This window comes from Cetorhinus maximus, chromosome 18 (assembly GCF_964194155.1).
Source record: "Cetorhinus maximus chromosome 18, sCetMax3.hap1.1, whole genome shotgun sequence".
Lineage (NCBI taxonomy): Eukaryota > Metazoa > Chordata > Chondrichthyes > Lamniformes > Cetorhinidae > Cetorhinus > Cetorhinus maximus.
In genome coordinates this window covers 48449074-48521162 of record NC_135896.1, presented here as the reverse complement: position 1 = coordinate 48521162, position 72089 = coordinate 48449074, and the positions used below count along the sequence as shown (strand labels likewise).

Genomic DNA, 72089 nt, shown 5'->3' with positions numbered 1-72089 from the left:
GCCAGCCTCCCACATTCTATCCTTCTTTAAACTTGAGATTATCCAAAGCTCTACTGCCAGTGTCCTAACTCGCTACATTCACACATCACCTATGTGCTTGTTTCCCTACATTGCTTCCTTGTTAAGGAACGTCTTAATTTCAAAATTTTCATGCTGGTTTCAAATCCCTACATAGCCTCACCCTCCCTACATCTAATCTTCGCCAGTGCTACAACTCTTAGACATCTGTGCTCCTCCAATTCTGGCCTTTCAAGAATCTCCGATTTTAATCACTCCACCATTGGCAGCCATGCCTAAAGCTGCTAAGGCTCTGAGCTCTGAAATTCCCTTCTGAAACCTTTCCACCTCTCTATCTCGCTCCCTGTCTCCCCCCTCCTTTAAGTCACTCCATAAAAATCTCTTTCATTGAGCTTTTGGTCAGCTGTTCCAATATCGTCTTATGTCGCTCAATGTCAAACTTTGTTTGCTAATGCTCCTGGAAGTACCTTTATGTTAAAGGCATATATAAATACAAGTTTCTTTTGTTTCTAACCTGTGTATCTGGTTGGCCACTGGGTCCCATGCCTGCTTCATTTTGTTAATAAAATATGTAATGCCTGATGCTCCTATTGGAGACCTGATTTCTTAGCATATTTCTGGGGTCGTGGTGGGAATGGCCCCGCCTGTGGCAGTGAATAGGAGGGACAGCGCTCACCCAAGGCCTCCAATCACTTACCCTGAAAGCCTTCATCTCAGCTAAGGCCTTCTGTCCTGTGCTGTTCCATTTTGCAAGCACCTGTGGCCCCTTCAATATGGCTCCTGCCTCTCTGGATGTCTCAGCAGCAACCTGCTGCAGCAACACTTAGAATCTCTCTCGGTGCTGACATAAAGGTGTAATGACTCTAACACAGGAAACTGGTCAGGGCTTGTGGCAGAGTTGAACAACTGGATTTAGAAAATCCTCAGTGTCATAGATCCCTGTCCTGAGTTTCAAATTATTTTGTTTAATTTATTTGTCTGTACCCACTAGAAAAAAAAATCTAGATTATAGATGCACATTACCCATTCTCCTCCGAGACTGGGGTTGAATTTCATCCATACTCAAAGTAAAAGATGCCAGGAATATTTCACTTACTTCAAAGCTTTCTCCTTGTTTGAATGGAAACCTTGGTGCCACCCTTTCTTCTCCGCCCCAAGCATTGTTGATCTTGCTATTACGAACCAATACTTGGTGATGACCATCCTCCCTAAAACGAACACTTAAGTGAAACGCAATATCCTGGTCGCAGTGCACGTCGATAACAAAACTGTGAAAATAAAATTAGGCAAAAATGTTTATTTTTATTATGTAAAACTTACAGCACAGAAATAGCTCCTTCAACTGAATACGTCAACTTCAGTGTTCATCCTCCCTCCAAGCCTCCTCCCACTCCTTTTTTTCATCTAACTTGATCAGGATAACCCTACGTTATTCTTCATTGAACAAACTGAAAAACTAGCTCGAATTTTCTGATTGGTGTTGCAGCTCAGTTACTCCAAGCATTCAGAATGTCACTAATTTAGGAGCTCAGCCAGTGAAGGCTGCAAACAATGTGCTGCTGCAAGATTTAAGAACCAAGCATTGTTATCCGTTTTTGAGCACTTACTTTGCCAAATAAAACATGCCCCAGCCCTGCTCATCAAGTACTGCTGCAAGATTTCTGAGGAAAGAAGCCCTTTTAGAATGGAGTTACAGAGAGCCACCCCCAGCCCCCACTCAAACCCAAATCCCAGCTGAACTGCTCAGGGTCAATGGAAGGAGATGGCCAGGAATGTGATTGCCAACTTCAACACCATGTGCACCCAGTATGGTGTAGTTATAATGACACCGAGTTATAAAAAATACTTATCATTTACGCTGCAATTCTCTTGCTGAAATTAGTCCCAACCCGGCAGCAGAAATTTGCCTCACCACATCAGGATCAAAACATTGATACTTGACATGCAGGCTCTCAACCCACCCATAGTGTACAAGCCAGCAAATCCCCAGGCAAGTACCATAAGCATGTACAGAAATTCTGATCAGCCAAGCTCAAAACCAAATTCTTAAGTATGCTATTTTTACACAAGATGCTACCCTGGCTAATATAAATTTTAAAATAGCACAGACATGGAATGAAGTACCAATGTGTGAAATGTTGTGAATCTTGCTGATCAGAATTTCTACATTATGATTGCTACTTGCAAATAACTGTGTAATGCTGCACATATGCAGTCATGTTTGCAACTGGCCGGTCTTCACAATTGATTTAGCAAGTTGATTGGGGTGGGGATGAAATTTATACAGGACTTTATTTCTGGAATGTCTCATTATTTATATGTGAAGTGTTTTGACTTTGTGCAGCCAATTTTGCTTTTGCCTACTTAATGAATGAATGCAATTTTCACTCATGAATGATAAACTGATTGCTGATTACATTTCTGAGGAAGAACAAAATAATGCCACAAACCCTTCTGTTGTAAAATCACAGTTGTTCACATTTCGGCATTAAAAATAAAAGTGTTAGCCAAAAAAGTGAAAGCTGGGCAGTTTTCATGATAGCACGAAACAAAAGTAAAGCCAAGATGCTTTAAAAAATACATAAAGAAAAATGGGACAACTAAGGAAAGAGTTGGTGCTGTTAGAGACCAAAAAGATAGTCTGTATGTGGAGGTAGAAGACAATGGGAAAGGTTCTCAATGAATACTTTGCATTGGTCTTCACAAAAGAGGGATTTAATGCAGACATTGTAATCAACGAGCCGAGAATGTGAAATATTGAATGGGATAAAGATAGTGAGAGGAATTATTTGAAAAGGCATTGATTATTCAGGGTCACTCAAATAGATTTAATAAGGGAAAGCCATGTCTGACTAACGTAATTGAATTTTTCGAGGCAGTAATGAGGAGGATCGATGAGGAAAGCGTGTTTGATGTAATCTACATGGATTTTAGCAAGGATTTTGCCATGATCCCACATAGGAGACTGGTCAGAAAAGTAAAGGCCTATAGGATCCAAGGCTAAGTGACAAATTGGATCCAAAACTGGCTCAGTGGCAGAAAGCGAAGGATAATGGTCAACAGGTATTTTTGTGACTAGAAGGTTGTTTCCAGTGGCATTCTGCAGGGCTCATTACTAGGTTCCTTGCTTTTCGTGATGTTAATCAAAATTGGCTGTGGACGAAGACTGCAGGAAGATATCCAATGCGCTGGGCAGGTGGGCAGGAAAGTGGCAAATGGAATTCAATCCGGAGAAGTGTGAGGTTATGCATTTGGAAAATGGAAACAAAAGCAAGGGAATACACAATAAATGTAGGATACTGTAAAGGAATAGAGGGACCTTGCATCCTTGCAGTGCATGTCCGCAAACCCCTGAAGATAACAGGCCATATAAATAAGGTGGTTAAGACAACATATGGGATACTTTCCTTTTTTAACTGAAGCAGAGATTATAAGAACAGAGAGATTATGCTAGAACTATAGAAAACACTTAGGGCACAACTAAAGTATTGCATAATTCTGACCACTGCATTACAGGAAGGATGTGATTGCACGAGAGAGGGTAGAGGAGATTTATGATGTTGCCAGGAATGGAGAGTTTTAGCTCTGAGGAAAGATTGCATAGGCTGGTGTTGATCTCTTTAGAAAGAGCAGGCTGAGGGGAGATTTAATTGAGGTGTATAAAATTATGAGGGGCCTAGATAGAGAGGATAGGGAGGACCTACTTCCCTTAAGAGGGAACAATAACCAGGGGATAGATATAAAGCAATTGGATTACAGGTAAGTCGAGAAGTAATTTTTCATTCAGAAGATGTGATGGTCTGGAGCTCACTGTCTGGAAAGCGACGGAGGCAGAAACCCTCATCGCAAAGTACATGGATATGTGCTTGAAGTGGCATAGCCCACAGTGCTAAGAGCCAAAAGCTGGAAAGGGTATTAGGCAGGATAACTCCTTTTCAGCCAGCACATATACAATGGGCTGAAAGGCCTCCTGTGCTGTAAAAAGTTTCTAGCTGAAGAGAAAATTAGTGGTCTCAGCCAAAAGGTTAACCCATTTTCTTTGCTGACTAATTTTCCATGGATTATGTTTTTGTTTAAGTAATTAAGCAAAAATCACATGTCAATTAACACAGGCAAATAGTTTTAGGTAATAAATTACATAGTTTTTCAATTTTCTTTCCCTGAGGTATCTTTCATATCCCACCCAGAAACTTATCATTCTTTGATATAAATGAGATGGTTTTTACTCAACATGCAGAGGCTGGAATAAAGAGATTTTGGTACCTCCAAAAAAGCAATGGAACAATTTTGAGTTTCCTTATACTTATTAATGAGAGGCAAAGGAAATGGGTGTATGGCCAGGATTGGGCTGTGGCTTAATGGTCAAAGGTAAAAGTGTGTCAATATGCATCGTCCAGCTCAATGCCTAAGAACGAGCATTCAAGTAATGTCACTGATATCAGCAACAGACAGCTCCTGAAGCACCCGGATGAAATAAAAACAAAACATTGAATGCAGGTTCTTACAAAGAAATGAGCCATTCTGAGCAAAGAGTGTATATGTCCTATGAACATACAAAATAGAAGCAGAAGTAGGCCATTCAGCTCCTCGAGCCTGCTGCGCCATTCAATAAGATCATGACTGAACTCTCTGTGTTTCAATTTCCACATTGCTATCTACCCCGATAGCCTTTGATTACCTTGCCTAACAAGAATCTATCTACCTCCACCTTAAAAATATTCAGTGACCTCCCGCCTCCTGAGGCAGAGAGTTCCAAAGTCGCACAACCCTCAGAGAAAAGATTTCTCCTCATCTCTATCCTATAAGGACGATCCTCATTTTAAAACAAGGTCCCCTAGTTCTGCCACCCACCGGAGGAAATGTGCTTTCAACCTTGTCACGACCATTCAGGATCTTATAAGCTTCCATCAAGTCACCCCTCACTCTTTTAAAAAAAAACTCCAGTGGAAACAAGCTCAGCCTTTCTAACTTTCCTCATAAGACAACCCGCTCATTCCAGGTATCAATCAAGTAAACGTCCTCTGAACTGCCTCCAATGCGTTTACATCCTTCCTTAAATAAAGAGACCAAAACTGCACACAGTATTCGAGATGTGGTCTCAAAGAGCTCACCACAAGGAGGATAGTGCAAACCAGAGATTCTGACCCCAATTGTCGCTGGATCAAGAGTTATGCCCTCAAATGGTCTACTGTGATATTTATATGGGGATTTTCCCTGACTGTCCATTGGAGTAGTGATTCACATAAAACACATGTGAAACTGGAGGAATGTACTTGGGTGCATGGAAATTAGAGTATAGCCTTTAAAGGCCAGTTCTGCTGAAAATTGCAGCAGCATGTCAGAGAGCAACAGCTAAGTAAGGAACTGTGCCTGGCTAACTTGGCTGACTATCAACTAACTCAACTGCTTATCACATTACAGCCATTCTGCCATTTTTCAAAAACGTCCAACATGGGAGGCAGCCAAACAAGTGCTAGGGCAAATCAGAGGTAGAGAAGGAGAGGCCACAATTGCTTGGAAACAGATTTGCAAGCTGTCCTGGATGAAACTAAACTCAAGGGACACAGACTACTAGGATGTCCATGACAGGAGACCACGAAAAAACACAAGCTGTGCCATGTGGAGGGAGTGGCACTGGCAGAGTGCCAACCCCCTCACTCCCAGGACTGCAGACCAGTGCCACAAAAATTCACGTCCTGACAAGGGATTACAAATAAATACAACTGTCGCCTTCCGCATCTTCCTTCCGCGCCAGCCTCAAAGCAAGAGTGTTTACTAAAACTTCACAATGCACCCTGAATAATTGGGGTATTAATGGAAGATCTTAGATTATGGCTGCCTGAGTTACCCCCCTACCCCACCAGACCCCCACCATCATCTAACACCAATTACTTGTATGCTTAGCCCGAAAACTCCTCCCTCCACTGTAAGTGAATGATGCAACCACATTTCATACATTGATTCTCCCATCAACATGGTGTAACATTCGAATATGCACTTTCACTTATTGGACTCATTCTTGCTGCCCAAAGAATTGTTGCACAATGCCAAAGAGGCGGGCCACCAACCTGTAGCAACTCACTGCATACAGGGAGGAGTTCATGGAGATCACTGGAAGAAATTTTGCTCTTGCTATCAAGATGGTGAGGTTAGAGGAAAATTGCCAAGATCAGGATAATGATTGAACAACTCCACTATTACCATGGCATTCCTGTGAACAATGTCACAGCCACAAGCTTCCATGCCCTTTGCTTTCTCCCCTGAATCCCAAGCAGACAATGACTCATTTTGGGCTTGCACCCTCCTTTCCTGTAAATCCAGGGGAGAGGAGGGGCATAGGAAGGGGAGCAGCGGGCGTAAATTACTTCTATTCGACTATGGTGATCATGGTGAGTAGGTCGAATCTGCGCACAAGTTCCTGGAGCCTGATTCTGCCTTATTTTCCAAACTCCTTAATGTCATCCTCTGCATCAGCTGCTTTATTGTGTTCACACACTAGTTCACTTTTACCGGGGGGTGGGGAGATGGCGGGTGAGGGATGGAGGGCGATGAACTCAGACAGCATCAGTGAGGATGTGGCACCAGTTGACACGCTACACAAGAGTTAGAATTGGCAAATGGGCACAGCTGTACCACCTTCCCAGCACAGGAGGAAAGTGCACTCAGTTTTATGTCATGGGACTCTAAACTCAGGATGTTTGCCTAATTGAAGAACATTGTAGCTACATGCAGGCTCTGAGGTCAGTCTCCAAGGATGTGCAGCAACTGTCATTCTCTTGTCTATATATACATTTTTGACAGCATGAGAAAAGCTTTTCATTTGCAGATATTAATAGAGCAAAAGGCAGCTTCATTGGAACTACAGCAGACTCCAAATAAAAAGTGGCATGGGTCTAGTCAGTGCCTCTACCTCCTTTGAAGTACAGACAGCAGCTCTGCTGGCAAAAGGGGAGACAATAAACAACACTAAAATGGGGGTGGGGGGCTGACTTTTGGATCTTTCTAGATGGATGAACGTCCATGGGTAAAAAGATCTTAGTCATTGAGTACAATCAGCACAGAAGGCCATTCGGCCCATCTTGACTATGCTGGCTCTCTGCAACAGCCACTCAGATAGTCTCGCTCCCCTGCCTTCTCCCCTTAGCCCAGCAAATTTTCTCCTCAGATAATTATCCAATTCCCTTTTGAAAGTCACAATTGAACCTGCCTCCACCACACTCTCAGGCAGTGCATTCCAGGACCTAATCGCTCACTGAGTAAAATTGTTTTCCCTCATGTAGCCTTTGGTTCTTTTGCCATTCAAATCACTGTCTCCTGGTTCTTGACCCTTCGCCAATGGGAACAGTTTCTCCCCATTTATTCTATCTAGGCCAGGCTTGTCCACACAGCGGCCATGGGCCAGATTGTGGCCTATGAAGTCCTGCCACATGACACTTAAAGCCACTGTTCAAAATGCAGGTAAGATGGGGAGGGCGAGATTGGCTGGGAGGGGATGGCAAGTGAGAGAGAGAGAGCCAGCGCAAGCGACCAAGCGACAGCCAGTGCATGACAGCCAGCACCAGCGAGTGAGCGCCAGCCAGAGAGAGAGAGAGGGCCAGCCAGAGAGAGAGAGAGACACAGAAAGAGAGACAGATGGAGTGTGGTGCCCGAGAGAGAGTGCGGGTCCTTGGCTCTCCTGGCTTTCCCCCGGGGTCTACACACTCTCTCGGCACTGTCCCCCGGCTCTGTCTCCCAGCACGCACTCGCATTCGGGCACCATGAGGCCTCAGGCTGCGCTCCAGGTCTTTCTTCCCCACTTTTCACATTTTTTTAATAAAATTATCAATTTATTGCTTTGACTTTTTTTTTTACTTAGCAAGTTGTTTTTTCCCCCCCCCCCACTGCTTTCTTTTTGAAATTCATGTTTAATGTTGTGCCAAACATTATCTTTCCAAAATTTGCTCATCAGCCCCTAGTGAGAAAAAAATTGAAATGTGGCTTTCCACACGAAAAGGTTGGACAAGCCTGGTCTGGACCACCTCATGATCTTGAGAACCACTACCAACTCTCCCCTCAACCTTCCCTTTTTTAAAAACTGAACATACTCAGCATTGCCTATCAATCATGTAACTGAAGTCCCTCACCCCACCGAGCCACTCTCGTGAATTTTTTTGGACCCACTCCAATGCCTCTGCAGCCTTTCTAAACTGTGGTGCACAGCAGGGATCAAAGGAATTTCTTCTCCCCCACCACCCCCACCGGTAAGGACAGTTTTTGAAAAGTTTTCGAGGGCTACTTTTTGATTTTTCAGGGGCTCTTTGAAGGTTAAGCATATCTAAAGATTTAAGTAGAAACCCCCCAAACTATTCTCGAAGCAGGAGTTTGCAAACTCGCTCTATGCCATTATTAAAGGATATTTAAGAAACAAGAGACTTGTGCCGGGCAAAGAGCCAAGAATCCAATAACAATTAAGCAGTTTTCCCTAACCACCACACCCCCACCCCAAACTCCCCTCCCCACTCATCGTCCTCCTCTAGTGGCTAATATTAAAGCAAACTCAAGGGAGGTTGGGGTCTTCTGGGCTCCCAACTTTTTCTACACATCAGAACATTTAAAAATAGAAAACATATGCACGGCCACTTAAAAAAAGCTTGTACACAGACAGACACTTCTATAGCAGAAACATTTAGGGGAACAAAAAAAAACTGGATTTCCCCCAAAATATTTTTTCCTTCCTCTACCCCAGATCTCTCTACTTTAAACTTTACTCACAAAATAATTTATTGGACAAATATATGAGGAAAAACACCTTCGAAATTATTATTTTTTTGCTAATTAAGTGATTGTTGTTCCAGCCGTAATTTGCAGCCTTGAAAGCTAGGCCCACATGGAGAGTTTTAGAAGGAAAAATTAAGACAAAAAAAATGTTGGGGGATCATATAATAAATAAAATAAGCTCTAAGAGTGAAAGTGAGCACTGTTACCTGGCCCCTCTTTCCCTCTCACTTTCTCTCACCCTGAAAGGCCTCCTCTCCTCAATTCCCCCTCTCTTCCTCAGTGTCTCTCTCTGTCTCCCTCACATTCCCTGTCTCTCTCAGACACAGCTGGAGCTGCTTTACCTGCACTGGATCACCACCATCTTAGCCTCCCGCTCTCCAGATCCACCAGTGGCAGTGTCGAGACCCCGATTCTCTTTCCTTTCACTTTTATTTTGAAATAGGAAGGCTGTTGTTGTAACTGGGAGAGTGGTGGGGAGCGAGCTGTTTAATTTATAAATAATTTAAAAATAATAATACCTCAGTACATCTTCTGTGGTGGTTGCCAGAAACACACCCTCCCCCACATCAAAAAAAAACCACATAACTCAATTTTAAAAAATAAATAATTCCAAAGCAAGGAAAAGGAAATGTCAACTATCATTTAATGATTGCCAAGGTCTGAATGGCGGGTTGCCTCAAATCCTTTAAAAAGTTCCTGGATGAGCACTTGGCAGGTCATAACATTCAAGGCTATGGGCCAAGTGCTGGTAAATGGGATTAGGTAGGTAGGTCAGGTGTTTCTCACGTGTCGGTGCAGACTCGATGGGCCGAAGAGCCTCTTCCGCACTGTGATTCTGTCTGAGGTTCTGCTCTAAGGAATTCTTTTCACCTCTTGCGCTCTCTTCAACTCACAGAAGAGGTTTTTATTGATTTTAATTCTCCTGTCTCTCCCATGCTTGCTGCTCTAGCCCGTCCAATCACAGGGCACTCCCTCCCACCCCCACCCAACCATAGACTCTGTCTCTGGAGGAACAGCGAGAGAGGGAGGGAGAGAACCTGCGATTGAAGGAGTCGAAGCACGAGCATGGCTGAGACAAAAATCTATGATTGGAGGAGCAGCTACTCACAGATTCTGTCTCTCTCACCTTGCTGCTACTCTAATCATAAGTCTGCATCATTTTCCTGTCCTCAACGAGACGCCTGCAATTGTTCAGCTCCTTCTGGACTACGAAAGGAACCACAATGTAAGATAATATGTATGGCAACGAGCTTTCTGGAATTTTTCGCTCCTAGCTTTGATTTTTCATAGGTTAATTGTGAGATTTTGAGGGCAAATTTGCCTGCAGCCCCCATGTACTTTGAACACTAATGTCCAGAATTGGACAGAATACTCCAGTTGAGGCTGAACAGTGTTTTAACAAAGTTCACCTTAACATCCTTTGTACTCTATACCCCTATTTATAAATCCCAGGATCTTGTGTGCCTTATTAATGATTTTTCCAACCTACCCTGCCACCATCAATGATTTTTGTACATAAACCTCCAGGTCTCTCTGTACCTACCTGGTGATCTGGTGTACGTATTGTGAAATGTATAAAGTTATATACTTGCACTGATCTCAGCTTCTTAATTGTTTTTGCATAAGCTTAGCAGTGGATGTGGGAGAAAATATCCAAAATGCCAAATCATGGAATATAGGAAAGACAGCTAAAAAATGGTTAATATCTGACACTAATCAACAAAAAATTGTTTTCCCAGTGTAGTAGCTTCCCGAAACTGCTATCCACAATTCATGCTATTCTCTCATATCACTTTCAGGATTTGATAGCCACCATTGGACCAGTCATTCTACTGATCAGTGGGAACACAAATCCAGAGCTAAGAATTCCAGGGTCCTTGTTCACTGCCAAAGTATAGCAGAGTAAAATTCCCAGATGCCTGCAGGTGTAGATGCTGTTCCCAATTGTGGAAATTGGGTTAGTTCCTTGATCAGGCCAGATGCATTAACAGTAGACATACTTCAGTGACTCTTTGCCTGATGGAGGCTCACAATGTTGCAGTGTTGCCATGCCACCAGCCATGGAGGGAAGGCCCAGGTAGGGCCTATGGACAGCAAGTCATTTTTCAATCTGTCATGCAGGAATCAACAAGGAATTTTATTGCAGGCAATCAACCCTTCCAGTATTGAAGGCCTCTGGCAGTCAAAGTTTTGTGGCTTTCCCTGGGGCCTCATACAAGTCCTTATGATGTGTTCATGGCCCAATCCGCTGGAAAATGGCAGGACAAAAAACAGGTAGAATCCGGTTTCCACACAATTTTCCAATCCTACAGTTAGCAATCCATCCCACTACTTCCCAGGGCCCAATTAGAACTTTAGGACTGGTGTTCAAGCTCACATATCAAGAATGGCCATGTGAATGAAGAAGCAGGGGACCACAAATGCACTCTAACAAAAATAAGCATCTCAGTGGTGGAAAATAAGACCGTTTAGCCCTCATGTTCTGTAATATTATGTGGATGGCAAACAATTGACTAATATCCTTGCATAAGGTGTAAGTGTAAATAAAGGGTGCAATATTAAATAAATATTAATAAGGTTTCATCCACATCAAAACTTACTGGTCGATATTCATTTTGACAGTTCCCAATATCTTGATAATTTTCTGTGGCGCCCAACCTCCTGGGGTGGCAAGATCATAAGGTAGAGACTGTAAATATCAAATAAAATCAAGGGTTATGAGTTGGAAATATAAAGATATGCCAATAGCTGTGCCATCAATATCCCATTTACACTGCAGAACCTCCAGTTTCAGAGTGTGCCAAATTTATCTCATTTATACGCCAGGTTATATTCAGACACTAACAACAAAAGCCAATGTATGTTAGAGCTTTTATCAGTTTGGCTTCTCAGATTCCTTTACATTGAGGGAAGGTGCATACACATTGGCTAGGTTTAGCAAGTGTCTCATGGGTGGACAAGTGGTCCCAGTGTGTCATTTATCCAAGATAAAATGAAACTCCAGATGCAAGCAGAATTCCTCTCCCCACTTTCCAGTAATAAACTGACTCATCCCTCATGTATAGCTTCAGTCATCCTACCGTCTCACTCCCTTGTGACCATTACTCATGTATAAGCCCTGATACGGAGATTTCATGGTGCAATGGGTAGTGTCCCTGACTCTGAGCTAGAAGCTTTGGGTTCACATCCCATTCCAAGACTTGATGGCCAAGGAAGGTGCATTCATAACACATACAAACAGGTTGAGTATCAAGCTGTAAATCCTTCCAAAATATGCCGATGGTAGGCGGTAAGAGTGGGAGAGATTCCTGGTCAGCCATGTGACCATCACCATCCATAGCTCCAAGCTACACCATGCATATGGAAGCAGTAGCCATGCCAACCTGGACTCCTTGGGAGGGGCGATGGGGATCAGAATGGTACCAGCAGCCTGGGGTTCAATTCCTCTTCCGGTTGAAGTGGATTTGGGACCTGCCTCCTTGCCCTACCTGTGGTGGAGATCATGGCGCTGTGGGTCAGACTGCCTTCAGACAGGAGCTAAAGAAGAAGCCTTGATAGCTAGAGAGTTAGTCAAGTGCACAGACTGGCAATTCCAACACAAGAGAGTCCAATAAAATTAGTTCCATTTTCTCAAGGGGCTTCTCATAACTATAGTTTACCCATATAATGGGTGAACCTGTGATGTACACTCTTAGTGGCCTGGATTTTGCTGTAAAAAGAACAGTGAGGCTAACAGCACTCACCATTACTGAAGTGTAAATCAGACTGCAACAAACAGCGGCTGCATATGCTCAGTTAAACGTGAAAAATCAGGAAGTTGCAGTCAGTTTCCCTGCTCCTCCAGAAGCTGCACCGTATGGTTATCTCACTGAGGCACTTGGCATTGGAATACATGGGACAGCGTGAAGTTGCTGTACTTGCAACGTGAAAGAAAATTTAAAATTATGGCATGCCTATTCCAGTGTAAGTGATTGTGTAAAGTATAATAAGTCTTAATTACTGCTAAACAACCTCTATTACAATAGTGACTACACTTCAAAAGTGCTTCATTGGCTGTGAAGAGTTTTGGGACATCCTGTGGCCTTGAAAGGTGCTTTAGAAGTGCAAGTCTCTTCTTTGGTACTGAATATGAACTTTTACAAGTCTGGAATATCATTCTTTCCTTACATCAAACTTCTTCTTTCAAAGAATGATAGTATGGAACTCGCTACAACAGGGTGTGGTTGAAGCGCATAGTATGGATACATTCAAGGGGAAGCTAGACAAGCATTTGAGGGAGAAGGGTATAGATGGTTAGGATGGTAGATTTAGATGTGAGAAGATGGGAGGAGGCTGGAGTGGAGAATAAACGCCAGCATGGACTGATTGGGCTGAATGGCCTGTTTCCGCACCAAATATCCTATGTATTTGTTCAGGTTTTAATTACTGTTGGACTTAAAAACATTTTTTCAAAACATTTCATTTCTGTCTCTTCATCCAATCTTTCTTTCCCTCTTTTACTTTCTATACCTGATTTGACATTGAATTCAATATTCTGACTATTCCTGGTTCAGGCACTTTGTTGATCATTTCACAATTCCTCAGTCTGACTGGTTAAGGAGATACTCAGTTGTTTGCACTGTTCACACAGGTCCCAGGTTCCCTGGAGAGGATGCTGCACTGAATTGGCTCTCTAATTACTGTACATTCCAGTGAAAAATTCCAAAGGAAGTCTGTGGGCAAGTGCAAGTGTTCATTCACCACCTCAAATATGTTACCGCCTCTTAGCTCTACAAGCAGCTCTTCCAAAACTTTCTGTTCAAAATCCTTCCATCCAGTTCCAACCACACGGCAGACAAGACTGTCTGGCCGAAGACATGAATGGCATCCTCAGATACTGATCATACAGCATGACTGTCTAGAAACCTCCCAACAGCCTCTCCTTTGCTGTCCAGTCCCATGGGATTGTTCCTGTTATGGTTTCACTCCTACTTCTCTAATGATTTATCTTCTTGCCTCTTTACTGTCACCTATAATTTTCCCAAGGGTCTACTTTTGGTTACCCCCTTTCTCCTCCACATGCTGCCCCTCAGCAATGGTAAGTTTCCATATGTATGCCAATGACGCAGCCAATGGTAAAGGATGAGTTGTTCACATTCCAGAGGGAAACTTGAAACAGGTGTCATAACCCATTTTTGCGATTTGTATGTTTCAAGATGCAGGCTTTGAATTCAGTAGCAGTAAGACCACTGAGTCTCAAGAGGTTTTTTATAAAACTAAATTAAACATTTATTAATACAAGAAAAATTATATATAATACTTATGTCTACAAAATTACTATTAAAATCCCCTAATTAATCTGACTCTCAGTTACACCTCCATTAAGGCAACAGTGAAACTCAGGTTTAAAAAGATCCCAGGCAAAGCACATTTGACCTTACAAATTCAAAATGAGGTTTCTTGCAGACACAGCTGCAGACATATAAAGGCTGGTTAGATTTTAAATGCCTCTGCTTTACATACACACACACAAACTCCTTTCTGTTTATACCAAGGTTTCCCTTTGAATGTAAATTTTCCATTGTATCCTTGGCTTTCAATGTCACATCTTCGAACAATGACATTCTCATCCCACTAATTATATTAGTAACATAAACACATTGCTTGGCATCTCCCAGCCGGGTGCAAGATTTTACTCCCGCTCTTGAATGCTTTATTCAACAAATGCAAATTTACACTTTACCTTTTAACTTCCTTACGTTTATCTAATTAACATCTCAAATCTACTATTCATCAAAGCACCCAGACGAGCTGGCTTTAATCCAAATAAGACACACGCACACACATACATACACATACATAGACAGGCACCACTAAACACTATTTTAAAAAATAATTTCCAATAACATTATAAACATTAATCTCTTGATGACACACCCAAATTGACCTGACCTCATAGCCATCTCTGAAGACCAGACAAAATTCCAAAGTTTTTGAGTCAGCCCCTGCTATTTTGTCGATGTCTCCATCATACCTTGTCACAGTCATTCACTCAGGCTAAACCTGACTGTGCAACCCAGGACATTGTATTCAACCCAAAACTACACTTTATCCATCACCAATTCTGCTCATTCCCATCTGTGCAACACTGCCTACTTCTACCCTTACCCTAATGCTGAAACCCTAATCCACAGAACTGTCACCTCTTGAGGAAATTTCTTCAATGTTGAGTTTATTGGCCTTCAATCCTCCATCAACTCTAATTTATATAAACTCAGCCACCGTAACCTGTTTGCACACTCAGCACCCTTTTCTTTGGAGAGGTAAAGAAATTCACTACTCCCCAACACACTGCAATTAAAATCCTTGTCATTCCATTCTTTGTTCCACCCAAGCTTTTACAACCTTCACCAGCCTCTTCCCCTCTTGCATCTTCTCATCTTTGAACTCTGATCCTTTGTGAAGCCCAAGCTCCCTTCACCCCAGCACTGATGGCACAACCCTAATCTGGAATTCTCCTTTCTGCCTCTCCCTCTCTTCAGGTACCATGCACTAAGAGGGCATTGGTGACCATGGACCTCCATGTCAATCTTGCTCTGGAGTCATGGGTTATCTTCTAACATTATTGTCTATCTGCGTTGGTGGTACATTCATCCAGCTGTCGAGGCTCTTTAGAAAGATCATTCTTTGTCTGGCTCGATCTCTTTTACCACTAATCTTTCCAAAAGCATCAGACTTTCTAAATCATGGCCAGGATATTTTGGATGGCGGGGGCTCTCGCCCCACCACCTGAAGAGTCGGCAGGGAACACATCCCCGCCGATACTGCAGGCAGGACTTCCACCCCTCACTCAGGAGGAAATCCTGCCTTAGAGTGCTGCCACTCAATCTGATTGGCCAGCAGATCTCCAGTCCCCCCTCACAACCCGAGGTGTAAAGCCGATCATTTTTGGGCTTCCCCCACACCTGGAAAATCCTCCTGTCAGTCTAAAAATTGAGGCTGGGTGGGAAATGGCCTGTAAGTGATCAATAATTGGCTACTTAAAGGCCTCAATTGGGGCAAGGGCAAGCGGCCAGTCCAAGGCCTCACTCGCTCAAGCGTAAAATCTCTGAGAGGTCGGGGTGGACCGGAACCCAGCAGGAAGCCCATCCATCCTATTTCAAGATCCCCTCGCTGGCCCCCCCGACTCACTACCTAAAATCCTGCCAGCAGGGGACCATGTAATTCAGACCCGTGATTTCTTATTACGTGCCCAAAATTTTTCCTGATCTTGGTCAGCAGAATTCTTTTGATTTTTCAGATTTTCCTAGCGCCTCTTCATTGGTAGTGTGACTTGTCCAAGATATCTTCATTATTCACCTCAAAAGCCACAACTCTGCAGCCTCAATTCTTCTCTGCATTGCTTCACTGATTGTCCAACATTTGCTTCTGTATGTGAAAATTGGTGTCATGTAACATTCCAGAATTCTCAGCTTTGTTTTCATGGCCAATTTTGAGTTGATCATAATCTTTTTCATTTTTTGAAATGCATCTTTAGCCATTCCAATCCTTCGTCTTATTTCTTGGTCACGCTTTCCGTCCAATGTTAACAAACTTCCTAGGTAACAAAATGTGTCTTCCAGTGTGACTGTTTCATTCTTCACTGTGATCTTACATTCTGACTTTCTTTTTTGGACACTACTAGACATTTTATTTTCTTACAATTTATGCTCGACCCTTTCTCCTGACTTTTACTCGCCACCCTATCTAAAATCTTTTGAGTTTCTCTTCAGAGTCGGCAATAAGAATGGTATCATCGGCACATCTCATAGTATTAAAGTTGCAACCTCCAACTAATAATCCAGGAAGGTTTGCAATCTCTCCAAGAATATTTTCACGATACAAATTGAATAAATCTGGGGAGAAAACACAGCCCTGTCTGACTCCTTTTTGAATCTTCAGAAAATCACTTAGATTGTTCTCAACTTTAATGGCTGCAGTTTGCTCCATAGAAACATAGAAAATAGGAGCAGCAGTAGGCCAATCAGCCCTTCGAGTCTGCTCCACCATTCAATATCATGGTTGATCCTCTATCTCAACTCCACACTCCCGCTCTCTCCCCATACCCCTTGACTCCTTTAGTGTCCAGAAATCTATTTCCTTCTTAAATATATTCAGTGACTTGGCCTCCACAGCCTTCTCTGGTAGAGAATTCTATAGGTTCATCACCCTCTGAGTGAAGAAGTGTCTCCTCAACTTAGTCCTAAATGGCCTACCCCATATCCTAAGACTGTGACCCCTTGTTCTAGATTGCACAGCCAGGGGAAAATATCTTCTCCACATCCAGTCCGTGCAGCTGCGTCAGAATTTTATACACTTAATAAAGATTTCTTATCACTCTAAGATCTTTGCCATTGAGGTCAAGGGCCTCTAACATGCTCATCAGTTCTTCAGGTTTCACCTCATCAAGTGCCTTATATGGTCAATAAAATCTCTCCATCCGCATTTTAGAATCTTCTTAAAATACATTTTCAACTCAGCTTTCAGCTACTTTTCCTAACCCTCTTATCACTTATTGATTTAATTCCCCCTATCAACTGTGTGAAGTTTCTTGTGATGTTTTCTGTGTTAAAGGCACTACCTAAATACAAATTATTACGATAGTAAGACCAAGAGAATGGAACAAAAATTTGATCCATATACAAGACATAGCTACAAAACTGCATAAGATTAAAACATTGGAGATTTAAGGATTCTCAAATGTAGCTCATGCTAAAGCACATTCTACCATTTGTTGAATACATAACATGCATTGTTCATTTACTTAAAAGAAGACCAATGCTTACCAATGCCGCGCTTCCTTGGCCAGGTTGATTCGGGACTCCAGGTGAACCAAAAGAAGCAGGCATAGGTGGAGCATATGGGCCTGGCTGTCCAGGCCAAGGTCCAGATTGTCCAGGCCAAGGGCCAGGTTGTCCAGGCCAAGTGCCAGGCTGTCCAGGCTGCCCAGGCCAAGGTCCAGGTTGCCCAGGCCAAGGTCCAGGTTGCCCAGGCCAAGGTCCAGGTTGTGCAGGCCAAGATCCAGGTTGCGCAGGCCAAGGCCCAGGTTGTCCAGGCCAAGGCCCAGGTTGTCCAGGCCCAGGTTGTCCAGGCCCAAGTTGTCCAGGCCCAGGTTGTCCAGGCCCAGGCTGTCCAGGCCCAGGCTGTCCAGGCCCAGGCTGTCCAGGCCAAGATCCAGGCTGTGGGGTCGGCCATCCTGGTTGTGAAGTTTTACCATCAGATTTTAATTTGTCAGCACTGGAAGGATCAGGACCCAAAGCATCTTCCAACTAAAAAAAGATATATACATATATATTATACATGTGTGGTTTAAAGCTGACTATAGCATAGAAAAAGTTTAAATATTGTAATATAAATGCATAAAGATGGTTGAAGCTTTTATGGTGTTGGGGGAGGAAAAGGGAATCAACTTTTTTAGCACTAATATTTGAAAAATCTACCATGAGATTCAGAAGTGCCATCAAGTAAAAAACTCGCCCAATCCCATTTCATTTTAGGACACTGTCCATTAGTGCATTTAGCCACACAGACCAGCAAGATTCTAGGTTTGATCCCTTTCTGTGGGAAGAGAGGTGATCTCATCTAAGCAACAGGTAGGACACTACAGTTCACCCAAGCCTAAGATGGGAAAAAAACAAGAACAACCAAGTTTCCTGTTTCCATGAACATGACAAAGTGCACATATGTTGACATTGGGCAAGGAAGGGATTCGGGTTCGCTCTTGGTTTCCATTTTTGATTACCATATAGCGTGTGTACCAGTTTTCAATCCCTCATACTTGGGATGTAGCTTAGGATAAGATAATCCCCTTCATGATTTCAAAAGCTCCATTCAGTATTTCGCAGTTAAAGAAATGCCGACCATCAGAAAAAAGCTGGCAAACTGCCTGAAAATAAAAAAAGACCTCCATGAGCTAGCTCTTAAGAGCAGGAGCTTAATGGGCTGACATTTACCACCACCTTTCCCCTCAGCCACCCTTTCCCCACCAAAACCCCTGCAATGCTGTCCGTTCACTCTCGTGGGGACTTGAAGACTAGTGGATTCTTGAGAAGGCTTACAATTTTTGGGAGGGGGGTGGCTGGGCTGGTGAATGACAATAGGCTTCTCTAAGGTGAGTGTGGGAAGGAAGACTGACATCAAGGATTGGATGACCAGGCTACACTGAAGCAACCCGAATGAGAAAAAAAAGAGACCCCGTGTGTGCAGGTAAAAAATTAATAATGTTTGTGCGAGAGATAGAAGGAGAAAGAAAAAGAGGGAATGGACATGCGAGTAAAGATCAAAATTCTATGCTCCAATATCTCTGAACATGCCGAGTTAAATGTAGTATTTAATTACAAATAAGGCAATTAGTTTCTGATTATCAAAGAAAAATGAACAGAATCAGTAATAGAAACTGATAAACACTGGTAAAGACCTCAAAATCCCAAGTCACCATAGCAGAATTTGATAAAAAATATTGAAATGATCATAACAAACCAGATAGGGTCTCTCCTTGACACAAGCATTAAATCATGTACAGTCTACTTGCAATGTAACACAGATCTGGTTTGCTACTCCTCTGTAGCTCATTCTGGTCAACAGAGTCAGTACTCCCAACCCCACCCCACATTCCCGTCTATTCTAGAATGTCCAATGCTGCTTGATTCTTGTGAGTTCCAATCTCCCACTATCATCTGGCACAACAATTTTTTTGTCAAATTTCCCATATGAGCAATAGGACACCTTTCAGTGGATCACAGATTTTTTTGGTGCCAGGTAGTATTGAGGATGAGGTGGGGTGGGGTGTGGTGAGGGGAAGAAAGCAACATACAAGAGGTAGCCTGCCAATACTCACAGCTGGAATGATCACGATGGAGCACAGTGGAAGGCAGAGAAAAAGTGCACAAAAATTGAAGGAAAAAACAAAGGGCATAACTTCAGATTTAATCACTGGTGAATAACAAACATTTTATTTCAAAATTCCCAAAATAAAATTCCACAATATGGGAAATTCTAAATCTGCATGAATATCAATTGATAACGCTTTGTGTTTTTTGAAGTTTTACTTGTTCTTTGATTTGGCAGAAACCTACACATATATACTTACAGATAATTCATCCTGAAAAAGAAAGAGAGGACATGTTAAAATGAATTTTTGCAACCAAGAAACAAATTCTAAATTTTGGAATTGAGCCAAAACACAAATAGAAGGTTACAAATGTAAAACACTGAGCTAATGACGCCTAGACATTGAATAAATATGCAAGTTACCAGGGCATAGTTTGTTTCAACTGCTCATTTTCAAGGGGGTGTTGGGGGAAGAGGAGGAGAAGGGAGACAAACTGTACTGGAATTTAACAACCATTAATAATTTGTTACCTGGAACATTCCATTATCTTGAACCTAGTTTAAGAGAGAGAGAGAGGGAGCAAGAGAGGGAGAAAAGTAACAATAAAGGGAAAGAGAGAGAGGGGAAAAGAAAGTATTAAGCACTTCAAGTAATTTACAGCACAGGTTGCAAGTCTGCCACTTTACTGCTAAATATGAGAAATATGAAGATGAAGATTTAAGAATCTGTTAAAGGTAATTCCTGTCTGACTAACTTGATTGAATTCTTTGAGATAACAGAGAAGGTTGATCAAGGTAATGCTGTAGATGTATATATGGACTTTTGGAAGACATCCAACTAAGTGCCACAGGAGGCTTATTAAGAAGGTGGAAGCCCATAGAACTACTAAGGGGAGAATAATAGTATGAATATAAAATTGGCTCAGCGACATAAGAAAAGGATGATGGCAGATGGATGTTTTTCACACCAAGGTGGTTCAGAGTGGTGCTCCCCAAAGGTCAGTTTTGGGTCCATTACTCTTGACAATTTCTATAAATGACTTAGATTCTGGTGTTGAAAACAGTATTTCTAAAGTTTGCAGCTATGAAATGAAATTTGACGAATGGTAGATCATGATCAGAATAGCGATAGATTTCAGGATGACATAGCCAAGATAGTCAAATGGATAGAAACATCTGCATTGAAATCCATCTGCCATAAGTGTGAAATGATACAAAAACAGAAAATGCTGGAAAAACCCAGCAGGTCTAACAGCATCTGTGGAGGGAAAAAAAAAAGTTAATGTTTCGAGTCCGTTTGACTCTGCTTCAGAGATCTGAAGAAGAGTCATACGGACTCGAAACGTTAACTCTGTTTTTTTTTCTCTGCACAGACTCTGTTAGACCTGCTGGGTTTTTCCAGCATTTTCTGTTTTTGTTCCAGATTTCCAGCATCTGCAGTATTTTGCTTTTAGCTTAGTGTGAAATGATACACTTTGGGACGACTAATTTGGAAAGATAGTTTAAAATAAAAAGCTCAACTTTGTTAAGCCTAGATGATCCAAGAGATCTTGGTTTATGCACATCCTTAAAGGTGGCAGGGCAAGTTGTTAAGGCTGTTAAAAAGCATATGAATTACTTGTGTTTATGTAGAAGAATTGTATCTAAAAGCAAAGAACTTACAAGAACATAACAAAAACATAAGTAGGAGCAAGAGTAGACAATTAGGTACCTCAAGCCTGTTCTGCCATTAAATACAATGATGACTGATCTTCTGCCTCAACTCCACTTTCCCCATATTCTTTGATTCACTCAGAGACAAAACTCTATCTATCTCAGCTCTTAAACATACTGAAAAATGAAGCATCCACAACCCTCAGGGATAGAGAATTACAAAGATTCATAACCATCTGAGTGAAGAAGGTTTCTCCTCTTCTAATCTTAAATGATCAACCCCTTATCCTGAAACTATGTCCCCATATTCCAGATTCCACAGCCAGGGGAAATAACAATCTCAATGTCCACGCTGTCAAGCCCCTTCAGAATCTCAATAAATTACTGGTTAAGCCCACGGAGAATAGTGGACAATTCTGGGCATCACACTTCAGGAAAGCTATCAGATAAGGAGGAGGTTTACTAAGATGTTACTGGGGATGAGAGGTTAGAAAAATTAGGACTGTTCTCCTTGGAATGGAGAAGGTTAGCTGACAATAATAGGGATTTTCAGGACAGAGAGGTTTTGAGAGTGTAAGTTGAGGGGGAGGGGGAATTTCTCTGGTGAGTGGATTGATAACTAGAGGTTATGGATTCAAAATAATTGAAAATAGGTCTGGAGGGGAGAGAGGAGAATTTGTTTTCACTTAGCATTATTAGAATCTGGAATGCTTTTACCTGAAAAGGTGCTGGAAGCTGATTTTACAAATGATTTTAAAAGCAAGCTAGACATTTATTTAACGATGAGGAACTTGCACAGAGACGGGCAAAAAGCAGTATGTGGGACTAAGCACAACCGTTCTTTCAAAGGGCCAGCACAGGCATGATGGGTCAAATTGCTTCCTTCTGAGCTGTAAAACTATGAAAGATTTTGCATCATAAAGCACTTCTATACTGCTCGTAGTGCAAGTTTGCTGCAGAAAATTATACAAAATTGGATTGAATTAAACGAGTGTCAAACATTCCTGCAGAACTTGAAACGCTGGACCTAACCAGTGTCTGATAAAAGGAGTTATTTCACAAAAGGTTACGTAGTTTTGCCTGCCTTTAACTTTGCTGGAATGCAGGTAGGACCAGATTGCTAGAATGGGTGGGTAACAAGTATCACTATAAACATCAACCCGTATATGTCAGTAAAACTGCACTGCTCCAAGTGGTTTGTGGTTAACTTTCCCATAATGATAATTAATAATAGCAACTGTGGAAACCGCCCAATCATGTAAGAATGTGGTTTTATAGAGACATAAACTGTAGCTACTATCTTATACAAAAGGCAACAAGTTTATTAGAAGCTCCCGGCACCCCAAAAAAACCAGAGTCAGGGCAAACTACTGCATTTAGTTTCAGCAGCATGATCCATTTGTGATACCAGAAGGTAGCTTCAAAACGACATTTGTTCAAGATGAGGCATGTGGGGTAATGATGCAGATTTTTTTTGTAATGCTTGTTGTTCTGGTTGACTTACTTGAATTCAAAATAAAGCATGTGGTGAAAAAAATGGTGTTACTGTTGATGGGAGTATTTTTAGTATATTATTCACCTGCACCTTTCTGAGTTTATATTTTAAAAATGCCTTGTGGGATAAATCCCTATAAAACTATGGCCCTGGACCACCACTTAGATTTAGCACTTCAAAGTAATGATTTATAATAACAACCTTCAGCTTAGAACCAAAACACTGGTAATTAAAGTGAAAAAAAAAACACTGCTAAAAACACTCAAAGAAACATCAGCTCCAGACTTGAAATATAAATTAACTAATCTGTTTCCCCACAGATGCTGTCTGACTGTTGTCACTATTTTATTTCACATATTCACCAGCTGCAATATTTGCTTTTGCAGCCTTATTGGGAAATCCATATCCTCCCAACCTTCGGCCTCAAACTTGTCAGTGAAATCTCCAACTCATTTCCTACCTTTACAACAACGGTGACTATACCCTAAAAGAACTTAATTGGCTGTCGAGTACTTTGGGACATCCTGAAATTGTGAACGGTGCGAATAGAAATGCACTTTTTTTAAAAAAAAGAAAAGATATATAGAGGCGACCTCAGGCACGGCCATAAAACCGAGGGAGGGAGAGGCCAGACTCTGTCAAACTGCCCTCACCTCGTGAAACGTTTGAAAACACGGAGGTCAGTTCAATCTAACACCACAAGGCAGGTTCTAACATTTCTTATAAGCAAAGAACTGCGGATGCTGGAAATCCGAAACAGAACCAGAAATACCTGGAAAAACTGCTGAAGGGTCATGAGGACTCGAGACGTCAACTGTGTCCCTCTCCGCCGATACTGCCAGACCCGCCGAGTTTTTCCAGGTGTTTCTGTTTCTGCTTTTGTCTAACATTTCTTACCATGATTCTGCTGAGGGCGACGGAGAAGAAACTCTGAAAGGAGAAAGGGACGAGTTTTACCAAATGGCGACAAGAGGGAGGGAGTGACTTGAGGGAAGGAGTGACTTGAGGGAGGGACTTGAGGGAAGGAGTGACTTGAGGGAGGGACTTGAGGGAAGGAGTGACGAGGGAGGAGGAGCCCGCCCCGGAAAGGCAGCGAAAGTTGGAGCGCCCGGTTTCCCAGCGAGACGGATCCGGATAAAATCCCGGAGCTGCTCAACTCTTCAACTTCAAACTACATCCGAAAGCTGCCCTGGTTCAGTCAGCGGCCCGATTCCCCTTCGCTCCCCGACCCCAATCCCGCTTTAACTCCCCCGGTAGCTGAGCCGGATCCTGGTGAAACTTCGTGATCTGTTGTTTGAGGGGTTTTTCTACAAACTCCGCTCCTGTGAATGTCATTGCGACACCTTTTCCCCGGCGGCGGCGGCGGCTGCAGTCCTCAGTTTAGACTTGCCCTTTTTTTTTAAGAAGTAAACGCCACAAAATTGTGGTGGAAGCGCCTTCGAAACGAGCCCCACCCTGGCCCCAGCAAGTCTAATATAACCTGATAAACCGAGGGCTTCTCCCCCCACGCCCCCCCAGGAATCTTCCGGCCCCCTCCCAAGTGAATGGGCGCTCGAGGCGGGGCTGGAAAATTCATCATTTTTTAGTGTTGTATTAATTGGAAATATCCAGGATTTGTGAGGATTTATAACTTGGAATTACTGTATGATGGAAGGGCAGAGGTGCCATCAAACATTGGAGGTGCAGCAACATCTGCCGCTTTACAGGGGGATGCAGTGGTTTTTGTCCCAGGTTCATCCTGATCGGTTCTGTGACACAGGAGTCTGTGCTCTACGGGCTGTTCCCAGGGTCACACACTGAGACAAACATCAACTACGGTGGGAGGATCATCAACTGGGTGAAAGACGCTCTTTGGTCTGCCCGAAATTTATTGGTCTTCTAGTGCTAAGAGTTGTCCCCAACCGAGTGTTGCAGACTGGCACATTCCAAAGTCCAGGACTACGTGCTGAGGGATGCACTAAAGCTTGGGGTAGCCACTGCAAAGGCACAATGGGGAAAGCTCGCTATCTAAGACCTTTCAGCCATAGTGCACCGAGGGATTGGGAATTGTGTAGGCCTCTCTTGAGCTCTCGGGCTGTATGACTCATTTAATGTATGTAGTGAATATTACATCAGAGTGCAACATGATCTATGTCGACAATTTAAATACCATTGCACTATCTGTTATGACAATTTTGAAATGCCTGTAATGTTCCTTTGATTGTATTGAAGCACCTCAGGGTGCGACATGATCTATGTAGAAAACTTGAATATTATTGCACTTTTTGTGACAGCCATTTTGAAATGTTTTGTAATGTTCTTTCAGATATTTTATGAATAAAGTATATTTTTGCAAAAAAAAGGCTTCCATCCATCCAGATTTAGTTACATTCTTTTAACAAAACCTAGACTCCTAGACTCTGCATTGAATCATTTATGTTATAACAGAGAGACAAACCATTTGGCCTATGAAGTTTTTTCTACTGCTGAGCCACTTAGTCTAATATAATTCACTTGCTCACTCCCATCGACTTTAATGCTCCACTTTTTCAGGTAAATACTTAAATACCTTTTTGAAAGAATTTATGAATTCTGCTTCAATTAAGTTTGTAGCAGGAGATCCCACATTCTAAGCACTCTGAATAATTATTTTTTAATTTATCCTCTAATACTTCTTGTGACAGTCTTTAAATTTGTGCCATCTTACAGCTTGTATGATGGAAGGGCAGAAACAATCTACCTTTTCTTACCGTAAACCTTCTTAAATTTGAAAATTATCAGGTCACACTTTAACCTTCAAAACTTCACAGCAAAACCTCCTAACTTCTTAATTCTCAACTTCAAGCAGTACAACATTTTCACATAATTTTGACTTTGTGCTGTAGTGTAAAATTGGTATTAATTGTATATTACTTGTGTTTAATTGTATGAAGGTAGTGGGCATTAACAAGGATTCACTTGAGCCTCTATAAACAGACACAAACTGAAACTGTGGTAGTTGGGTTAGGAAGCGTATGCTTGTAATGTGTAACTCTGTAAATAAAGGCTGCATTTGCTGTCACTGCAGATGCAGAGGGTGCACTCACCAGCATGCAGTCACAGTGCCTGTGATGTCACTGCCAGCAATGCCATAGGTAGCTGTCTGCATCAAAGAATAAGATCATCCGTAATATTGAACATGATAAAGATATTTTAACAAGTGCAGCACCAATGAAATGTGTTTCTTCAAATTTTCTCCGACGTGCAGAGACTTAAATGATATGTGCTCTCAATCTGACAGCCTAATACCGCAGTTAAGGATTGCAATTTTCACAATATTGATTCCCAAAACACCAATTAAAAATCCTTGGATCGGATGTAATAAACTTGTGATTTGACCTCGCTGCCTCGCTAGCTCTCCCACTCGCTGCTTCGCTTGCCACCTCGCTTGTTGCCTCACTGCCCACTCCACTCCTGACCCCTCGCCTCATTCTGCTTGCCGCCCTGCTCTCTTGTTGCTTATTGTTCACAGCAACTGAGGCAGCGATGGTCAGGAGAGAAGTGGGTGAGCGAGGCGGCCAAGTTGTGGGAGCTGGGCGGCAAGCTAAGTGCCAAATGGAGCTGAGAGCAAAGCGATGAGAGAGGCAGCAAGGGGTCAGGAATGGGGCGGTGAACAGGAGGCAGGAAGTGGCTGCCGAGCGTTCAATGTGCCCACAACAATGCGTCAGCAGTGAGGGAAACCGTGTTTGCGCCGGCAGGTGGAGTGGGTGCTGACTTCCTATTCCCATTTAGTGTCAGGAGATTTTTTTTAATTCATGGGATGTGAGCTTCGCTGGCTGGGCCAGCATTAATTGCCCATCCCTAGTTTCCCTTGAGAAGGTGGTGGTGGGCTGCCTTCTTGAACTGCTGCAGTCCATGTGGTGTAGGTACATCCACAGTGCTGTTAGGAAAGGAGTTCCAGGATTTTGACCCAGCGATAGTGAAGGAACAACGATATATTTCCGAGTCAGGATGGCAAGTGACTTTGAGGGGAACTTCTAGGTGGTGGTTTTCCCATCTATCTGCTGCCCTTGTCCTTCTAGATAGTAGTAGTCGTGGGTTTGGAAGGTGCTGTCGAAGGAGCCTTTATGAATTCCTGCAGTGCATCTTGTAGATGGTACACACTGCTGCTACTATGCATCGGTGGTGGAGGAGGTGAATGTTTATGGATATGGTGCAAATCAAGTGGGCTGCTTTGTCCTGGGTGGTGTCAAGCTTCTTGAGTGTTATGGGAGCCGCACTCATCCAGGCAAGTGCAGATCCCACAACACTCCTGTATTCCATCACACTCCTGACTTGTGCCTTGTAGATGGTGGACAGGCTTTGGGGAGTCAGAAGGTGAGTTGCTTGTTGCACTGTTCCTAGCTTCTGACCTGCTCTTGTAGCCACAATATTTATATGGCTAGTCCATTTCAGTTTCTGATCAATGGTAACCCCCATAGTTGATAGTGGGGGTTCAGTAATGGGAATGCCATTGAACATCAAGGGGCGATGGTTGGATTCTCTCTTGTTGGAGATGGTCATTGCCTGGCACTTGTGTGGTGCGAATGTTACTTGCCACTTGTCAGCCCAAGCCTGGATATTGTCCAAGTCTTTCTGCACTTGGATATGGACATTGCTTCAGTATCTGAGGAGTCGCGAATAGTGCTGAACATTGTGCAGTCATCAGCGGACATCCCCATTTCTGACCTTATGATGGAAGGAAGGTCATTGATGAAGCAGCTGAAGGTGGCTGGGCTTGGGACATTACCCTGAGGAACTCCTACAGTGGTAAATAAATATAAAATTGTGTAAAGATTGGCCCCAGTTTTATCCTTCACCTATTAACTTCAATGGAAATAAAACTGGGGGATATGTAAAATAGGCTGTCTGATTCACCATCATCCATTTTACATTAGAGCATAAAGTCAAAATTGCCCCTACAACTCTCTCAGCTAATGGTATTCTTTGCAACTAGAGTTGCAACATGTTCAAAATATGACACAGCAAGGAGAAGTGGCTCAGGATATGAATAGAGTTAAGGTAGACTGAGAGCAATTACATGCATATATTAAACGTTAAATTCAATAATGAATAATTATTATTCTTTGATATATTCGTTCATGGGATGTAGGCGTCACTGGCTAGGCCAGCATTTCTTGCCCATTCTTAATTGCCCTTAAGAAGGTTGTGGTGCACTGCCTTCTTGAACTGCTGCAATCCATGTGGTGTAGTAACACCAACAGTGCTGTTAGGAAGGGAGTTCCAGGTTTTTGACCCAGAACAGCGATATAGTTCCAAGTCAGGGTGGTGTGTGACTTGGAGGGGAACTTGCAGGTGTTGGTGTTCCCAACTAGGTGGTAGAGGTCACCGGTTTGGAAGGTGCTGGCAATGGAGCCTTGGTGACTTGTTGCAGTGCATCTTGTAGATGGTACATACTGCTGCCACTATGCGTCAGTGGTGGAGGAATTAGATGTTGAAGGTGGCGGATGGGGTGCCAATCAGCGGGCTGCTTTGTCCTGGATGTTGTCGAGTTTCTTGAGTGTTGTTGGGGGTGCACAGATCCAGGCAAATGGAGAGTACTCCATCACACTCCTGACTTGTGTCTTGTAGATGGTGGTCAGGCTTTGGGGAGTCAGGAGATGATTTATTCTTCACAGAATTCCCAGCCTCTGACCTGCTCTTGTTGCCACAGTATTTATATGGCTGGTCCAATGCAGTTTCTGGTCAATGGTAACCTTCCAGTTTGTTGATAGTGGGGGATTCAGTGATGGTAATGCCATTGAATGTCAAGGGGAGATGGTTAGAGTCTCTCTTGTTGGAAATGGTCACTGCCTGGCACTTGTGTGGTGCAAATGTCATTTGCCACTTATCAACCCAAGCCTGAATATCATCCAGGTGTTGCTGCTTATGGACATGGACCGCTTCAGTATCTAAGGAGTCCTGAATGGTGCTGATCATTATGCAGTCAGCCACAAACATCCTCACTTCTGACCTAACGATGGAGGGAAGTTCATTGATGAAGCAGCTGAAGGTGGTTGGGCCAAGGACACTACCCTGAGGAACTCCTGCAGTGATGTCCTGGGACTGAGGTGATTGACCTCCAACAACGACAACCATCTTCCTTTGTGCTAGGTATGACTCCAACCAGTGGAGAGTTTCCCCCTTGATTCCCATTGACTTCAATTTTGCTTCTTGATGCCACACACAGTTAAATGCAGCCCTGATGTGGAGGGCAGCCTCTATCAACTCAACTCTTGAGTTCAGCTCTTTTGTTCATGTTTGGACCAAAGTTGAAATGAGGTCAGGAGCTGAGTGGTCCTGGCAGAACCAAATTGAGCGTCAGGGCACAGTTTATTGCTGAGTAAGTGCCGTTTGACAGCACTGTTCACAGCACTTTCCATCACTTTGCTGATGATCGACAGTAGACTGATGGGGAGGTAATTGGCTGAGTTGGATTTGTCCTGCTTTTTGTGGACAGGGCCTACCTGGACAATTTTTCACATTGCCGGGTAGATGCCTGTGTTGTAGCTGTACTGGAACAGCTTGGCTAGGGGCATGACTAGTTCTGCAGCACAAGCCTTCAGTACTATTGCTGGAATGTTGTCAAGGCCCGTAGCCTTCGTAGTACCCAGTGCCTTCAGCTGTTTCTTGATATCATGTGGAGTGAATCAAATTGGCTGAAGACTGGTATCTGTGACGCTGGGGTCCTCCAGAGGAGGCCAAAATGGATTATCCACTCAGCACCTCTGACTGAAGATTGCTGCAAATGCCTCATCTTTTGCACTGATGTGCTGGGCTCCCCTCATCATTGAGGATGGGGATATTTGTTGAGCCTCCTCCTCCAGTTAGTTGTTGAATTGTCCACCACCATCATGATTGGTTGTGGCAGGACTGCAGAGCTTAGATCTGATCTGTTCGTTGTGGGATCGCTTAGCTCTGTCTATCGCATGCTGCTTCCTCTGTTTGGCATACAAGTGGTCCTATGTTGTAGCTTCACCAGGTTGACGCCTCATTTTTAGACATACCAGGTGCTGCTCCTGGCATGCCCTCCTGCACTCCTCATTGAACTAGGTTGATCCCTTGGCTTGATGGTAATGGTAGAGTGGGGGGATATGCCGGGCCATGAGGTTACAGATTGTGTTCAAATACAATTCTGCTGCTGCTGATGGCCCACAGTGCCTCATGGATGCCCAGTCTTGAGTTGCTAGATCTGTTTGAAATCTATCCCATTTAGCATGGTGGTGGTGCCACACAACACAATGGAAGGTATCCTCAATGTGAAGACGAGACTTCGTCTCCTCAAGGACTGTGCGGTGGTCACTCCTACCAATAATATTATGGACAGATGCATTTGCGACGGATAGGTGGATGAGTGGGTTTTTCTCTCTTTTTGGTTCCTTCACCACCTGCCAAAGACCCAGGCTAGCAGCAATGTCCTTTAGAAGGCAGCCAGCTCGGTCAGTCGTGGTGCTATCAAGCCACTCTTGTCCTGCATCCGGAGTGCATTCTGTGTCCTTGCTACCTTCAGTGCTTCTTCCAAGTGTTGTTCAACATGAAGGAGTACTGATTCATCAGCTGAGGGGGGAACAGCAAGAGAGTTCCTTGCCCTGATGCCATAAGACTCCATTGGTCCAGAGTCAAGGTCGTGAACTCCCAGGTCAACTCCCTTCTGACTGTGTATCACTGTGCCATCATGTATGTGCCAGTGGAACAGGACATAACAAGGGATAGTGGTGATGGTGTCTGGGACATTGTCTGTAAGGTATGATTCCATCAGTATGACTATGTCATGCTGTTGATTGACTAGTCTGTGAGATAGCTCTCCCAATTTTGGCACAAGCCCCTGGATGTTAGGGAGGATGACTTTGCAGGGTCAACAGCACTGGGTGTTTCCTGTGCCTAGGTCAATGCCACGTGGTCCTTTTAGATTTCGTAGCAGTTTGATGCAACTGAGTGGCTTGCAAGTCCATTTAAGAGGGTAAGAATCAACCACATTGCTGTGAATCTGGAGTCACATGCAGGCCAAACCAGGTAAGGACAGGGAGGACATTAGTGAACCAGATGGGTTTTTACAACAATGATTTTGTGGTCATCATTAGACTAGCTTTTAATTCCCAATTTATTAATTGAATTCAAAGTCCACCAGCTACCCCTGTCTCCAGAGCATTAGCCTGGGTCTCTGGATTGCTAGGTCCAGTGACATTACCACTGCACCACTACTACCACCAATTCCCCTAATAGCTGGAGTACCTACGTGAATAAATACCATTGAAAAGTTGTGAGATGCTGCTGGTTGAACAAATGTACATCTTAAAGCGAATCTCTCATATTTCAGCAATTCTAACAAGCGTTGGTTTCTGCTACTTTGGTGAAAAGTTGCCAAGTCCGCAAAGATATGAAGTGCTTTTCTCAAATGAGCACTTTATTTTAGCCCATGCACATTTTGAGAGGCTGACAGGATCACTTTACAATGGATTATGATTTCAGTATCAAGTGTGCAATCAACATATGATCAGAGCAGACAACTTGTCACTGGAAATGTATCTGGTGAGTTATGACTGGTAAATTTAATAAAGGAGTGTTCAAAAAGCTCATCTGACTGAAGTACTTACTGGTAATTTTAATGAACAAGTTGGAACACTAAAACCTATTTGCTATGGTTTCTTTGAATCATCTGTTGATTTGAGTCATAGAGCAATATCAGAATTACTAACACTTCATCATTCATCCCGATGTTCCAGGGCTACCTCTCAGATTCCTGAAAATTGCTGCTGAATCATGTAAGGTTTTAATTCAGACATTATAACATTGAAAAACAAATCCTTACATTTAAAAAAAAATCTTTAATGTTCTTCCACTTGAATTAACATATTAATCTTTCTTATTTTTAACATCATTATGTCATGATTTGTGATGTTTGGTAATTGGTTATGTTACTTTTAGTAGGCATGCTGTGACACCAATTGAAATGTCCTTTATACATAATAAAAACAGAAAATGCTGGAAATACTCAGTAGGTCTACAACATCTGTGGAACGAGAAACAGAATTAATATTTCATATCTGTGACCTTCCATCAGAACTAGGAAAAAATTAGAAATGTAAAAAAAATTAGAAATATAAGTTTTATTGACCTGAAATTTTATTTCAGGTTTCCAGCATCTGAAGTATTTTGCTTTCGTATGAGCTTTATACGTACCGGCCATTGCTTTTCAGTCCTTCCATCACTGGTGACCCGGGTCCAATTACCCCTGTCTTCCCATAATATTTTCAAAATTCCCAGAGGCCCTGATTTCCCAAATTTAAATATATATGCTGGCCCCAAAAAAAAATTCCATCTTAAACCCAGTCCATCAGTCCTGCCTTCATCTATATATCTGCCTTTCCTTTTTGGCAATTCATGTCATATCCTCTCCCAGCATCTTGATACGCCTTTCCTTTTTTGCGTCTGCTAATCCCACCATATTTTTGCTCTCAGCTCTTCCTTTTTCTTCAGTAGTGATGGCTAGTTAATATTTTTAATGGCCACTTGCTAAGGCCATTTCAGTTCTTCTATGTGAAATCTGGTCTCTCTTTCTCTTTACAGCCATTCTAGCCAAACCATTTTTTATTCGATCTCAGAATGTGGCGTTGCTGGCAAGGCTGGCACTTATTGCCGATTCCGTCATTGCTGTTTAGAAGGTAGCGGTGAGCCACTGCCTTTAATCCAACTGAGTGACTTGCTAGGGCAGTTAAGAGTCAACCATATTGCTGTGGATCTGGAGTTGCGCATAGGCCAGACTGTGTAAGGAGGGCTGAGTGCCTTCCCTAAGGGACATTAGTGAATCGTTTGGATTTTTATGACCAAAAGATCACCATTGCTAAAACTGGCTTTTTAATTCCAGATTTGTTTAATTAATTGAATTTAAATTTTAACTCATAAATCAGTATGACCACAATGCCACTGTACCTTACCGTCTCAGGGGATAGGGATATTAGGAACAAGGCCACAGATACTGGCTGGGGGGTGAAACCAGAGGTGTATGCGGAGGCATGCCAGGCATAAAGAATTTATGCAGATAGAGACAAAAAGGGAGAAATGCATGCAGAAAGAGACAAGGGGACACAAGGGCAGACCTGCATGCTGAAGGATGAGTTGATAGGGACACAGGAGAATAATGGGCAGCAAGAGAAACACAGGAAGGTCAGGATGAGACAGAAAGCAACACCTGGCAGTAGCATCGGTACAGGGACAGAACGTATCATGGAGTGACAGATGTAGGAAAGGAAATCAACAGAGGGGTAATAAACAATATTGGAGATATGTAGGACAGCAAGAGGCAACAGGTGCTGCCGAAATCAAGGAAAGGACCGAAACATCACAGATATATAGGGACCCAGAAAAATAAGCAAGGGTATATTGCAGAAAGAAAAAGACAAATGTTGTAGGAAGGGTGAGAAAACACTGGAAGGCATACAGACCAGACACAAGGAAAGAGATCAGCAGAGACATGTAAGTTAATTAAGAGAGAAATAAGCACACATGGATATATCATAAGGACGGAATAGGAGAGCAAAGCCACATAAGATCTACTAATACTTTAAAGTATTTTCTTGTCAACTTGCTTTCCATCTTTCCTGAAGGTATTAGTCAGTTCTTAGAGCTTGATGTAAAGAAAATGTTTGATTTTTTTAATATGACCATCTGGTTTTGGATCAATTTCAATGTTATTCTACCATTCACATTTCATTCTGTTGTTTTGGACATCTTCATTAATTGGCCACTAAAGAAGGAAGCATTAACAAATTTGAATAATGAACTGGTATTTTAGTATTAAAAGCAAAATATCACGAATGCTGGAAATCTGAAACAAAAACAGAAAATGCTGGAAAAATTCAGCAAGTCTAACAGCATCTGTGGAGAGAAAAACAGAGTTAACGTTTCGAGTCCGTATGACTCTTCGTCAGAGCTAAAGAGAGGTAAAAATGTGATGAAATTTAAACAGTTTAATGGGGATGGAGCAGGTGAAGCTGGATAGAAGGCCAGCGATAGGTGGGGGCAAAGGAGAGATTGACAAAGATGTCATGAACAAAAGTCAAAATGTCAGAAACACCCCTTTGTCCTTTTGTTCATGACATCTTTGGCAATCCCCCCTTTGCCCCCTATCTATTGCTGGCCTTCTATCCAGCTTCACCTGCTCCACCTCCCTTAAACAGTATAAATTCCATCACATTTTTGCTTCTCTTTAGCTCTGAAGAAGAGTCATACGGACACGAAACGTTAACTTTGTTTTTCTCTCCACAGATGCTGATAGACCTGCTGAATTTTTCCAGCATTTTCTGTTTTTATTTTAGTATTAGTTTGTTTTGGTGACAAGTTGAATTTGTTAGATTGTAATAGGTTAGAAAATTATATTTTGGCCAATAGTCTTTTAATAATAGCTGTTGAAACTTTGATGATGACCATAACAATGGAAACTAAAGAAGAATACAAGATCAATTTTCACTAAAGCAGGCCCAGTCCCATACCAATATGATTGATTCCTCCCTGCCCACTGAAGTGGCCTAGCAAGCCACTCCATTATAACATAAAAGCAAAATACTGCGGATGCTGGAAATCTGAAACAAAAGCAGAAAATGCTGCAAAAACTCAGCAGGTCGATCAGCATCTGTGGAGAGAGAAACAGTTAATGTTTCGAGTCTGTATGACCCTTCTTCAGAGCCACTCCATTGTATCAAACCACTACCAGTGGTTCAAGGACCTCACCAGCACATCCTCAGGACAACTAGGGATTGTTAATAAATGCCATCCTTACCAATGATGCCTACATCCCAATAACATTTTTTTTTAAAAGCATACAAGGTCTTATCAAATATCTTCCATGATTCCAACCTGCCTATTATATAATCATTTTATCCCACATTATGGTAGAACTCATAAATACTTACCAGCAACCTTCTTGTCAAAATAGTGATGGAATGATTTCTCTGAAATTTGGGCATAATCTCATACCATGAAACCAAGGCCATTTTAACCTAACTTGCTCATCAGGAAGCTGAAGAGATTGTACGCAACGCTGGTTTTAAACCGTTCAATTTTTCACTCCGTTGCAGTAAATGGAGAATAATCTTGGGTGAGGTGTAAACCTGACTTTTCACCTGATTCTGTGGGCTCCCATCTGCTAAATTAAATTTGAATTACCCCCATTGTTCACCAATTATCAGCTCAATTCCGCACATTCACCCTCATCAGTTACCATCTATAATCTATCACTTTTCAGTCTGTATTAAAAATCATTGATTTTTGATCATGTGCGAAATTATTGCATGTAGCCACATTCAGGCATTAAAGTAAAATGAGTTGAACATTTGCCTTTACAGTACCAAAGATGTAATATGAAGTAATAAATCAAATGGAATTTTGGAGAACCTTGGTAGGATATCAATATTCTTGGAAATTTCAGCATGGGACTGATTTTCACTTTACTGAGTGTGGAAACAGAGGAGTTGGATTATGGCCAAGGTAAATGTGTGTTATTTGTGTGTCAAATTTGGATCAGACAAAGCAGAAACAGCATCAGGTAAAGCAGCAGCAGTACTTTATACAGTGGGAAAATTCTGAGAAGTCATGGCACGATCGGAGGAGCATGAGTGGGCCGTTCAGCCTCTTGTGCCTGTTTTGCCTTCTGACCTACAACCTAACTCCATATATTTGTCTTTGTCCCATATTCCTTAAAACTCTTGGATAACAAAAGTCTATCAATCCCAGATTTCGTCTGGCGTATACAATTCACACTTGACGGAATTTTCTGTGCCCACTGATGTCAGGCGTTTCAGTGGCGTGATCGGACAGTATGGCGAAAAGGACAAAGATTGGTTTCACGACGTTGTGAAATCAGTTTGCGATCGTCCGCTCAGCCCATCGATGATGGGCCGCGTTTCCTGGCATCGGATGTTGGGAACCTCATTGTAATACATCAGCATATCATTATAAGGCTAGCCTGCCGGACTCATCTCCACCCCCCCCGCCCCCGGATCGTCTGCCCCAATCACACCAATGTGTTTCTCAACAGCATATAAAAGACGTGCACTTGGTGGGCTGCACTTTGAGGGGAACTCGGAGGTGAGTGCACAGTGGCGTTGTGGACCACTCGCTGGGAATGCCTGTTGGACTTCAATGCTGAAGTGCGTTGGTGGGGAGGGGGGCAAAGGCTGCCCTGTGGTTGAGGTCTTTTTTGGTGGGGGGGTGAGGCTGTCCTGCGGTTGAGGTGATTTTAGTGGTGGCGGGGGCAAGGGCTGCCCTGCGGTTGAGGCAGCGCATGAGCACATGCAGTTGGGGGGTGTGTGGGTGAGGGATATGGCCACGCATTAGGGAAATCTTGTATAAAGTGACCATTTCTCTCCAGCTGAGACAATTCAGGTGCAGCCATATTGGCATGTGTGGAGTTAGGCCTCTAGCTTCTCTGCCCACTCAAGCAACGCAGAGGCATCAAAATGCCACCAAGTGCTCCAGAGCTTTTCACCCCTTGGGCACAGACTGCAAACTAATGAGCCTTTTAGTGGGCTGCAGAACAGTTGGACGACTGGGCAAGTTGTACAATCTCCTTGCTAAAGCTGGCCATGGAGCAGTCACTGGTGGAGGCGCTCACAGCCCCTTGCAATGTCATCATCCCACTTTGGACCATCTCCCCCAGGATTCAAGCTAACAGTGCAGCCTTGCAGCGCGGGTTAGGAGAATGCCTGCGCCTGAGCTGAGAGCACAGCAAGCAGTCCATTGGACAAAGCTACCACCAATCGGTCAGGTGGACTGAGGCAGAGGTGGGTGGGGTTTCGGACAACCATGTAGCACACTTTTCTCTGGCCATCCAAATGGTGGCCTGCACTCTCCAGGGTGCGTTAAGGGGCCTTCAGACTTAATCAAGAGAGGTTCATAGTACACCCATGCTAACGCATGCATCTCTCTCTTTCATCCTGTAGGAGTATATGAGGATCCTGGAGCCTGTTGAACTAGCTGTACACCTCGTGGCATACAGAGAGCAAAGATGACGGAGAAGAGAGTGACTGAGGCTCTTGGCTGCGCAAAGGGAGGAGCAGCATCCTCTGGAAGAAGGGGCAGCTGGGACTCCTGCACATGCCGCCGAAGAGCCACAGCAAGGAGTTGCTAGTTGGCGCCTAGCCAAACCCAGGGTCTATAGACGCTGCCTTTCATTCCTGCAGATGACCAAGAACCAGTGTCGCCGAAGACTGCGCATGTCTAGGGAACCGGTCGGTCACATCTGCCAGTTACTGCAGGATTTGGTGCCACAGGGACATGGAGGGTATCCACTGCCAATGGCCGTGAAAGTGACAGCGGCACTGAATTTCTAAGCCATTGGCTCCTATCAGGGCTCCACAGGTGACCTCTGTGGGATCTCACAAGCCTCCACCCACAAATGCATCCATGAGGTCATGGATGCCAACTTCACAAGAGCACACAGATTTGTGCATTTCACCCGGGACCAGGACAGCCAGGATGCAAGAGTGATTGGATTTGCCCTCAGGTTTGATCTCAGGTTTCCCACAGGTGCAGGGTGCTATTGACTACACTCACGTGGCGCTAAGATCTCCATCACAACAAGCAGTCAACTATGTCAACTGCAAGGGATTCCATTCACTGAATGTACAGCTGGTGTGCGACTGTCACAAATGCATCCTGCAGGTCGGCGCACGGTTTCCAGGGATTGTGCACGACTCCTACATTCTCAGTCAGTCACAGATCCCTGAAAGCTTCCAGGGTCCACAGAGGCTGCAGGGTCGGTTCCTCAGGCACAAGGGCTACCCGCAGTGTACGTAGCTGATGATGCCCATGTGGCGGCCTCAGACTGCAGCTGAACGAGGCTCATGCTGCAACTTACAGCTTCGTGGAGCAAACCATCGGGATGCTGGAAATGAGGTTCCGGTGCCTGGACCGGTCTGGTGGAGCCCTGCAATATAGTCCACAGAGGGTGTCACGCATCATCATCGCCTGCTGCGCCTCTTACAACCTGGCACTGCAACGGGTAGAGGAGCTGGCTGAGGAGAAGATGTAGGAGCTGGAGGTCTCCTCCAATGAGGAGGATGTCAACAGTGATGAGGGTGAGGAGGTCCTTGAAGGCGACGATTATGGCAATGAAGCCTCTGAACAGGCCAAACGAGGCAGGCGCATTTGGGTAGCCCTTATAGCAGCTAGATTGTGAAGGATGATGACAACATACAGTGAGGAGACACCATAAGATCCTTACATTGCACCTATGAACGTTTGACTCCAGTCTGGCTTATGGCAGCACGAATACCCTCTGTGATAATTCTTCCATCATGGAGATGCAGTGGAGGGCCTAAAGGTCACTCGATTGCAGGAGGATGATGGTCACATGCAGTGAGGACACTCCACAGATCTTCACATAACCTCTGAGAATGTCTGCCTCCTGTCTGGCCAAGGGCAGCTCGCTTGCGCTCTGTGATCAGGGTCATATCATAGAGATGCAGCCATGAAACGTAAAAGTATCCGCTCCTTTGTCCACCTTCAGCACCTGAGCCCTTCATGAGCACAGCATCACTGGTCACAGATGTTGAAGAGATGGGGGTCAGTCCAACCTTAAAGGTGCTGAGAGCACAGAGAGAATGAGAGAGCTCTGTGGCGCCTGCCCACGACATTCTGGCAGCAATGACAAACACCATCAAGGCACATGAGGCTGGACCATCACTTTGGCCTGAAGGCTGCACAAAGCACAGGGAAGAGGCCCTGGACTGAGACACCTGCCTTTATCTTGTGCAGAAAGGTTTCACATCTGAGTTACATGAACACTGCCCATCAGAACAAGGAGCCACAGGCAGGGAGACATTCTTGGGAATTTATTGACAATAGTGAACATTATGTACAACCGTGCCCATGATGTGCAACCACATCTTCTTAACTTTCCTAACCCTGCCACTACGTCTTGGTGCTCCCCCAACATCCACAGCGGAGGTGGAAGCAGCCTTCTGACTGCTACACCCTGTCTGTGATGACCTTGACGGGCGTCCTCTAGAGGGCTGAGACCTGAGGGCCTCAGCCTGCTTTTGGGGTACTGCTGTATGGCAGTGGCACACTCCTCGACCTGTGGAGCTGGAGCTGCTGGGGTCACAGGAAGAGGGGATTCAGATGGGCTGGACACTCCCAGAATCACCTGGGTGGATGGCCCCTGTGTGCACACCTGCTGATCCTCCTCCCTATGGGTGCCCAAGGGTCCCTGGCTGACTCCTTGAGAAGAAAGGGTAGCTGGAGTGAGATCAAGGTGCCCCACACCCCTCTCACACACACTGTTGGAGACCAACTATGGTGTCAGTGACGGAGTTCAGCCCACGCAGCAGTGCAGGAGCGAAGCCCTGGATCAAGGTCTCCATGGTGGCTGCCATCCTACCAGTGTTGACCTTGGTGCGTTGGCATGCCAGCACTATCACCTCAGCCTGAAGGCAGACAGACTCCTCTACCGTGCCTTGCAATCTGAGGAGTGCAGCGGACATCTCTTCCTGATGTTCCCGAGCTTGCCCTTGCAGCTCCAGTAATTGAGACGTGACCAAGTCCAGAGGCTCATCATCTGACTTGGACTCAGCAAATTTCTGGCCTCCAGCAGTCCTCCGAGTGCCAGGGACCTGGGAAGTCCCTGTCACTGCCTCCTGTAGATCAGACAGTGTGATGTGCTCACCAGATTGTGATTCCCAATGCTACTCTAAAGCTAGGTCCCACCGAGGTGTGTGTCTCTATGCTGGTGAAAGGTGTGGGTGAGCGCTGTGACAGTACTTCAGGGAGGGTGCCTTCAGATTCCTCTTCAGAGGTTTCTTTGGGGCTTCATTGGAGGCCCTGGGCCATGGACTCCATCGGCAGGTGTGCCTTCGTAAGCAAGGAGAGATAATTAGTGCATGGCAGTGGCCTGTGAAACATGGTTATCTGATGGATGCTGCACTGCTGGATCCTCACTTGGTAGAGCACCACTGACCTCACCGTCAGCGCAAGACCAGTCCAGATCCTCGCTGGCCAGCTGGATGGCTCTGTTTTCAAAGTCCATGAGGACCTTGATTTCAGGCATTCCTCCACCGGTCTGTGACCCCTCCCTCTTGTCATGTGTCAGCTTCTCCTGCATAAATAGAGATGGAGAGAGCATAAGCAGGATGCCTGCCAGGCCAGATAAGTATGCTTGGTATGTGTGGGTGGTGAGTGGTCCCATGGATAGGATGAGAACAATGAAGGTGTGTGTGAGAGAGTGAATGGTGATTTCCCTTGAACTGGTAGTGAGTGAAGATCCTGTGGATGTGTGATGGGTTTGTGAGATGAGAGTGATGAGAAGAGTGACTTGCCCTGGTGGAACAAAGGAGATCATTCATCCTCTTGTGGCACTGGGTGGCTGTCCACTTTTGCAGGGCGTTGGCACTGACCACCGCTGCCACCGCCTCCCAAGCCAGATTAGTGAGGTTGCTGCCCATCCTGTGCCGTAAGGACATCAAGGTGGGCCTCCGCTGTGTCCAAAAGGCGCTCAAAGGACGTGTCATTGAACCTGGAGGCTGCAGTCTTTTTGCCTTCCAGGGCCATGACTTCTTTGCAGCAGTCGTGGCTGGAAGCGCTGAGACATGTGCGCGAGGCTGTACTTTAAATATGGCACCCGGCATGATGAAGTGGTGAGATGATGACGCTAGGGGCAAATGAGAGCCCTGGAATGCATAATTAATGTGGCAGGTTTGGGACGATACCACATGAAAAGCCGCCATTGCAGCCGACAGGTAAAATGTCATTTTGCCCACCCACTATCACACTTAGTGCAAATCTGGGATGATTCCGCCCAATATTTCAGGCCTGGGACCTTTCATCAGAACTGGAAAAGTGTTAGAAATGGAATAGGCTTTAAGCAAGTACAGAGAAGGGGAAAGGGGAAAGAGGAGGAAAGAACTAAAGGGAAGGTCTGTACTAGTTTGGAAGAAAATGACAAAAGGGATGGTGGTGCAAAGCGAAAGTAGATGGTAATGGCACAAGTAAAGAAACAAAGGATGAATCTTGAGCTGTAAAAGTAGCAGTGATGTATCCTGTTACACTTGTCAAAATGTAGAGGCTGTTTCAGTAAGCTCCTGCCATAACTCTGTCAGGACAGCTTGGAAGTAGACCAGGGTCTTGGATTCACCACACAATGGGTTCCTGTTTCCCTGAGTCTATGTATGGAGACTGGTCTTCCTTGCCAGATGAAGTCTACCGGCCTTCAAAAGGGTGCAAGCAGCCTGGATCCCTAAAAATGAGGCAATTTCTTTTTGCATTGATGCTCTCAGTGAAGGGGGAGCAGAAGGGGCTGCAAAGCATTTTCTCTGGTGCAGAGAGTCATGTCCGCTTTACAGTAGAGAGTAGACTTAAAAAGTAAATCATTGCCTGTAAAGCACTTTGGGACTTCCTGAGGTTGTGAAAAATGCTACATAAATGAAAGCCTTTTTCCCTAGGATGGCACTAGTGTTTTTAGATGGAAGTTAGTTATATATTAGTTGTATTTAATTGTATGTGGTCGGCAGTACCTGCGGTTTCAGTTCTGTTCCTTCAAAGAGAAACAGATTGAAACTGTGCAGTTGGGTTAGGAGGTGCATGTGTGTGGTGCGTATTTCTGTAAATAAATGCTCATAAAAGTGTGTCCAGTTTGGATCTAGTTCTATCCTTCACTACCTTACTTTCTGGAATATAACAGTGATACACATATAATGTATTCCACTTCCACTGACATTATACTCTGGTGAGGCCAGGAGCAGCATGAGGTATACCTAAAAATTAGGTGCCAACCTGGTGAAGCTACTTTCCAGGACCATGGCATGCCAAATAGCCAAAGCAGCATGATAGGTGATACCACAACCAACAGATCAGATCAAAGCTCTGCAGTCCTGCCACATCCAGTCATAACTGGTGGTGGACAATTAAATAACCAACAGAAGTAGCGACCACACTCAACCACCCTCCACTTGCAAAGTCCAAAACAAAACTGTTAAATGCGATTCCACGATTGGACAGCATTCGCTCAACAATCCTGAGTGTGCTAATTGCTATATCAACTAATTTAAGATTATCAGTTGAACTCATAATGTGGCTCATTTACACTTACTAGAAGTGACGTACACTCATATGTAAGGACCCATGCTCTGCAAACAAAATAAATATGTTCAAGTATTGTGCCTTTTTTGAAATACCTGGAAGCGTGGGGAGCTTATAGTTCCCCATTGCTTTCTCCATGGCAATACCCCAGCTAATCAGGGCCAAGTAATCAGCAGCCTTTTTTCCTGTGTTATAAATTGTTGTGATTGTTCGAACTTTGCCATTCTTGTGTTTGTCCTGATGAGTGCAATATGAAAAACTTCAGCAACATGCCTCTCTTTTCAGCAATATGCAAGTTCTGTACTACCAAGGGACTGAGATATAATTCTTATAACCTTTAAAGCTACAGAGTGAGTCACAGAGGAACAAAAGGGCCACAGAGTATTCTCTTTTTTCAAAAAAAAAGCAAAAACTGCAGATGCTGGAAATCCAAAACAAAAATAAAAATACCTGGAAAAACTCAGCAGGTCTGACAGCATCTGCGGAGAGGAACACAGTTAACGTTTTGAGTCTGTATGACTCTTCAACAGAACTAAGGAAAAATAGAAAAGAGGTGAAATATAAGCTGGTTTAAGGGGGGTTGGGACAGGTGGAGAGCCTTCTATCCTTCTATCCCCCTTAAACCAGCCTATATTTCACCTCTTTTCTATTTTTCCTTAGTTCTGTTGAAGAGTGATACGGACTCGAAATGTTAACTGTGTTCCTCTCCACAGATGCTGTCAGGCCTGCTGAGTTTTTCCAGGTATTTTTATTCTCTTTTTTCAGCTGGGCATAAAGTATCAATCTTGCTGCAGCATATAGAGGAAAATCATTTGAGAATTGCCCACCCATGTTAAAAACCATTTGATTTTCTTTCCGTTAAAGTGAATAATGGAAAATCAAGCTGTGTTGTTCCATGCACATTATCCTGTCCACATAAGAGGAAAATATGTCCTGAATCACCTGTCGTTCAACCAAGTTTACCAAATTAATATGTATATTTTAATTAATATAATAGCTGTGTGAACTCACTCAAGTGTGCAATCCCTTCCCATTTACATGTGTTACCCAGAACTTTAACTTAATTTGTTTCAGACAGTCAGCTTTAAGTAATTTTTACCTACTTTGTAATCTAAGCACATTTGAAATTATATTTTACATACCAGCCAGTAATGTACCTGGGGAAAGCAGCTAGGAGAAACCAAATTTAAACTGACAATTCACATCTCAGATAGCAAAATTTTTTTATGCTATGAACTGCAAAGAAATCCCTTTTTGTTACTTCCATTTTAAATGTGCGGATTCTCCAGTGTTTCTATCTTTAGAGTGATTACACATTGCAATCTGAGCATTTTGAAATATTCGATTACTCTTCATTCTGAGATTCACTGTGCATGACATTCCACTGGCATGATAAAACTGTTTCTGTTTGTTTCTGTTAACTGGTACCAGTCTCTAACTGATCATAGTTTAACCCCGTGTAGACAGTAATTGTCAGACCAAACAGAGAAAATACCTCATAATTATGATTTTTCAGTTGATTCAGAGAATACTGTAAATAATATTTGTGGTTTCAGATGTTGTATGCTAGAAGTTTTATGTTTACAATGCTTTGAAAGCACCGGAAAAGCACTTAGTATTCACCCAAAGGGTTAAATTGCAAAGTTCACTTTTCTCACATTACTTCTGGTTTCATTCTATTGGAGGCAAGGTATACTGCCCCTGATTGCGGTGTTTATTTTACTGTACAAGATGAATCACAGGGAAGTCCCTTTGACAATATCCTGTGCATTAGCACTGACTTCAATTCAAGTGCGCCGAAATATCAGAAAGGATTATTGTATTTATTGGGAGGAACTTAGAACAGTCCTTAACTGCTGTAAAATATTTAGTCTTGTCTGAAACTCCTTGAGCAACGTTTTGTTTGAAGCTTTGCCGACAACAATCATGTCAAACTGCAGCAAAACCTTGCCAAGTTCTGAAGATCAAATTAAAGGTAAGACAACGGATTATGATTTTAAATATTAAAATTGATCCAGTGTCAATACACAGTGTTCAATTTCTGAAAAGGGCAGCCTGTCAATCATAATGAATGGAAGAATTTGTATGGTGACCTTCACATCCTCGTGATGATCTAAATATGTCACAACTAACAATTTTTTTTTGAAGCATAATCACTGTTATTGTGTAGGCAAATGCAGCTGCCAAATTGCACAGAGCACAGTCCAACAAACAACAATGATCTGTTTTGATGAAGGATTAATGTTGGTCAGGAGAATGCCTGGGGCTTCTTCAAATACAATAAGAGCAGAAGAAAGAGGAACAGGAGTCACACAAGGAAGCAGAAAGTCTGCCTGCCGGTATAGAAAGTAATCCAGAACGCAAATAGCATGTTGGCCTTTATTGCAAGGGGATTGGAGTACAAGAATACAGAAGTCTTGCTACAATTGCACCGGGCTTTGGTGAGACAGGGTAGGTACAGGAAGGATTTTTCCCCTGGTTGGGGGAGTCGAGAACCAGGGGACACAGTCTCAGAATAAGAGGTCGGCCATTTAGGACCAAGACGAGGAGGAATTTCTTCATCAGTGGGTGGTAAATCTATGGACTTCTCTACCCAAGAGGGCTCATTGAGTGTGTTCAAAGCAAAAGTCAATAGATTTCTAGATACCAATGGCATTAAGGATACAGGGATAGTGGGGGAAGGTGGCATTGACCTAGTTAAATGGGAGAGCAGGCTCGAGGGGCTGAATGGCCTACTCCTGCTCCCATGACTCTATGAGACCATGCCTGGTCTCCATATCTAAGGAAGGATAAACGTTCCTTGATGTGGTACAGCAAAGGTTCAGTAGATTGGGTCCCAGGATGAATGATTGTCCTATGATGAGAGGCTGAGTAAATTAGGCCTATACTCTCTGGAATTTAGAAAAATTAGAGATAATCTCACTGAAACATACAACGTTCAGAAGGGGCTTGGCAAGGTAGACACTGAGAAATTGATTCCCCTGTCTACCACATCATACTATATTCCTTCTGGCACATTCTTGCCTATACACTTACCCTGTCTATATCCTACTGCTATGGGATCTTTTATGTCCAATTGAACAGGCAGAAAAACCCTCAGTTTAATGTCCCACCCAAAACATAATACAGGTTGGACATCCAAAATCCTACTGTCCAATAACGGGACATTTTTGAAATGACCGCTGGTCTCATTCCAGGGCCTGTATCAGTTTCAGATTTTTATTGTATTCAGGGCCTTTATTAGATTTGGGTACTGTACAGGTTGGATGTCCAAAATCCAGGAAAACCTGAAATCCAACATAGGTCTTGGTCCTGAGGTGCCAGATTTTGGATGTCCAACTACTACTCCAACACTGTCAGCAGTCCCTCAGAATGGCACTGAAGGAGATTTATGCATGGAGACAGGGGGCATGGCTGAGATGCTCTAAATCTCGCATCTGTCTTTACCAAGGAAGAAGGTGCTGCCCAAGTCATAGTAAAAGAGGTAGTTGAGACAATGGATGGGCTAAAAAATTTTAATGAGGAGGTATTGGATATGCTGGCTGTGCTTGAAATTGGTAATTCACCAGCCCTGGATGAGATGTATCCAAGGGTCCTGAAGGAAGAGAGATTGGGAATTGTAGAATCATTGGGCATAATTTTCCAATTTTCCTTAGACTCAGGAATGGTGCCAAAGGACTGGAGAGTTACAAATGTTACATCCTTGTTCAAAAAAAGGTGTAAAGATAAGCCCAATAACTACAGACCATTCAGTTTAACCTCGGTTGTGAGAAAGGTTTTAGAAACAATAAAATAATAGAAACAAAGTTAACAATCACTTGGACAAATGTGGATCAATTAAGAAAAGCCAGCACAGATTTGTTAAGGGAAAATTGTGTTTAACTAATGCGCCTGATTTTTTTGATGAGCTAAGAGAGAGTGTACTTCATGCATGACTTGGTGTACATGCACTTCCAAAAAGCATTTCATAAAGTGCCACGTAACAGCTTGTAAACAAAGTTAGAGCCCATGGAATAAAAAGAACAGTAGCAACATGGATATGAAGTTGGCTGAGTGACAAGAGTGTAATGCTGAATGGTTGGTTTTTGGACTAGAGGTGGATATATAGTGCAGTTCTCCAAAGGTCAATGTTAGGACCATTGCTTTTCTTGGTTGGTACTAATGATGTAGACTTTGATGTAAATGGCACAATTTCAAAATTTGCAGATGGCACAAAACTTGGAAGCATTGTAAACTTTGAGGAGGCTGGTGATGAACTCCAAGAGGACTTAGGCAAGCTGGTGGAATAGGTGGACAAGTGGCAGATTAAATGTAATGCAGAGAAGTGTGAAATGATTCATTTTGGTAGGAAGAATGAGGAGGGACAATATAAATTAAAGGATACAATTGTAAAAGGGGTACAGGAGCACAGTTGCGAGGGACCTGGGGTATATGTGCCTAGACCATTGAAGGTGGCAGGCAGGTTGAGAGAGCAGTTAATAAAACATACAGGTGCCTGGGCCTTACAAAAGAACATATAGTATAAAAGCAAAGAAGTTAGGTTAAACCTGTTTAAAACCCTGCTTCAGCCTCAACTGAAGTATTGTGTCCAATTCTGGGCACCAGATTTTTGGAAGGATTTGGAGGCATTAGAGACGGTGCAGAGAAGATTTGCAAGAACAGTTCCAGCGATGAGGAACTTCAACTATGTGGATAGATTGGAGAAGCTGGGGCTGTTCTCCTTGGAGAAGAGAATATTAAGAAGAAATTTGATAGCAGTTTTCAAATTCATGAAGTATCCGGTCAGATAGGGAGAAATTGTTCCTGTTGGCAGAAGGGTCAAGAACCAGAGGACACCAATTTATGGTGATTGGCAAAAGAAGCAACAGTGACATGAGGAAAAACTTTTTTACGCAGCCAGTGGTAAAGATCTGGAATGCTCTACCAATGTGTGTGGTGGAGGCAGATTCAATTGAAGCCTTCAAAAGAGAATTGGATAATTATCTGAAGTGAAAGAATTTGCAGAGCTACAGAGAAAAGGCAGGGGAGTAGGTCTAGGTGTGTTGCTCTTTCAGAGAGCTGGCATGGACACGATGGGCTGAAAGGCTTCCTTCTGTGCAATAACCATTCTATATTAAGTGTCAACCTGGATTGCATGCAGAAGTCCTAGATGGGGACATGAACCCACAACCTTTTGACCTAGCTGCGAGAGTGCTACCACTGAACCAGCCTGACACAAAGGCCCGGATTTTCGTGTGGGCTGAGGAAAACTGACCTGTGCATTTTTGCGTCTTCCGAAATGTATACTTGACCTCTGTGTGACTTTGCTTGCGATTTCTGCCCTTTCACACAGGGGTTGGGTTCGCAGTGCATTTTGTGAGCCGTGATGGAGTGTGTGAGGAGTGTGGGTATGGAGGTGGACCAGTTAGAAGGCCCCCTCCATGCACTCTCCATGCTTCCCCACGCCATCTCAGATCATTCGTGCACCTCCATGTTACCTCATCCCCCACCCATCCCTCGCCCATCACATTCCCTCTCAGATTACCCATGTTCCCCTCCCATGTATCCCCCTTAGCCATTCATCCAGTAAGCACTATGTGCAGTCCTCAGGGACCATGCAATAGAAATGGGAATTATTTGAAAATAATTGGAAAAAGAACCTCAAACAATATAATAGCACACTATCATTGATACATGGAAAGAAAATTAACTACTCCTCTGCAAAAATAATTGTAATCCTTTAAGCATCTTATGTTTGTAAACAAACAAGAAACCTGATCAAAGGCATACTCTGTTATTACAGTCACTTAAAAGTTTCATAAAAGCAAATTACTGCAGATGCAGTAGACCTGAAATAAAAACAGAAAGTACCGGAAGAACTCGGCAAGTCTGGCAGCATCTGTGGAGAGAGAAACAGAGTTAACGTTTCGCATCCAATATGACTCTTCTTTTGGCAAGATGTTGAACTCTTCTTCTTTGCCTTTACCTCCATGCTCACTTCTTTGAGCAGGAATCCTCCCCCTGCTCAATGGACCCTATCACCTGCCTCCAGTATTCTCCCTTCACCTGGACCCCTCCCTGTGGCCTCTTACATGCTCTTAATCTTTTCATTGAAAACTGGCAGCCTGACATTGGCCATTTTAATTTCTCTGCTCCTCTCGTCCCCTCTAACCTTTTTATTCTTAACTTACTGCACTTGGTTCTCTCAGGTCCAACCCTGACTTTGTTGTCAAAACATGCTGACAAGACAAGAATGGTGCTGTTGTTGTCGGGTGTACTGAGCTCCACCTTGCAGTGGCTGAGCGCCGACTCCCAGGTACTTCTTCCTACCTCCCCTGGACCATGACTCCACCACCAAACATCAAGCTATTGTTTCCAGGACTGTCATTGACCTCATCTTCTCTCTAGATCTTTCCTCCACAGGCCTCCAACCTCACAGTGCCCTAACCCTTACAGCCCACTTCTACCTCCTTTCCAAAATCCACGAACAGAACTGTCCTGGTAGACCCATCATTTCTGCCTGTCCCTGCCCCATTAAACTTATTTCTTCATATCTTGACCCTATTTTTTCTCCCCTTATCCAGTCTCTTCCCACTTACAGTTGTGATTCTTCTGATGCCCTATGTCATTTCAACAGTTTCTAGTTTCCTGGCCCTAACCATCTCCTTTTCACTATGGACATCACTTCGAAGTTTCAGTCATTCTTGGATCAGGAGATCATCTGCTGAGCTGAAGCCATTGTCAGTTTTGGAAACCCAACCAAGCATTCATAATAGCTACAGCTGTCATAACAAAACCTTCCAGCTACATTGCCTGAAACTGACAGAATAGAAGGTGTCACATTTCCATTTCAAAGTGAAGCAGCTGTCTATCAATGGAAGGGAGCAAGTGCAGAGATTTTTTTTAACTTCCAAAAGCCAGGGGTTTTTTTAACAGCCAGAGATATCAGTCAGTTCAAATCACAGCACAAAACATGACAGCAGAGGCTGACAGGACATTTTATTTTTACATTTTTTAATGTATTATGGCACTTTCTCTGAGGGTTAACTTACCTTTACAGGACAGTTCCCAAGATGACTCATTGCATTAATAACTCATCTACATTACCATACAGCATCTAATAGTGACATTTGAAGGTGTCAAGTCATTTAACATTCATCTCTTAGAATGTTCCCAACTTCTCGGCAGGCTTCCCAGAATGGTCACAAACTCTCCAAGGAGGTGCAATATTTAGTGCTTCCAAAACTCAAATTAAAACACAAAAATACCATGTGGGAAGAAATATAATTTTTTTGTGGTCCTCGCAATGTGGCCCCTGACCTTGGATGAGGTACTTGTGCATTTTGTACCCATGGTCTTCCCAACATGCCTAAAGGCCACATGAAAATGATGCTGAGTCAGGGAAGCAGAGAAAATTTGTTTCTCCAGCAAAAAAAAACTAAATTCAGCATTTCATGACCAGATTCGCACTTCCATTGGGAGACAAAAATCCAGCCCAAACACTTCAGTAAGTAACATAAAGTATGTCGTACACCTGTCTGCTATCATCATCTCTCCTTTTCTCCCCTCCTCTTCTGAAGATCCTATCTCAAGCGGACTTAATAGAATGATTGTTATACATGTCTTGGATCAGATTTGTTAAAAGCAATATTTTGTGCTCTTCAAATGGTGATCCATTAATGAATTGAAACAAAAGAAAGGAAGTGCTCTCTATATTTAATAATGTCCTTCCTTTATCGTCTGATACATAAAACAGCCTTCTTAAAACAATCAAGATCAAATTGAACCAGAAAACTAAAACAAACATGATTGCAGCAACAATAACTTCTATTAACCTGTTAATTTTAGAAACAGCAGCACTCAACATCTTCATTCAAAAATGGGTTTATAGTAATGAAAGTATTTTAAAAAGCTATTTTGATTACTTCATGTTCATGGGAGAAATCCATTGATGCATTAAGTTTTCTTACTGTGATTGTGCTTGTGTTGTGAGGAATGTGGGTTTAGAGGCAATTTTTTTTGATCCCTGTATCTCAGTTTGACTGAAGAACATGGGGGTCCTGTTTATTCATTATTCGTGTTCCTGTTTGTCCTGTTCTTATTGTTTTATGGGTGGGTTGCCATTGCTGGCTTATTTCCCCATTGAATTTCATCTAATTTCTTTCCGTATTGCATGCTACACAAATTTCAACCCTTCAAACTCAAGGGCTTCAGATCCATTGGGCAGACCTCAACATATAGAGTAAAGGGTTAACCCTAACATTACTCTAACAATAGCTACTGAGCATGTGCTTAAAGAACTCTCTGTCATAATGACAAACAAGGCACGGGAATACTCGATGAATGGTAGGACCCTGGGAAATACCGAGGATCAGAGGGATCTTGGTGTACATGTCCACCGGTCCCTTAAGGTAGCGGGACAGGTAGATAAGGTGGTTAAAAAGGCATATGGGATACTTGCCTTTATTAGCCGAGGCATAGAATATAAGAGCAGGGAGGTTATGCTGGAACTGTATAAAACACTGGTTAGGCCACAGCTAGAGTATTACGTGCAGTTCTGTAATCCGCATTATAGGAAGGATGTGATTGCACTAGAGAAAGTGCAGAGTAGATTTACCAGGATGTTGCCTGAGCTGGAGATTTTTAGTTACGAGGAGAGATTGCGTTATTTTCCCTGGAGCAGAGAGATTGAGGGGGGACATGATTGAGGTGTACAAAATTATGAGGGGCATAGATAGGGTAGACAGGAAGGAACCTTTCCTCTTGGTGGAGGGATCAATAGCCAGGGGGCATAGATTTAATGTAAGGGGCAGGAGGTTTAGAGGGGATGTGAGGAATAATTTTTCACACAGAGGGTGGTGGGAATCTGGAACTCACTGCCTGAAAGGGTGGTAGAGGCAGATACCCTCATAACATTCAAGAATGTGCACTTGCGATGCCATGGCATACAAGGCCATGGGCCTAGTGCTGGAAAATGGGATTAGAATAGTTAGGTTGACAGGTTGACTGTTTGACTGGCATAGGCTTGATGGGCCGAAGGGCCTTTTTCTGTGCTGTAGACCTCTATGACGCTATGACTCTATAATGATGTCACTCAGAAAGAGAGATGAGTGAGAAGAACCTAAAAGAGGAGCAGTAGGTCTGTCTTGATGTTCTGTAATCTTGTAAATAGTTAGTTATGTAAATAAAAGTACTTCGAAGGAAAGATCTTTGCCTCCAGCCAGACCTTTTACCAGAGTAAGACACCAACTGTATTCCGAGACAACCCAACAATAACAGACAACATACATTCTGATTTACTGCCAGACAGACTCATTTTGATTGTCAGTCTGGAAGAAGGAGAGGACCTTGACTCAGAAAGATCCAGTTCAATGCTTGCTGGCTCACTCGCAAGAGGCCGAGTGTTTCCAGAAGTGTGCAGATTGGGACAGCTCTCAACACTGGCTTCAAGCCCTCCAGAGATTTATCTGAAAATCTAGGAGCCATTCCAGCTGCTTCCCCTCTTCTGCCACAAAGGCTGCCACTATTCAACAGGGCTGCTGTTCTTCTCTTGCAGCTACTCGGAAAGTGATGCCACCCATTAACTGGCTGCAGTCTTTTAAAGGCTGCACCAGAACTTCATTTTCTTCCCTCCTTTATTGCAAGGGGATTTGAGTACAGGAATAAGAAAGTCTTGCTGCAGTTCTACAGAGCCTTGGTGATTGTGTGTGGTTTTGGTCTCCTTACCTAAGGAAGGATATACTGGCCAGAGGGAGTGCAACAAGTTTCACCAGAATGATTCCTGGAATGGTGGGATTGTCATGTGAGGAGAGATTGAGGAGATTGGGCCTATATTCTCTAGAATTTAGAAGAATGAGAGATGATCTCATTGAAGTGTACAAAATTCTTACAGGGCTTGACAGGGTAGGTGCAGGAAGGATGTTTTCCCTGGCTGGCGGGGATCTAGAACCAAGGGACATGGTCTTAGAATAAGAGGTAGGCCATTTAAGACCAAGATGAGGAGGAATTTCTTCAGTTAGAGGGTGGTAAATCTTTGGAATTCTCTACTCCAGAGGGCTGCGGAGGCTCAGTCATTGAGTATGTATGTTCAAAGCAGAGGTCAATAGAGTTCTAGATACCAATGACATTAAGGGATACAGGGATAGTGCAGGAAGATGTCATTGAGGTAGAAGATCAGCCATGATCTAGTTAAATGGCAGAGCAGGCTCAAGGGGCCGAATGGCCTACTCCTGCTCCCATGTTCTTCTTAGCAGCAGTAAACCCAAGAGGAAGAGTATTAGGGCTGGTAGCTTAGTGATAATGTTACTAGATTAACACTCCAGAGACATGAGTTCAAATTCCACCATGACAACTGAGGGGATTTAAATTTAATCAATAAATCTGGAATAAAATGCTGATCCTATTAATAATGATGAAGCTACTAGAATGTCATTAAAAAACAACCCATCCCCTTTACTAATACCCTTCAGGTGAGGAAATCTGCCATCCTTCTCTGGCCTGGTTTACATGTGATTCCAGCTCCATAGCAATGGAGTTGACTCTTCACTGCCCTCTGAAAGGGTCCATCAAGCTACTTGGTTGTATCAAGCTGCTACGCCAGATCGACTGCACTGATTCCAGAAAGTAGTTCACCACCACCTACTGAAGGACAATTTTAGGGTTTGGTTAATAACTACTGGGCTTGCCTGCAATGCTCCCATCACAAGAACAAGGAAAAAAATTAGTGATCCAAACTGAATAAGAAAATGAGGACCCCAGGGTGAAATTACCATGGGTCAGTGGTGGAGTCATACAGACAACTGCTATTCCCACCTAGCTGCTTACTTGCCTATTTCACCCATGAAGAATTTAGCTCATGATGTTGAGAACATTCCTTATATATTGGTTCACTAGACACATACAATGGAGGGAAATTATATCACAGAGTAATTGCCTTGCTTATTTAAATTTCATATGGATGGACATATAGTGATAAATTGATAATGAATATACTGTTAACATCAAGCTTTGATTACATTTTAAATAACAGTGTGATGCATTGTGGTAAATTTAATTTTCTTCTTTCAATAGGTCTCACTAATGCTGGCATTGCCTTCATGGTCATACTCAATATTGTAGCAGTTGCCACTTATGCTATCTTCTTTGAACTATGGATCTATTTACATAACAATATTGTAAATGACTTAATCAGGGAGAAGACCCTGTTGGTCCTTGGCTTATTCCCTGTAAGTAGCATGCTCTGAGGAAGTGTTATGTAGATGTATTACACAGATACTTGTGTTTGCAGTGATACTTGCACAATATGATTCAGCTGGTTTTAGGTATTAATGGTGATAAAATTTCAATACACTTGGAACAGTCACTGTAAATAGAGGATAATTTTTCCATCACCTTTGGTTCCCGAATGTTCTACATTAAGATTTAAACAGTTCAATATGTAAAATAAGGTATAAATTCTCCCGCAATTTTATTCAATTTTCTTGGTGCTATTTCTGACTTTTGGAGCAGAATTTGACTTTTTACTGTCAGGTAGGAGTGGAACAGCAGCTGCTAAAATAGAGCAGCTCCATTTCCCACTTCGTTCCCAACAACATACAATTTTAACCTCATTGGTTTATTTGGCAGATAGGGTGCCTGCCAGACAGGAGCCTCATGGATAAGCGTTAATTTGGTCCTTTGCAGTCAATGGGGCCCTGATGGTATTTTAACTGCAGCCTGAGTGAGGAGCTGCCATGGCTTTCCTATTAGGGTGAAGCAGGTCAGCAGATAAGCAGGAACAATGAAGAGGTCCTGCATGCAAGTGAAAGAAAATAACTGGTCGATCCTTGTCTGCTGGCAGTTTCTCTGCACCCTCTTCTCTCCTGTTTTGGGAAGGAAAGCCTGGGTTTGCTGGGCCTTAAACTAGGACAGCAAGTGCATTCAGATTTGGCCAAGCTCCTTCCCGCCTCAAACCCACTGGGTTAAAATTGACCCTTTGGTTGGGTACAGTTCCTAAGGTGTTAACACCTTGCCCAAATGACTGTTCTTTATGTGTAAGCCTAACCAGTGGGGACTGGATGTTTCTGTGAACTACTGCTTCTTTTGGGATGGGTGTAGTGTGTAAAATGGGGCGCCAAGGCCTACTGCCTGAAAAACCCAATTTACTTCATGTAGGAATGCAAATGAATAGTTTAAATTGTTCCTTTACTGAGCCAGAGAGTTTAATTGTCATTGTCACATTGTTAAAAATATACTTATGCTGTTTATTTCCAGCCCAAATTTTCTGTGGTGAGTTTAATGAACAATCAATATGCAAATCCAGCAAGTTCTTAAAAACAACAGAACAAGATGCTATTTGTGCAACATAATGGGTAAAGTGGTGAAACTTAACTAGCAAATTCTGTGATTCACAGCTCATGACATATCTCTCAATCCCACAAATTTGCTGACCAATTTGTTCATTAGTAATGCCATGTGCCTTAACATGCCGTTATTTTTGCAGCAAGATTCGACCCAGTATGGTATCAATTAAGATTCACATAAATGCACTTTCCAACAGGGTTCATTGGATAATTATTAGGGGTGCTGAGAGACCAGGAGCATTGAAGACTAATTATCTCCCTGGCTGAGATTGACTAACTAAATGGGTATCAAATGCAAATAAAAAAAATTTAAATTCTATCATTGTTGTTATCTATTTTTAGTATTTAAAGCACTTGTACATTCTTGTCCTTTGAAGGTCTCAATGTAAAAGCGACTCATAGTGGAAAATGGTTTGGAGTTTGGACTGATATTTTCATTTCAGCCAGATGCAATTTAAGTGTCGTTTCATCCTAAAGCATTTCATTAAATTGTTTTGGTGCAGTAAAGGACTTACCTTCAGCAAAAACTCATGTTCTTTTATTCTTAGGTAACTACTATTGCCTACCAATTGGTGATGTTTGTTCCACGAGCTGGAACCTTGGTTGACTTTGTGGCAGCTGTGTAAGTATAATTGAAAAAGTACTTTGGTAAATGAATGATGAACTCGGTTTTAGCAGCTAATCTGATTTTTTTACCTTTTACAGTTATACGTGTATAGCTTTGTTTAGTTTCTTCCACCTTACTATAAGTTACCTTGGCGGAGTAACTGAAGCTATTGAAAAACTGCAGTATGTGGACGCTTTACTAAATGTGGGACCTTGTTGCTGTTGCTGTACCTGTCTTCCAAAAGTCAGGATAAACAGGTAAACATATTTATTTGTGATTTTTTCCCATGTAATAAATGCCTGCAATATATGCCAATATTTATTCTCTAATAAGGATTAAGTATGCACTTCAGAGAGCAGATTTTATGAATTTTCACTCCTGGAATTTTCTGTTGGGAGTATTTATTAGCAACTTGACTGAACACCTGGTAGTAAAGCTCCACATTGGGAGTACAACTTCATAAGATCTACCTTTTTATCAGCCGTATAGAGCAATTTGTGGATGCTCACAGGGACACCAGCCGCCAGCAAATAAAATGGGTTAAAAATATAGTAACGCCTATCCTATTCATTCCTTAGTCCATTTATTATGAAGAAGAATGGGTTATAAAAGTGATTTCAAGGTACTGATTCCATGATAAGGTTTAGTCATAAATTGTTTGAATTTTTCTATTGCAGTTAATGTGTAATCATTGCCAAGCATTTTAATTCACTTTTTTCATTTGTTCTTTTTTCCTCAATTTCTCCTCATACTATTAACTCACTTGAAAAAAATTGACTCATGTTTGGACATGGCTCAAGCCTCCTTTGGGTTGAAATTATATTTTGTGATATTAATTATAACATGCATTACGTTGCTTTGTGCATTGTTTAATTTACTTTTAGAAAGCTGGTGCCTTCTTTAAAATAGTGAACAGTGGGATTACTGTTACAGTGTAGGGAAACGGCTAGTTTGCATATAGCAAGTTCCCACGAAGAGCATTGAGATAATGACCAGGTGTGTCTGTTTTACTGCTATGGATTGAGGAATAAATATTGCCCAATATACTGGAAAAGCCATGCTCCTGTTCAAAATAAATGTCATGAGATCATTTACATCTACCTAAGAGTCCTCCATATAATATCTCAGCGGAAAGACCACAGGCTGGATTTTCAAAGCCCATTCTGGCAGGCCCAAGATTTCCTGCTGTAGGTCGGTATGCCGGTTTGCCAGCACAGTTCTGCTCCTGAGCCAGTTTTGAAAATGTCAGCCTGGGGCTGAACAGCTACCTGCCCTCAAGTGGCAGGTAGCCAATGAAGGTGATTAAGGCCACACTCCCAAGTCAACTGGAATTTTCCAGTCAGCAGGCGGGTCCCCTACAACATGGCCTTAGTGAAGAGGCTGCCACCTGGTGGAAGACTGAGGGTCCAGCCCTCCAGTGGGTTTTTTAAGCCTCCCTGCAGCCACTTGGCAGCTGTGGCCTCTTTCTATTATTATATTTTTTAAAAGTGTTCAGAGGGCGTCTCAAGATGGAGGCACCTCGCTCTCGCTCTCTATCCCTATACTCTCTATCTCTCTCCCCCCCCGCACTCCATGCCTTGGCAACTCCAACCTGGGACTGTGACTGTGGGATCGCCAATGTGTCATTGCTAGAGGACCTCCTATTCATTCTCCACCCTTGGGAGCCCACCTGTCATCCTTAATTGAACAACAAGCAGCTCTCTGGCTCTTAATTGGCTGGGCACTGAAAAATCACGTCAGGAGTCTATTTCTAATGTTCTGATGCTGTGGGACAATAGACAGCTGAAAGTCCACCTGATGTTGGGTTTCTGTAAGACTCTGTTCCAGGAGTTACATTACCCAAAAGAGGAGGTCAAGAATTGGCTGAGTGGCAAAAAGCAGAGGGTGATGGTTGAGGGGTGTTTTGTGACTGGATGCCTGTGTCCAGTTGAGTTCCACAGGGATCGATGCTTGGTCCCTTGCTGTTTGTGGTATATATAAATGATTTAGACTTGAATGTAGGAGGGTTGGTCAGTAAGTTAGAGGATGACATGAAAATTGGTGGGGTGGTAAATAGTGAAGAGGATAGCCTTAGATTACAGGAGGATATAGATGGGCTGGTCAGATGGGCTGAACAGTGGCAAATGGAATTTAATCCGGATAAGTGTGAGGTGATGCACTTGGGCAGGACAAAGGCAAGGAAATACACAATAAATGTCTTTCCTTAACAAAAGCATGAATTACCTGGAAAAACTCAGCAGGTCTGGCAGCATCGGCGGAGAAGAACAAAGTTGACGTTTCGAGTCCTCATGACCCTTCAACAGAACTGAATAAAATTAGGAGAGGGGTGAAATATAAGCTGGTTTAAGGTGTTGGGGGGGGGGGGGGGGGGGGTGGGGGGGGGTGGTTGTAGGGACAAGCAAGCAGTGATTGGAGCAGATAATCAAAAGATGTCACAGACAAAAGGATCAAAGAGGTGTTGAAGGTGGTGATATTATCTAAGAGAATGTGCTAATTAAGAATGGATGTCAGGACACACAAGGTACAGCTCTAGTGGGGGTGGGGTGAAATAAGACTAACAGGGCATAAAAGGTATAGATTTAAAAATAATGGAAATAGTTGGGAAAAGAAAAATCTATATAAATTATTGGAAAAAACAAAAGGGAGGGGGAAGAAATGGAAAGGGGGTGGGGATGGAGGAGGGAGTTCAAGATCTAAAGTTGTTGAATTCAATATTCAGTCCGGAAGGCCGTAAAGTGTCTAGTCGGAAGATGAGGCGCTGTTCCTCCAGTTTGCGTTGAGCTTCACTGGAACAATGCAGCAAGCCAAGGACAGACATGTGGGCAAGAGAGCAGGGTGGAGTGTTAAAATGGCAAGTGACAGGGAGGTTTGGGTGTTTCTTGCGGACAGACCGCAGGTGTTCTGCAAAGCAGTCGCCCAGTTTGCGTTTGGTCTCTCCAATGAGGAGGAGACCGCATTGGGAGCAACGAATGCAGTAGACTAAGTTAAGGGAAATGCAAGTGAAATGCTGCTTCACTTGAAAAGAGCGTTTGGGCCCTTGGACGGTGAGGAGAGAGGAAGTGAAGGGGCAGGTGTTGCAACTTCTGCGTGGGCATGGGGAGGTGCCATAGGTGGGGGTTGAGGAGTAGGGGGTGATGGAGGAGCGGACCAGGGTGTCCCGGAGGGAACAATCCCTACGGAATGCCGCCGGGGGGGTGAAGGGAAGATGTGTTTGGTGGTGGCATCATGCTGCAGTTGGCGGAAATGGCGGAGGATGATCCTTTGAATGCGGAGGCTGGTGGGGTGATAAGTGAAGACAAGGGGGACTCTATCATGTTTCTGGGAGGGAGGAGAAATGTCTTTCCTTTATCGTCTGATACATAAAACAGCCCTCTTAAATCAATCAAGATCAAATTGAACCAGAAAATTAAAACAAACATGATTGCAGCAACAATAACTTCTATTAACCTGTTAATTTTAGCAACAGCAGCACTCAACATCTTCATTCAAAAATGGGTTTATAGTAATGAAAGTATTTCAAAAAGCTATTTTGATTACATCATGTTCATGGGAGAAATCCATTGATGCATTAAGTTTTCTTACTGTGACTGTGCTTGTGTTGTGAGGAATGTGGGTTTAGAGGCAATTTTTTTTTGATCCCTGTATCTCAATTCGACTGAAGAACATGGAGGTCCTGTTTATTCATTATTCGTGTTCCTGTTTGTCCTGTTCTTATTGTTTTATGGGTGGGTTGCCATTGCTGGCTTATTTCCCCATTGAATTTCATCTAATTTCTTTCCATATTGCAGGCTACACAAATTTCAACCCTTCAGACTCAAGGGGTTCAGATCCATTGGACAGACCTCAACATATAGAGTAAAGGGTTAACTCTAACGTTACTCTGATAATAGCTACTGAGGATCTGCTTAAAGAACTCTCTGTCATAATGACAAACAAGGCACAGGAATGCTCGATGAATGGTAGGGCCCTGGGAAGTACTGAGGATCAGAGGGATCTTGACATACACGTCCACCGGTCCCTTAAGGTAGCGGGACAGGTAGATAAGGTGGTTAAGAAGGCATATGGGATACTTAACTTTATTAGCCGAGGCATAGGGTATAAGAGCAGGGAGGTTATGCTGGAACTGTATAAAACACTGGTTAGGCCACAGCTAGAGTATTGCGTACAGTTCTGGAATCCGCATTATAGGAAGGATGTGATTGTACTAGAGGGAGTGCAGATGAGATTTACCAGAATGTTGCCTGGGCTGGAGAGTTTTAGTTATGACGAGAGATTGGATAGACTGAGGTTATTTTCCCTGGAGTAGAAGAGATTGAGGGGGGACATGATTGATTATGAGGGGCATAGATAGGGTAGACAGGAAGGAACTTTTCCCCTTGGTGGAGGGATCAATAACCAGGAGGCATAGATTTAAGGTAAGGGGCAGGAGGTTTAGAGGGGATGTGAGGAAGAATTTTTTCACCCAGAGGATGGTGAGAATCTGGATTTCACTGCCTGAAAGGGTGGTAGAGGCAGATACCCTCATAACATTTAAGAAGTATTTGGATGTGCACTTGCGATGCCATAGCATACAAGGCTATGGGACGAGTGCTGGAAAATGGGATTAGAATAGTTAGGTACTTGTTTGACCACGCAGACTCGATGGGCTGAAGGGTCTTTTTCTGTGCTGTAGACCTCTATAACTCTAAGCTCATAAGTGATTTTAAAGCAGTTTCATTAAATAGTTTATTAAGAAGCAACAGTTCCAAAATAATGGGGAGAATTTTCCCCATGTCGGGCGAGCCAGTTGGGAGCAGGCATGGGTCAATAAAGGCCAGCCCGTCATGACGCATGGCCAGTAGCGCTACCTGAAGTCTCTTATGCCTGATCATAGTATTTGATTCATTCATTGTATGTGAGGCAGAGTTTCTTGGAGTTTCCTGAGAATGAAAAATCTTACAGATGAGATTCATTTGAGCCAGTTTCCAGCTGAGTTAAAATTCCACTTGGCAGAGGCAGCAAGAGTCCTCAGTGGTTTTATTCACAGGTGGTTGGGATCCAAGTGGCCGTGATGCAGACCCTCGTTTGTCCAGGAGGCTCTTTAAAAGCCCACCAGTGACTACAGCATTGTCAGCTGACGGTGGATTTCACACTGAAAAGCATCCCTCACCATGTGATCACACATCTCTCCTTGTGCACTCCTCTGGAACTTTAAATTTTAATTGTAATTGCATGGGAAATGGGAAAAAGCAAGAGAGCAGAAGCAGCACACACTTCGGTTCTGCCATCAGGAATGGCACACTATTGACTAAGACCCCCTCATGACTTCATTTCCGTTGAAAGTGTAGTACTGTATAAACAGGGCATGAGGTTTTAGGTTGTGTTAATAAAGAATACCTTTCCTGTGGTTTAGAGTTTAGTCTATGTTGATTTTAGTGTGTTTGTTACAGAAAATGTCTTAAAACATGAAATCTTGACATGTGACCCTTTGAGTTGGTCAATGGGAAATTCATCTCTTTTTTTAAAACTTATCAGTTTCTATGGGGATTGTAACAACATATTTAACTGTCTTATCTGACTGCTTCAAGGGGGTTTCCTGCTCGTTTCCAAACGCAACCCCGTTAAATATGGGAAGAGTCCAGGAACATGTCGGATTTTCCATACACAGCCATTTTCTGGCCTCCCTCCCCCCACGCTTACCCAATCCCTCACACCCTTGACAGGTAATATTTCACCCATTATCTTTAAAGTCAATTAATTCTTTTGAAGTTCAGCCACTGTTGTTAGACAAACATGGGCATAAGTGAATGACCAGATAATCTGTTTTCAGTGAGGTTAATTAATATGCTTGGAGAACTCAACTGCTGTTCTTTCAATTTTACACACTTCAGCTGGAGGATGAGGTCTCAGTTCAATATCATTTCAAAAGGCAGCTCCTCCCTCATTACTTCTAAATCAACATAGATCAATTACGTGACAATATTCTGACACAGATATAAGAATGATAACAACTGAACCCAGGTGATAGTTATAAATATGATAAGGCGTAACACAAAGTCTTCCTATTCTATCAAATTTTTATCAATTAAAATCAACAAAGAGAATAATTTTGAAATAAGAAAGATGGGAAGACATCTTTTGAACAGTAAATGTATAACGTTATTTTAATATTTAAAATACTCATTTTTAAATGCTGGGCTATTTGTTTCACAGAAAAGCTTATAGAATTCTTCGAATTGGCATTTTGCAGACGTTGATTCTACAACCCGTGCTTCAGTTCATCTCTGCAGTCTTGTGGGCTGATGGAAAATATGACAGTGGAGAGGTAACTTCTGAGATTTGCTTATTTCAATGCTAATACGCAGATCTAGCAGTCTCAAATAAACAAATAAGTTTGTAAGCTTTGGATCCATTTTGTAATCTCTGAAATTCCTGACACTGTCCTAGAATAAAACTTCTTTAAGTGTGTGTCATTAGAAAGTTTGGAATATTCTATATATTCTGGTAAATACGGTGAAATTTTGTACTATTTTTGTATTTTCTGTGTTATTAAAAGATTCTGTCAATTTGTGAACTGTTTAGTGTTTGAGCCCATGCAAATTAGGAACATGGCTGACACTGTCCAAATTAATTTGGCCTCTATATCCTTTTAAGACTTGGGACAACAACTGTTGATCGGCATTATCTAACATCCAGGTCTGAGAATGACTTTATATATCTGGTTTTTACTACCCACTATGGTTGTGTTGCATAGAGGCAAACTGATGTTACCAGAGCTCTGCACATCCAAATGGTGGAAGCAACATTTGATGGATTTTTGTTGTTTCTATACTGTCATTATAAAGATGGTAGAAATTCCCTCACACATTTTATTGTAAGTTATGCTGCACATCAAGTCACTTCTGAGGATGTATCTGCCTAACAAAGACTCATATGCACTCTTGCCAAATGTTTAATGACCTACCATAGAATTGCATAGAAATGCCAATGCAAAGCAAGCTGCTCAATCCAACAATTTGATGCATATCCTATAATCTGATGTGTGTACTCTGTTCTTATTTCCCATTATTCCCTCTTCCTTCAATTATTTATCTACCCAATTCTTAAATACTGACCTAGTCTCCATTTTAATCATTATCCCCAAGGCCGCATTCCGCAGCATCAGAACCTTTGGGGCAGAAATTTATGTTCCCCCACTGGTAGGTGTGTATGGGGGCTGCGGGGGGTGGGGGTGGCCATAAAATTCTTTGGATGGCCTTCCCATTGGGCTGTCACCCGCCACAGCCTTTCTGTAATTTTACGGTAGGTTGAGTGAGGCCTAGGCTAGCCCTCCCCCCATGCCCCACCCTTGCCCCAATTGAGGCCTTTAAGAGGCCAATTAATGACCACTTAAGGGCTGTTTTCCACCCAGCCTCAATTTTCAGGATGGCAGGAGGAGTTGAGGGGCAGGGAAGCCCACAAAGTGCCCCTGCTGAGGTCTTGGGCAAGAAGGTGGGGGGACACCTCCATCAATGGCCTCCTTTTAACATTGGGTGACCTCCAAAATGTCTGGCCCCTTGTGGGTGCTTCCTCGCCCCCCGCCATCACCACCCTGGCCTCTCCAGCAACACCCCAACAACCCCCTCTCCATCCCCCCCCCACCAGGCCTCATCTCCCCTCCCCACCCTGAGACTCCCAAAATGTACCAGGTTCTGGTCTCCTGGGACTTAGACTCTGGGGACCACTTGCAGTCCCAGCCCTGTCCGCTGCAGCTTCTGCTGCTGCTGGGATGAGGCGGGACTTCCTTCCGCCTTGGAGCATTAAAAGGTTGCAGGGCAGCCAGTATCAGAGGCAATGTGTTCACTGCTGGCTCTTCAAGTGGGGGGAAGAGAAATTCCACCATTCAAAAAACCCTAGCCTTGGTGTGAAAAGAAACTTATCCTGCTCCCTCTCTCCTAAATCACCAACATTGAATCTTATGTCTATGCACCTTCATTCTTGACCCTCAAATTATTGAAAACCTTTGTTTCTATTGGTTCAACTACAGAAGTCAGCTGCACACCTTAAAAGTGGCATTGTCAGCAAGAGAATGTAAACTGTTATCTGCAAAATGGTAGTGCGCATGTCTCAAAATGTTCCAGATTATATTGGCCACAATTATTTTGAAGAGACAGACACATCTAAATCTGAAATGACCAAATTTGTGAAGTTTGAAATTGAAGGTTGGTTTGATATTCATCTATGGGAGTCAACTTTGCCCAAGCCTCTGCTTAATATGTTGCCTTATTTCACAATGCTCAAAAGTAGCATGAATTGCTTCACCTCCATTTGATGCCATCCATAAACTGCCCAGATGAAATGAACAACTTTTGAGACTGATGGGGACAATCTTATGTCATGATACTGAGCAGATTACAAACAGCTTTTTCTGAATACACTATATCACTAGACTTCTCAATTTAGGGTTTCATCCATGTAACCTGCAAAGTTTACCTTTCCTTAACTTAAATCAGTTTTAATGAGGTCTCCAATGACTTCCTTCTCAGCTGTAACAAATCTGTGATTCTGTAATATCATGCTCTGGTAGGTTTAGAAAATGTTTGTGTTCTGATGTTGTAGAAAAACCTTAACATGGTAGCCAAAAGGCTAGAACTTCTTTTGAACTATACCTATCAGTGAAACTTTGTGTTACAGGTACATCCAACCAATCCCTTGTTTTACATCAAGATCATGCTGAACATATCAGCTCTATCATCTTTATATGTGTTTAACTTGTTACTGAAGGCTGCCTTTGGAATTGCAGAAGCAAGTTATCATCTCATGGCCAAATATGCAATTATAATTGTCTACACCATCCTGAGCAATCTGCAGCCACTGATTCTTGAGTGCCTTGCAACTTATAATGTCATTCCCTGTGTGAGCCTATATTCCTCAAAAGGCAGAGCATCACGTAAGTGGAACCTCCATTAATATGAAATGTCACTTGTCAATAATGAATGTGAAAAGGTGTAGGAAGGATATCTTAACAAATGGAAATTTAAAAAAATTATATATTAACAAAGACAATGCTTTTATTAACACTTGCACTTGATTATAGATATTGCACTTCTCAAGGACAATGAGACATAGATTATAAATGTTGACCTTCCCAGTGATGCCAACATCCTATGAATGAATAAAAGAAAATTAAACTGATAGATTTTAGTATGGAATAGCAGTTTTGTAATTCTGAATATGTATTATCCCTCTGAAAATGTTATCAGGATTTTAATTTTACTTCAAAAAATATAACCAGGTTCAGACCTTCAGTTAAGTCTTACTGATGACTATCTCTTCCTACAACTCTTTTACATCTTTCTGTTTTTATAATTTTCTTCCCAAAGGTTATTGCCCAAGTTAGACCTAAGTCTATCTGAATTTGGAACATCTGCATGGTGCCTGGAGCTGACCACCCACTCCATGGTCTCTATGCTTTGTGCCAAGCACTGACACAGGTCAGAGCTGGACTCCTCCATCCTCTCATGTGTTGCGCACAAGCTCTCTGGCAGGCAGTCCCGTGCACTTGGCATTTCCTGGTGTTTTATAATCAGCCTTCTTCACTAATCTAGATCCCCGGGGTCAACATCCAAGTCCTTTGCAGATAGGATGTGATCTCCGCCTCCGATGAGCTGGCTCCTCTGGCATCCGATCCCTCTAACCTAGGTCCTGTACACCTGTGTCCAGTGATTCAGCATGCGAAAAACCAATCTGTAGCCTACTCGCTAATGTACCCATGGCACCTTCTCGATTTCTGCTTGCTAGAGTCAGATTGAATGATAGTGCAAAACTTCACAAAGGCTCCTTTTCCTGGATTGTGGCAGGGCCATCTATATTTTCTGCATCTAAAATGAAAGAGAGGGACAAATGTTAACTTTTAGTGCCAAGGTAAGCAAAGAGAGATGACTGACTGCTGATTGCAGCTGCATTTTGTCATGCAGTGTGTATAAGGTGGGATAGAAGTGAGGGGGAAAAGAGGGTAAGGTGCAAAATATTCCTGTGGGATATCTCTTCCCACATTTTCACTTACCTCGGCCAGTGGTGACAAGATATATAGTGGCCTAGCCATACTCTGGTCATTGTTTGCTCTCTAATGTTATGCACCACCTCCTCTAGCAAGAAAGAAGGGAATGCGTTAGCGGTAGCTTTGTGAGCTCTTTTGAGGATGTGTCTGTTAGGTTGAAATAGTACTAACATTGTGGGCAGGATATGAGGTGTGGGAAAATGGGCGTTCCAATAGCCACAATAGTACGAGTTACAGAGTGTGTAAGTATGAGGAGGAGGAGGAGGAGGAGGAGGAGGAGGTGGTGGAGTGAAGTGTGCTGCAGTAATTGTAGGAAAGTGAAGGAAGGTGGGGATGGGGAGGGCTGTGAGTTGTGGGATTGCAGGTGTTCGCAAAGAGTAATTGAGCTGAGAGTTACAGTTTTTATTTCTTACCTTGACAACCCTGATGACATCATTAAGCTTCTTTCAGCATGCAGCCAGACCATGGTAACTGAGCTCTTGACGTTAACTTCCTGAGCCACCACTGCAACTCTCACCTCTCAATCAGACGGTTCTGGGTTCAATCCCGATTCCAGGACTTGAGCACAAAATCAAGGCTGAAACCCCACGCAGTACCGAGGGAGTGCTGCACTGTCGGAGGTTCTGTCTTACGGGTAAGATATTAAACTGAGATCCCGTATGCCCCATCAAGTGGATGTAGAAGATCCCGTGGCACTATTTTGAAGAAGAGCAGTGGAATTAACCTCAGAGTCCTGGCTAATATTTATTCTACAAGCAACATTGCAAAAACACATCAATTGGTCATCGCCACATTTTAGTTTCTGGGATATTGAAGTGTGCAAACTGACCTCAGTGTTGAGTATGTGAGTGTGGGTGGTGGTGGGGTGAGGTGGGGATGGGGGTTTAGGGGAATGCTTTCTGCAGATCTTCCATCCATGTTGGACAGTTTCAATGTTTTTCTGCTGCCTGCAGCCACAGTGTGCCCTTCCTTTAAGAGGTGTGGCTGCCTTTAAGTGGTGTCAGTGATATCTGATTAGCGGCCCTGCCCAAACAGATGTGTAGCAAAAAGGCACTTTGTGTTGTGCTGGCTACACGCCAGTCTCAGCATAATGATGAATTTCAAGTGGCTCTTGCCAGTTCTCAAAAACTCTGCCTATTGGAACGTCCTAGTTTTTATGGTTACTAGATGAAACTTGACAAGATTGCATCTGGAAACAAAATGAACAATGTTGAAACAACAATTTGTGATTGCGTATGTAATTGGAGGTCCTGAAATCACCCGATCTGATCAGGATATAAGGAAAATCCCATCTTTGAAGTTACCAAAACACCTGAGTAGTTTCTTGAAATTTGGATCCACGACTCCTTTGGTCTTCTGAAATAAAGCTGCCATCTGAACTTTCATTGGAAAATATCACCAAAAAGTTCAGACATTAGCAACAAAGAGTTAAACATAACACGTTATAATGCAGGAGCAGTGCGAAGCAGGTCAGCATCACTGTGAAGAGACCGGGAGGGGTCGGAAGTGGGTCAGCACCCCTGAAGTGAAGGAGAAAAAAAATCAAAATCTGACATCAGTGGCTCGTGAGTATTGCTGCTGCTTTTCCATTCTCCAAAGTAGGGCTGCATGAACGGCAGGAAACAGCAAGAGCAGAGTGGGGCTACCCCCCGTCACCGGGAGAGCAGAGCGGGGCTACCCCCCCGTCACCGGGAGAGCAGAGCGGGGCTCTCCCCCATCACCAGGAGGTAGTCTGTGGGTTCAGAGTTCATGTTTCGAAAGAAAGGTCAAAATGTGTCTTCACAGCAAAGCAGGTAGGAGATTGGCGGATGAGTGTTTTATTTTTATCTTATCTAAACAAGAAAATAAACTAGTGAGTTTTATCTTTCTTGTTTTAAAATAAGTTTAACTACTACCAGTAAGGTGTATTAAGTTTTATTAGGATATACCAGTAGTCTTAAGGTTTATTCATATTTGTAAGGTTTATTAATTGTCGTAAAGTTTATTAGTATTGGTAAAGGTTTATTATCAGTAGCAAGGTTATTAACTAACAAATGGATGAAAGGCAGGGCTGCTCTAACCTCTAGAGTGCATACCTTGTGCTATGTAAGAACGCAAGAATAACCATTTGTGCAGGAAGTGTCATCAGTTGCAGCAGCTTGAGCTCCGGGTTTCGGAACTTGAGCAGCAGCATGCATCACTGCAGCGCATCTGTGAGATTGGGAGCTTCATGGATAGCACGTTTATAGATGTGGTCACCCCACAGTTTAAGAGTATGCACGGAGAGAGGGAATGGGTAGCTACTGTTCAGTCAAGTAGAAACAGGCAGGAAGTGCAGGAGTTCCCTGACTGCATCCCATTCTCCAGCTTGTATTCAGTCTGACTAATGATGATAGTGATGGTTCATCTGGGAAGTGCAGCCAAAGCCAAGTCCATGGCACCACGCTGGCTCAGCTATACAGCGGGGTATAAGGAAGACTGGAAGAGCAATAGTGATAGGTGGCTCATTAGTTAGGGAAATAGACAGGTATTTCTACGGTCACAGGCATGAATCCAGGATGGTGTGTTGCCTCCCTGGTGCCAGGGTCAAGGATGTCACTGAATGGCTGCTAAGCAATCTGTGGGGGGAGGGAAGAACCAGCAGTCGTAGTCCACATTGGAACTAACGACATAGGCAGAAAGAGGGATGTGGTCCTGCAGTCAGAATTTAAGGAGCTAGATAGGAAATTAACAAGCAGGACCTCAAAAGTAGTAATCTCCGATTACTCTCAGTACCATGCATAAGTGAGTGTAAAAATAGGAGGATAAAGCAGATGAATGCATGGCTGGAATGATGGTGCAAGAGGGAGGGCTTTAGATTCTTGGGACATTGAGACCAGTTCTCGGGGAGAAGGGACCTGTACAGGCCAAATGGGTTACGCCTAAATGGGGCCAGGCCAAGAGTTCCTAGAGTTGTGTTCATGAAAATTTTCTACAGCAGTATTTTCCTAGTCCAACAAGAGGACTGCTGGACCTGGTTCTTGGGAATGAGGTGGGCCAAGTGAATCAAATATCAGTAACAGAACATTTAGGAGATAGCGGTCATTGTATCATAAGGTTTAGGTTGGCCCTGGAAAAGGACAAAGAACAATCTAGACTGGGGGAAAGCCAACTTCAATGGGGTAAGAATGGATCTGGGCCAAATATATTGGAATCAAAGGTTGGCAGGAAAAATGGTAGCTGGAACAATGGGCTTCCTTCAAAGAACAGTCTGGGCACAGTCAAGGCATAGTCCCTCAAAAGGGAAAGATAGAGTAAACAAATCCAGAGCTGCCTGGATGAAAAAAGTGATAGAGATTACGATGAAGAAGAAAATGTGCGCTTGTGACAGATGTCAGGTGGATAATATAATGGAGAACCAGGCTGAATATAGAAGATTCAGAGGGGAAGTGAAAAAGCTGATAAGAGAAGCAAAGAGAAGAAAAGAGACTGACAGCTAACATAAAAGGGAATCCCAAACTCTGTTATAGTCATATAAATAGCAAAAGTGTGGTAAAAGGAGGAATAGGGTTGATTAGGGACTACAAAGGGGTTTTACAGCATGGAGGCAGGGGGAATATTTTGCATCTGTGTTGACCAAAGGTCTACCCAGGCCACAGTAAAAGAGAAGTTAATTAATACAATTAATTACAATAATAAAAATATAATATTAATTAATAAAATAATATTACTTAAAATTGGTAAGAAGGAGGTAGTAAATAGGCCGTCTACACTTAAAGTTGAGAAAGCGCCAGGACCAGATGAGGTGCATCCAAAGTTACTGAGAGAAGTGAGAATGGCCATAATTTTCCAGTCTTCCTTAGACTCGGGTAGCTTCAGGAGAGTGGAGAATTGCAAATGTTACACCCTTGTTCAAAAGGGTGTAAAGATAAGCCCAGCAACTACAGGCCAGTGAGTTTAACCTCAGTGGTGGGAAATCTTTAAGAAACAATAATTCAGGACAAAATAGCCACATGGACAAATGCCAGTTAATTAAGGAAAGCCAGCACGGATTTGTTAAGGGAAAATAGTGTTTAACTAATTTTCTGGAATTTTTGTTGAAGTGATAACAGAGGGCTGATGAGGGCAATGCTGTTGATGTTGTATATATTGTATGATGTTGCATGATGTGCCTGCATGCCATTGTAATGTAAAGGTGCTTGGCAGAGCAAGGGTTAATGTGAGACTGGAGAATAGCTCCACACACTGTATGATGTATAGAGTCACATGGTAATAGACTGAGAGAGCAATCTAGAGAGAGCATTCTGGAACTAGCCTGCATGGAGGTAACAGCATTATACATGACCATACCTTGGGTCTGTAAATAGTTAAAGACTAACAATAAATGGTTCATGTTTAAATATACAACTCTCAAGATCTCACCATTGAGACATCTAAAGAACCCATATTACAGCAGTGTACATTCCAAAAGGCATTTGATACAGTGCCACACAGCAGACTTGAGAAAAATTATAGCTCATGAATAAAAGGGAAATTAGCAACATGAATGCAACACTGGCTGAATGACAGGAAACAGAGAGTCGTGGTTAATGGCAGTTTTTCAGGCTGGAGGGAGGTTTGTAGTGGAGTTCACCAGGGGTCAGTGTTAGGACCCTTGCTCTTCCTGACATATATTCATGACCTAGACCTAGTACAGAACTTCAAAATTTGTGGATATGAAACTTGGAAGCATTGTGAAATGTGAGGAGAATAGTGTAGACCTTCAAAAGGACATAGGCAAGTTGGTGGAATCGGCAGACAAGTGGCAGATGAAGTTCATTGCAGAGAAATGTGAAGTGATTCATTTTGGTAGGAAGAACATAGAGCGTCAATATAAAAAGGGGTGAAGAGGGTGCAGGAGCAGAGGGACTTGGTTGTATATATGCATAAGGTGCATATTGAAGGTGGCAGGACAGGTGGAGAGAGCAGTTAATAAAGCATACAGTATCCTGGGCTTTATTAATAGGAGCATAGAGCACAAGAGCAAGGAGGTTATGTTGAACTTGTATAAGACACTAGTTCAACCTCAGCTGGAGTATTGCATCCAGATCTGGGCACCGCATTTCAGGAAGGAGGTGAAGGCATTTGAGAGAGTGCAAGAAAGATTCACTAGAATGCTTCTAGGGATGAGGGATTTCAGTTATGAAGATAGATTGGAGCATTTGGGACTGTTTACCTTGGAGAAGAGACCGTTGAACAGAGATTTGCTAAAGGTATTCACAATCACGACGGGTCAGGACTGAGTGGATAGGGGCAAATTGTTCCCACTTGTGAAAGGACTGAGAACAAGAGGGCACAGATTTAAAGTAATTGGCAAAAGAAGCAAAAGCAACATGAGGAAAAACTTTGTCATGCAGCAAGTGGTTAAGGTCTGGAATGCACTACCTGAGAGTGTGGTGGAGGCAGGTTCAATCGAGGCATTCAGAAGGGAATTAGACTGGTATCTGAAAAGGAAGAATGTGTAGGGATGCCGTGAGAAGGCGGGGGAATAGCGCTAGGTAAATTGCTGATTCGGAGAGCTGGTGCAGACATGATGGGCTGAATGGCCTCCTTTTGCACCGTAACAATTCTATATTCTGTAATTGCTCTTCATTTTTCTCCTTTCCAGTTTCTTTGTTTGTATGTTTCTTTTGTTTTACCCTTTAACTTCACTTTTATCTGCTTCACTCTTAATTCATGTTTGTTCCTGTAATTTTAATCTTTGTCTTATCAGTAGTTTAGTACAGAAACTAGATATTGTACCAACTTTTTCTGATTTTCATTCAATTTCTTAGCTCACATTTACATTCTAAAAAGTCTCATTTATTTTACAGAAATAGACCACCATGTAAAGATCCTGGAAATGTTTGTATTTCTACTTATCTCCAGAAAGTATTATCGGAAACGAATGCCAGAATCTACTCCACTGTTTTTTGAAAATCCACTTCACACTATGCCTTGATTTGATGGTCTTTCTAATGGATCAAATTATGTTTCATGCCTGCTAGTGAGTTATCTGTTCAAAAACTGAACTTTACAGAGATATATGACATGAAATTCTATGAGATTTAACTGTTTGTGTTGGATTGATTTTTGATATTTCATAATGCCCCACAAAATGTATTTTCTTTGTGTTGTCACAAACAGTTATTGCCAAGCCATAAAAGAGTAGAGAACTTGAATATAGCAATTATTTCTTTGTCCTTTCTTTCAAATAATAGAACTGGAAAATGCTAACCAAATGGATCCACTGCAGAGAAACCCGGATTATTTTTTAAGCTGTGTGAACATGCTGATGGGTCAGGGTGAGAACGAGAGGCAGGGTCCACCACCAGCTATTACGTCATTGTATATATTGGCCCTGTGTCATTTCCTCTAGAAAAATGTATAAAGCAAAGTCTGCATTTAGGGTCAAAATTACTGGTACAGGGACAATGATGGTGCTCATAGTTTTGGTGCTTTGGGTGCCATTTTGATACCAAAATGGGGTCCGTGGCATGCAAGCATACCTTCACATAGAATGCCATTTTAGTGAGGGTACTTTGGTGAGGCAGATCTTGATATCAGCCAGTATGCAATGCTGATTTGACATCAGTGGTGCCTTTTTCAACCTCTCACCAGCTAATTATTAGAGCTATATATGCATTCGGAAACAGGAATGGCACCGCCCCTGTTCATGTGACCCTGCCAGTGCTGCTTAAAGGAAGCATCAGGTCAGGTTAGTTGCTGATTAATTTATAATGGTTCAGTCGGAGTTTGTGCTTTGAAGAATTGCTTAAAGTTGGTGAAGTTGACAGGGCTTTGTGCTGCACATGCACAAGGCCTGAGTTCTGACAGCAAGGGTTCTGCGCAGAACCCTTGTTTCCAGTACATCATGCTGGTGAATGCCCACTATCTTGGCAGCAGTCATGACACTTTTTTATTCTGCGGCAATCTGCTGTTTCCTCTGTATTTGAGCCACCACATCCAACCAGGGGTTGGTTTCTGGGTGACCAGGAATACATGCTTAACACCTTGCTCCAGACACGTGGCCAGCACTTGTACAATGACAGCCATACTGCAACACAAAACATCATAGAACAGATGACTGGGGTGCTGAAGCAATGATTCCACCTGCCAGACCATTCTGGATGAGCCATACAATACACAGCAGAGCATGTGTCCTGCTTTGTGTTGCTCTGCTGTATCCTCCATAACCTGGCCATTATGTGGCTTGCAAGATGACTGGAAGGTGGAGCAGAGGCTGCAAAGAAGAGGACAAGCTTCTTACACAGGGAGGAGGAGGAGGATGGGGAGGTCTTCCTTGCCCTTGCACAGCCCTTGCCACCA

At 43.0% G+C, this 72089-nt stretch overlaps 2 protein-coding genes across 15 annotated transcripts in view; one reads left to right on the top strand and one right to left on the bottom strand.

Annotated features, from left to right (window-relative positions):
- The window catches only part of lgals3b (lectin, galactoside binding soluble 3b), a 28800-nt gene extending 5052 nt beyond the window's left edge, over positions 1-23748 (bottom strand). Inside the window, exons 1-7 of one of the 14 annotated variants that reach the window (XM_078562651.1) lie at positions 23669-23732; positions 20155-20178; positions 19883-19894; positions 17915-18062; positions 17580-17875; positions 11376-11464; positions 1115-1286 (exon numbers count right to left, since the gene is read on the bottom strand). In XM_078562651.1, the coding sequence (XP_078418777.1) occupies positions 1115-1286; positions 11376-11464; positions 17580-17875; positions 17915-18062; positions 19883-19894; positions 20155-20178; positions 23669-23671 (744 nt within the window). In that variant the 5' untranslated portion in view covers positions 23672-23732. Of the gene's footprint in view, positions 1-1114; positions 1287-11375; positions 11465-17579; positions 17876-17914; positions 18063-19630; positions 19792-19882; positions 19895-20154; positions 20179-23668 lie in introns of those variants that run through there. The other 13 variants (XM_078562654.1, XM_078562656.1, XM_078562657.1 and 10 more) reach the window with 13 other exon arrangements.
- Positions 23749-43593: 19845 nt separating this feature from the next.
- LOC144693152 (organic solute transporter subunit alpha-like) lies at positions 43594-70946 on the top strand. Its single transcript, XM_078562648.1, has 7 exons — positions 43594-43814; positions 52889-53043; positions 54708-54781; positions 54865-55023; positions 60959-61070; positions 63419-63674; positions 70595-70946. Exons 1-7 carry the CDS (start codon positions 43766-43768, stop codon positions 70720-70722), a joined length of 933 nt encoding a protein of 310 aa, XP_078418774.1. The 5' UTR covers positions 43594-43765; the 3' UTR covers positions 70723-70946.
- The last annotated feature ends 1143 nt before the right edge of the window (positions 70947-72089 follow it).

Excerpts from the sequence above, each read along its gene's own strand:
- LOC144693152 (XM_078562648.1), top strand. The coding sequence starts at position 43,766 with ATGTCAAACTGCAGCAAAACCTTGCCAAGTTCTGAAGATCAAATTAAA. Across the intron at positions 54,782-54,864 it reads GTTGACTTTGTGGCAGCTGT|TTATACGTGTATAGCTTTGT; the intron begins GTAAGTATAATT and ends TACCTTTTACAG. Across the intron at positions 63,675-70,594 it reads CTCAAAAGGCAGAGCATCAC|AAATAGACCACCATGTAAAG; the intron begins GTAAGTGGAACC and ends TTTATTTTACAG.